Source organism: Hoplias malabaricus, chromosome 13 (assembly GCF_029633855.1).
Source record: "Hoplias malabaricus isolate fHopMal1 chromosome 13, fHopMal1.hap1, whole genome shotgun sequence".
Taxonomy (NCBI): domain Eukaryota; kingdom Metazoa; phylum Chordata; class Actinopteri; order Characiformes; family Erythrinidae; genus Hoplias; species Hoplias malabaricus.
In genome coordinates, this window is record NC_089812.1 from 7,831,955 (window position 1) to 7,901,258 (window position 69,304).

The window sequence follows — 69,304 nt, forward strand, 5'->3', positions numbered from 1 at the left end:
AATGTTTGCAATCCATTCCGGTGCTTTCCCAGAAGCCTGTCTGATCCAGCTCATCCAATAGTCACTGAATGTGAATCCAGAGCCAGTACAGGTCAGTGTGTGAGACCCTCCAGGACTTATGACCACTGGCTCAGATTCGGTCAGTGTCTGACCACTCACACCTGCAGGAATAAGACGTATTAATAATTCACAGATCAGAAAATCAAGAATCATGTTCAATCTGTGTTCATTCTCCTCACCTATGAAACATGCAGAGATGAGAATAATGCCTTTGAGGACGCTCATGATTTCATACAAACTGATGACCACAGGATTAGATCACCACTTCCCTCTGACCCTGGGGTGCAGTGGATGTATTTGTATTCAAGAACACTTTCAATAAGCCCCTCCTTCACAGGCAAAAATATGTAAAATAATTGTTTTGTGGATTTTCTGAAAATTTGCACCAAGGGGGAGCAGAGTTTTCACAGCACTGTATTTATCACTGCTAGCTTCCTTTACAAATTTAATACATCACACCTGCAATTTACATCACATTATACATCATACCTGAGCTCTGAAATTATGTTTTACAGTTCTGACAGACATATTGGACATTGGGCATGGTCTTGTGGGAGCAGATATAATCTCATAATGATAACATCAGGAGATGGACGAGGCCTCCAGCAAAGGCTGTATTGGAAAATATCTGTCAGAAATTGATCATTTTGATAATTCATTGTGAGTAATCATTATTTACTGCATGTTCAAATACATATTAAAATGATATAATGAGTGGTGTAAGCTACAGAACTGACCACTTCTCTGGGCGTCTGAAATGTACTTGTGTAGTGGAACATCAATTAGGGTCTGATTAACCAACCTTTCAGAGTGTTTCTGTAAATGATGGACATCAGTGGCTCTCTGGGTAAAATTAAACATGCATCAAATTGTTACCAGTTTGAAGTTTAAAAGCCTGTGTGAATGTATGACTTAGAGGTGTATTAGTGACCATTAGTGACTTCCAGTCCATTGCACTTCATCATGGTGTGGAGTGTAGGTGAGTAGTTATTGTACAGCACTGTGGCCTTTGTGTATCAGTGTGACTGTCGTGTGCAGTAATACACAGCAGAGAAACTGAACACAACATGTTTGCGCTATGTTTAGAGGATGGACACTGCTGCAGAGAGACACACTGCTCTTATGAGGAGAGTCAGGGGTGATTTGCATATCGCTGTGAGACGACAACCTCCTCTCTCCAAAATGGCTACTTTTCAGGAGAAAAACATGAACAACTTTCAATGTGAGTCAACGGAGAAATGTGTCATTCCAAGCACTTTTAGAACAAACCTATTGACCTGGTCACTGTGACACTCACATAACGTCAAGGGAAGCTGGTGTTTACAAATTACATCATACAATTATTAACAGCAGTAATGGAGATAGAAGGTTTTGCTCAGACAGTGGTGATGTGAAGTTAAACGGCTGAAAGACTAGAACTAAAGCTGGTTTTAATGAGTGATGTTCCAGATGTTCTGGGTGGATTTGACAAAGCTAAAACTAACCCTATATCAGACGGGTATTTTCAGTAACAGTGTGTGCATTTTACACATACACGGCACAAAAAGCTGAAGCTGAGTAATTGGTACATGTTGGTAAATGTTTGTTACACACCGTGGACGTTAGACCACACCACATCTGGACGACTTCCACCATCTCATAATTTGTTTTTGTGGTTTATACTGTTTTTGTGTCTGTATTAAAACAGTTATTCCTCCATACACAAGTCCTCCATCTCCAGAGGTAGAGTTTAAGGACAATCTGAACTGAATGGTTTTCAATGTGAACATTTACAGTAAAGCACAGCTGCCCCCTAGAGGTTGATAGTGAGCTCTTCACTTCTGCCTGAAACTCTGTGTGTTATATCACCAGGGAGAGGTAAAATGGACGATGAGAAATGTTTGTAAACACAAAGCTCTTCCCAGTATCATCAGGTTCAGTGGCTCATAGAAGTGCATGAAAAATGATAAGATTCATTTACACAAACCACACAAACAAATATATAACAAGAATCCAAATTACGCACTGCACCTCTACAGCACTGAGAAAACACCACTACTCACCTGTTACTTACATAATGTCGTGTAAAATGTGCAGTGTTCAACACAGAGAGAGAAAATGGGGCTCATAACAACTGAACACGGTGTCTCACCAAAAACTGTTCCCAACAGATAAACAACACTTAAGGCTTTACACTCTGAGAGAGAGGAGAAAATCCAGCTCCAGTCTCACTTCAGATCTGAGAAAAAGTTCAGAAATGCTGAAGCAACGTCTAAGACTCTTTAATAGACTCTGTTGTAGATTGTTCTGCTGTAACTGATGAAGTGTATGTATTTTAAAATGAACAATATATCAGCAATATACAGTTAGTTTTAGTTAAACATTGAAATGACAGTGTTATTAATTAGAGACACAGAAAAAAATGGAACTGCATCTCCTTCATCCTCCACACTGCAGGGGTTCTTGTACAGCGCTGTAAGCTCTTGTGTCAGTGTGGTTCTCGAGCACAGTAATACACCGCCGTGTCAGTGTCCTTCACACTTGTCATCTCCAGATACAGCTGGTCTTTACTGTTGTCTCTGGAGATGATGAATCTTCCTTGGACAGATTGAGAGTAATACTTCTCTGCACTGTCATATTTAATACTTGCCACCCATTCCAAGCCTTTTCCAGGAGCCTGTCTAATCCAGCCCATCCAGTAGCCATCAAAGTCTAGTCCAGATGCTGTACAGGTCAGTTTATGAGACCCTCCAGGAGAAATGACCGCTGCTTCAGACTGGATCAGCGTTTGACCCCAACACTCTAAAAGAAACAACACATCAATTAATAAAGCAACAGAACGTCCCTGTGTTTCTCACCGTCCAGTTACTTTACAGAACTAGAACATGTCAGTTGTTGTTTAGACCGCACCAAAACTTCATGACGTGTCGATACAAATGATACACTATGTCCTTGTATTGACTGGTTGTTCTGTCCACCTTAAATGACCTGTTCTTGGAGCTGACAATAACATCCAGTAGAGAAGCAGCAGGAACTTACTTGTAGCGAGGGACAGGCTGTATTGGAAAATATCTGTCAGAAATTGATCATTTTGATAATTCATTGTGAGTAATCATTATTTACTGCATGTTCAAATACATATTAAAATGATATAATGAGTGGTGTAAGCTACAGAACTGACCACTTCTCTGGGCGTCTGAAATGTACTTGTGTAGTGGAACATTAATTAGGGTCTGATTAACCAACCTTTCAGAGTGTTTCTGTAAATGATGGACATCAGTGGCTCTCTGGGTAAAATTAAACATGCATCAAATTGTTACCAGTTTGAAGTTTAAAAGCCTGTGTGAATGTATGACTTAGAGGTGTATTAGTGACCATTAGTGACTTCCAGTCCATTGCACTTCATCATGGTGTGGAGTGTAGGTGAGTAGTTATTGTACAGCACTGTGGTCTTTGTGTATCAGTGTGACTGTCGTGTGCAGTAATACACAGCAGAGAAACTGAACACAACATGTTTGTGCTATGTTTAGAGGATGGACACTGCTGCAGAGAAACACACTGCTCTTATGAGGAGAGTCAGGGGTGATTTGCATATCGCTGCTGTGAGACGACAACCTCCTCTCTCCAAAATGGCTACTTTTCAGGAGAAAAAAACATGAACAAGTTTCAATGTGAGTCAATGGAGAAATGTGTCATTCCAAGCACTTTTAGAACAAACCGCAGAAAGCTCCAGAAGATCTTCACGTCCATTCTCCAGGTCACTGAGTGGTGTTGATCCAGCATAAAGACTGAGTGGAAACTGGGAATAAAAAGTCTGTAAAGGACTCTGACTTTGCATAGGTCTCTCCCTCTCAACTCTCCCTCCAAATAGCTCCGCCAACTTCTCCACATCCTCTACCACTGCTCTGACACCATTCTTTAAAGGAGCAGCCATTTCCTCCAGTGATTCTCCTTCACCGTTCGACACAGGCATTAAGTTAACACTCAGTGGCCTGAATATATCAGACTCTGCACTACACTTAATATAAACATGCCCACCCACATGAGAGGGACCCACTCCATGGAGTAGAAACTGGTTCATTCATTTCTTGGACATCAGCAGCTACTTTGTTTAATTTAGACATGTGTCCATTTCCTTTTCTCAGAGATTCCTGGTAGCTCCACATCCTTTCAGACCCCTAGTGTTTAACTGTCTTCTCACAGCTGACGTTTGAACAGACACAGCTGTGGATTTGTTTGAAATTGAAGTGAGAGTGAAGTTTGATTTTCTCCTCTCTCTCAGACAGAAGCTTTAAGTAAGTGTTTTTTTTTTCCTGTTTTAGAATTAGTTTCTACTCCTCTGTGAAGGCTTTACACTTGGTGTTGAAACATGCACGGAATCAGTAGAAATCTGTTTGTGTAACAATCCAACCCTCACCCACCACTGCATTAACATTAATACACTGTCAGTTATTATTTATTGCTGTGTGTTCAAATGGAAGTTAAAACTATACTATGCACCGTGGAAGCCATACGTCACAGAGATGTCTACTCTGGGCTGGAGCTTATTTAAAATGTCCTTATTTAACACTGTTCTTATGAGGAGAGTCAGGGATGATTTGCATATCGCTGCTGTGAGACAACCTCTCTCCTGCAAAAGATTCCTCACGTGTTCAGGGTTCTATATGGAACCATAATCATTATTAAAGAACCCTTGAAGAACCATCATTTTTAAGTGTGTAGCACCTAGATCCTGGAGAAACAATGTTTCATTATGTACCATACGCTGTCTACACTGTATTTGGCTGAAATAACAAAATCCACTAGATTTGACTAGACAATACTTCAGGGAATGTAAGGGTCAGCTTGTGGCACCGGCTGCCAGCAGGGGGCGAAGGAAGGCAGGCACCACTACTCTGGGAGACTCAATGTCCCAGAATACCAAGGGGTAATTAGTGCCAACCAAATGTACCTGCTGGTCCTTGCTTTTAAGGCTGTGGCAAACAGTTCACCTCTGTCATAACTTTGTTGACGTTTGACTGGTATGGTTTAACCCCCTGAGGCTGCAGAAAAGAAAGGGAAAATGGGTTTAGTTCAACTCAAAAAGAAGGAGGAAAAGAATGCAAGAAGAGTTAGCACAATTAAGAGGGAGGGAATAATAATAAATAAATGCTGATAAATAAATACTGTGATAAATGCTGTGATAAATGCTGTGGTGTGTGATGGGAGTTGTCTGTATTCCAGTCCATAAAGACACTCATAGGTCACTGCTGTGTTCAGCATCAGCAGAAATGTGAAGAACATGGTGCTGTGTTGAAGACATTGTCTCAGTCTCCAGTGCAGTGGACAGGAGAAGCTGCATAGGTGTATACTAAAATCTTGGAATTCCAATGAAGTGTATAAAATCAGAAATGCTGACATTGTGTAATGTCACTGTACTTTAACTGGTTGTGGAATAAAATACTCAGATTCCTACTGAGTAAAGTTGATGTTGGAGTGTGAACTCACACCCACTGTGGGTTTCCTGTGTATGAACAAGAACGGGAACCGCTTCAGTTTGTTCAGAGTTTGGTTTTTGTTCAGCTGCTCCATCATCTCCATCACTGTGGTCTCGAGCGCAGTAATAAACAGCAGTGTCCTCCACCCTCAGACTCTTGGCCTGTAAGAACTGTGTACTCGTGGAAACGTCTTCAGTCATTACAAAGTGGCCCTTCATGGAGGCTGCATATGTTGCAGCATTGGTACCAGTGTTCATCCATCCCATCCATTCCAGAGCTTTCCCTGGTCTCTGCCTTATCCAGTGAATGTTGTAGCTCGTCATGCTATAACCATTTATTTTAGGGAAGATCTTCACACTCTCCCAAGGTTTCTTCACCTCAGCAGAAGACTGGTTGAGAAGGATCTCAGCACTTACAACATCTGAGGAAAATCAAGCAAGAAACAGTTAAGAACAATCCAGAAGATTTTGAACCATACTCTGAGTCAATCGTACCTTGTGTTAGCATCAGTACAACAACACAGCACTGAGCAAAGCTTAGACCCATAAAGATCATCTTTAATGGCTGAAAATGGACAGATCCACTTCTGAGGAATGAAGTGATATCAGCATTAACCAATAGCCAACTGTTTTTATCTGCAGCCCAGAATACAGATGTGGATTTACATAAACACACATCTGTCCAATAGAATATGTTGCGTTGTCCTGCAGTAAGTGAAAAAACATTGCCTCCTAGTGTTAAGGCTTGATATTTACATCTCTGTGTTTTACAGCTGCAGTGCAGATTCACTGGGGTCCAGTCTCAGTGGAATACACCAGCTGTTCTACAGTAGTGAGCCAGGGCTGGAATAGTGGAGTGTTTCCTGATGTTTATATCACTGCATTAAATGAGCACCATATTGTAAAAATGAATCACATCACACAGGATCATATTTATTTTGGGAAGTACTATATATATATATATATATACAAGTTAATCCTGTTTCAGAATCAGGTAAATCATCAACCTCAGACTTGACTTTAAACTGGACTGTTGCTATTTGACATATGGGCTGTCAATTAAAGGTTGATTATTAATATGGAATATGTTGGAAGAAATAATACTCTTTTCCCAAAATTAAAGAAAATGGAAAGTGTAACTGTCATTTTAATAACTGTCTTCTATATGTTATTAAAGAATGTTATTAGGAACAAGATTTTAATTACTCTTTATATTCCCCCTAATGAAACGATTGGACTGAAAGTAATCTCAGCACATTTTCAGAATTCTCCAAAAGAAAATATTGTAAAGATCCAGCAATCAGAAATATGCTCTGGTGGTTTGTGTTTGTGTGTGTGTGTGTGTGTGTGTTTGTGTGTGTGGAGTCTGGGCAGAGCAGTGTATTCGGTGAACTGGATGTTAGTCTTTGGGGATATGGTCAGTCGTATCCCTTTGTGAAGTTGGCTGTAGAAGTCTATCAGGTCGTCTCTCTTTAATGTTGGTAGAACTGTGTCCTGAATCTTATAAAATGATCAACACTACAGTCTCAGTCTTCTTTTTTTTTTTTTAGCAGCACTTTGCCCACAACCCATGTTCTTTAACGTCTGGGTGAAATGAAAAAAGTACAAAACAGTGAGGAACCTGATTCTAGAGACTTCACTGTGGTTTTTTGTAAGCTGGGTGTGTTAGTTTGTGTCACTGTGAGCCTCTCTCTCTCTGGCGCAGTAATACACAGCCCTGTCCCCAGTGTCCAGACTCTGTCCATGTAATGTTACTGTGTTTGTCCAAGTGGCTCTAGAGATCATTGTAAATTAGGGTCCAAACGCTGCTGATATATCCAATCCACTCCAGAGCTTTTCCTGAAGGCTGTCGGCTCCAACCTGCATTCTTACTAGTAACTGAATACGATACCTTGCAGTCAATGGTCAGAGCCTGGTCTGGACGGACCACCACAGAAGCAGGCTGGGTCAGTTCTACACAGTGGACACCTGTGGATCAGAAATACACAGAGATACAAAGTGATTAGATTCATCATCTTTGGCATGAACATAATCTCAATAGTGTTGAGTGTTGTTTACCGTGGATCTGACAGAAAGCATCTGCCAGCAGGAGCAGTAGAGATGTAGAGAACATGGTTGGTGTTGAAGTGTGGGTTGAAGCTTGAGCTGTGGGATCTTCTCTGTTCTCCACACTTTAATAGAGAGAGTCTGATCTCCTAAATACACATATTTCCTGTGGGAGGAAGCTGGTATTTGTTAATATAATGACCCATGAGAGGCTAAGCTAATTAATGTGTACACTAGGGGGCAGTAGCTTAACACAGAACATGTTAGACCACCCACGGCTTGTTTTCAACAGATGTAAGAAGCAACACTTTCCGGAAAAAATAAACCTACATATGTGCATACATTTTACTTCCTGTAACAGACTGTAGAATGTACCCAAACATTTGTAGATACCTCATGTATAATCAGTGAATTCAGCTCTGATGGTAAGGTGCAGCCGTTACAGACACAGACACAAGCTTGGATTCTCTACATGATGTCATTTTACTCTCAGTTCCCTGCAGCTGGTACCTCACACTTGTTGTTAGTGAAAGTTTGAACCAAACAGTTCTCTATCACAAATCAATCTTTCCTCACTCTGTCTTAATACCTGGGAACTCAGCCACATCCTGTCTCTTTCTTTTTTGAAAGTGTGGTGCCACCTACTGGTACATTAAAGAAAAACAAGGGACCACTGACACTTACACATTGATTAATTCCTATGTAAATATTAGAGATAAATTTTCCAACTCAAATGAGACCTGAAAACATAAATATTGCTGTCATTAATAATTAATGATATTAATGAAGCTTGGAGGAAAGTTCCGGCTTTAATAAAAACTCTATCTGGACTAAGACAGATGTTCCTAAGTTATTGTACAGTGCTCTCACTCAGCTGTACCACTGTGTCTCTTCTGGCACAGTAATAAACAGCCGTGTCCCCAGTCTCCAAGCTGCTGATGTCTAAGAAAAGCACGTTGCTGCTGGTGTCTCTGGATATTGTGAAGCGATTCTTAAAGGAAGAGCCAGAGTCTATAGATCCACCACCCCAGATGATCCCAATCCACTCCATGGCTTTTCCTGGAGGTTGTCTGATCCAAGCTGTGCCATAATCAGTGAGGGCATAGCCAGAGATTTGACAGGAAATCTTCACTGATTGTCCAGGAGACTTCACCTGATCAGGAGACGAGCTCAGACTGATGCCATGGACGTCTGAGAAGAGGAAACACATCATTAAACATTTTAGATTTACTGCAATTAGCTTCAAACTGACACCTACAGCATATAAACAATGAGCAGAGTCCACTTACATGGTACAGAGACCAACAGGAACAGCAGAGTCCAGCTCATCTTTGCTCTGTGTCTGGGTGCTTGTGTCCAGATGTTTTATACACACTGTGGATATAGTTGGCTTGCAGTGGTGTTGGACTGGAAATTTGCATAATTGCATATGATTAAGGAGGAACTTTTAAAAGTGATTCAACAACATCAACTGGTGGCACTTCAAGTTCAGCCAACACTAATGATTTGTTGTCATTAAATATGTGCAAAAGATAAACCAGGGTCTCACTGCTCACTGATCAATAGTTAATAGACTGATGTATCTGTGTGTGTGTCATTCAGCTCCAGACTGGGCCATGGTTAGTGAAGGAATAGTCAGAACCCCCATAAGACATGGAGGATAAATTTATACTTTATTTCCCAGGTTCATTTTCCCTCCTGATAAAATGATGAGACCAAAACTGACATTTTCAGAATTCTCAGATTCCATCTGCGCACTCCTACGATTTCCTTCCACAAGGAGTCTTCAGCTAAATTGTTATTTGTACAAAAATTTTAGAAAAAAAAAACAACAACAGAAATATATATAATCTGGGGTTGATATCGTGTGTGTGTGTGTGTGTGTGTGTGTGTGTGTGTGTGTGCACAGAGTAGTGTATTTGGTAACAACAGCTTCAGAAACAGTGCCCACGAACTGTGTGTTTGTTTCCTGCTATTTCTGACCATGTCTGCTGTGTTCTTCACTTGCAGGGTTTGTGTACAGCTGTCTGTATGAGTTCCACCACTGTGCGTCTCTAGCGCAGTAATACACTGCAGTGTCTTCAGCCTTCAGTTGAGTCATGTGCAGGTAGAAATTAGAGCTGTCCTTGGATGCAGTAAACTTGCCCTGAACTGACTGGGCTGAGCCTTTGTCTGAGTTAGTATAATAGTGCATGATCCAATCCAGTCCATTCCAGGAGCCTGTCGGATCCAGTGCATCCTGTAGTCACCCACACTGAACCCACTGCAGGCACAGGTCAGTTTGTGGGATCCACCTGGAGCCACTGTTACTGACTGTTCAGACTGTGTGAGGACGACCTGAGAGTGGACACCTAAACAGAGGCACAGAGGAGCAGCAGATTACATTTTTATTTCATTGTTCAAATGCATTCATATGGATCTTCACAGAGAGAGAAACATCTGACTCACGTCCTGCAGCGAGCAGCAGCAGAAAGTAGGTGATGATCATTATGTTGATGGACACAGAGCTGGTCAAAGTCAGCAGAAACCTGGAGATCTGCTCAGTTTACTCTGTTTATGCAGAAGAGATGTGACAACATTTGCATGACGAGTCAGTGTTATGAAAAACAGCTGCAGTTGCATTAAGAGAACTTTGGACTTTTATCAGTGAAGGGCGCCCCCTACTGGAAATTTAATTTCAACATTCTCAGATCTTTATGAGATATTACAGGCCTCTGCTGTGACTGAGGGACAAGCTCAGTAGGATGTGAATGGAATATATTCTCAGAATTTGTAATACTAAATCACTGACTACAATTGTAGGTGTTTGTAACTCAGTCAGTAAATGCATGAAAATAAATATTCAACAGTGCATTAAGACACTGAAATAAAATGAAATAAATAGAATAAAAGAAGCTGGAGTCAAAGCATTGCACATACAGTGAATACTTTTGTTGTGTATTTCTTCTGGGGTGGTGTGGTGTGGATGATGAAGAAGATGCTCTGCCAGACACCGTCTAGAGGTGTAAATAAGTTTTTATTTCACAAAGGGACAGCATCTTACCAGCCATAGGGGCTAGGAGAGAATCAGGTCAATTTCATTGGTCTCTCCCCTTCAGCTCTTTTCTGTTTCCTTTATATATGGTTATTTTTCCCTTCCAAATACGGTGAAACATATGTCGTTTGTTTACATTTTCTCATGCTTTGGGTCTGAGAGAGAACGAGAGAGGGGCTTCCTGTGAGTCCTTTACCTTTGGACAGTATGGCGTTTAAGACATTCATAAACACTCTCATAAACACATCATATGTGACACACAGTTAGTGACATATGCATATATGGACAATAAAATATACTTTAAAAAAAATAAATTAAAAATATAAATTAATAAATAAATACAACAACAGCAATAGAACTGAGATATAATTACATTTCCTAATCAACGGTCCTGAACACCCCAGTCATGAGAGGTACTACCTACACTTACATTTACAGCATTGGCAAATACTCCTACCCAGAGTGACCTCCTGTTACCATCATATTACAGGAATCAGTGACTGTAGGGTTAGGAATCTTGTCCAAGGACTTCAGTTGGTGTAGTGCTGTATGGTTGTCTGGGTCAGATATGGAACCCCAGTCTGCCACCTAATGAGCACAATTGGCTTTTGTTTCTGAGAGTGTTCTGCTTTATATTATTTACAAAACAAAACATACTAAGGTTTCTGGACCTTCAACAGTGTTATTGGTTATGAGTTATTCACATTTACTAATTAATCAATGAATAAAATTATGAACAAATAATATGAAGCAATGTATGAACTGTCTAGACACTCTGCTGTGGGTTTTTGTACACCGTGTTCATTAGTGTGTGTGTCAGTGTGACTCCCTCGCGCAGTAATACACAGCTGTGTCCCCAGTGTCCAGACTCTGTCCTCGTAATGTTATTGTGTTTGTCCCAGTGTCTCTTGAGATAGTGAACTTGTTTTTTAGTTTATCACTGTAATATATGCTCCCACTGCTGCTGATGCCTCCAATCCACTCCAGAGTTTTTCCTGAAGGCTGTCGGATCCAACCTGTCCAAGAGCTAGTGACTGCATATGAGACCTTGCAGTCGATGGTCAGAGCCTGGTCTGGACGGACCACCACAGAAGCAGGCTGGGTCAGTTCATAACAGTGGACACCTGTAGATTAGAAATACACAGAAATACAAAGTGATTAGATTCATCAACTTGGACATGAACATAATCTCAATAGTGTTGAGTGTTGTTTACTGAGGAACTGACAGGAAGCAGCTGCCAGCAGGAGCAGTAAAGATGTAGAGAACATGGTTGGTGTTGAAATGTGGGTTGAAGCTGGAGCTGTGGGATCTTCTCTGTTCTCCACACTTTAATAGAGAGAGTCTGATCTCTTAAATACACAGCGGTCCAGTGGGAGGAAGCTATTTGTTTATCTAGTGACTCATGGGAGTGTTCCAGTGGTGTATATTGTGTGAGTGAAATACGATCGCCCCCTAGTGTTTAACAGCAGGAACATAGTGGGAACAACGGCAGCTTTAGAAAAAAAACGCCCACGACCTCTGACTGTCCCCTGCTGTTTATTGTAATGTTCTCCAATGATTCTGCATCGTGTTATGAAACAGAACTCATACTGACACCTAGTGGCCTGGCTGCATGACAGATTCTTTAGTAAGTCTGCTTTAAATTTGACCACCCTCATATACCCTTATATATCCACTCTATGGAGAATAAACGGGTTCATTCAGGGACAACAAAGTAATTTCATTCTTCAACTGATGTGATGCTGGACTTCACAGAGAATGTTATAAAATATAATATTAATAAGAATTTTATGGTGCAATTTGTAGGGTGAAATGACTGATTACACCTTTAACATCAATGTTGTCTCTAAAGTTAGACCTTTATTTCAGGTAGAAATTCAAGTTGTCACTGAATGCAATAATGGATGTGGTGATGACAGACTCTATGATGGCAGTGTAGAACTGCATCATCAGCTTCTGGGGCAGGTTGAACTTCCTTAGCTATCAGTACATGCTCTGCTAGTATCATCTGCAAACTTCAGGATTTTGACTGAGAGGTCCATGTAGGTGCAGTAATTGGTGTACAGTGAGAAGAGATAGATGTGTAAAGCACAGAAAAACGCAGCAAAACTCCTGTGACCTTCCAACCCTCAGACACAACTGCATTAATATTTCAGAATATGTTCAAGAGTATTTTAATTTCTGCATGATCAAATGCAAGTCAAAACTATATTGTGCACGGCTCAAGGTCATCTGAAGTGGACTTGTGTAATGAAACATTTATTAATAACTGATACAGCAACCTTTAATTCTGTTTTTAGAAGTAATGGACACCAGTGGTTCTCTGGGTAAAATAACAAAATAACCATCCAAATTGTTACCACCATAAATTTCACAAGCCAGGGTGTGTGTGTGTGTGGTGTAAACATGTATTAATGTCCACAGGTCACTTCCAGTCCATTGTTCACACTTCATCATGTCGTGGAGTGTAGGTGAGTAGTTATTGTACAGCACTGTGGTCTTTCTGTATCAGTGTGTGTATTGAGTGCAGTAATACACAGCTGTGTCTCCAGGCTCCAGATTCTTTCCTTGGAGAGATACTGTGTTGCTGGACATGTCTCGAGAGACGGTGAACTTGTTTTTCAGTGAATCCTTAGCAGCTATGCTCCCATCATAATTAATGTGGTTGATCCATTCTAAAGCTTTTCCTGCAGGTTGTCGGATCCAATCTGTTCCATGATGACCTGTGGAAGGAGCAGAAGATGAAAGATCTGAGTACGTTTGAAGCAGTGAATTAGACGAAGTGAAGTGAGGCTTGAGCTGAAAGACTCACACGAGGCAGCGGTCAGCAGCAGCAGAGAAACTGAACACAACTTGTTTGTGCTCTGTTTAGAGAATGGACGCTGCTGCAGAGAGACACACTGCTCTTATGGGGAGAGTCAGGGGTGATGTGCATATCGCTGCTGTGAGACGACAACCTCCTCTCTCCAAAATGGCTACTTTTCAGGAGAAAAACATGAACAGCTTTTAATGTGAGTCAATGGAGAAATGTGTAATTTCAAGCACTTTTAGAACAGACCTATTGACCTGGTCGCTGTGACACTCACATAATGTCAAGGGAAGCTCAAGTTTTGCTCAGACAGTGGTGATATTAAGTTAAAAGGCTGAATGGCTAGATGTAAGGTGTTGTTAATGAGGGGTGTTCTAGATAACAGAACACATTTGTAATGATTTTACAGAAAAACCGTAAAGTTCTAGACTTGACTAGACAATACTTCTGGGAATGTAAGGGTCAGCTTGTGCCTCCGGCTGCCAGCAGGGGGTGACGGAAGGGAGGCACCGATACTCTGGGAGACTCAATGTTCCAGAATACCAAGGGGTAATAATAATTAGTGCCAACCAGATGTACCTGCTGGTTCCTGCTTTTAAGGCTGTGGCACACAGTACACCTCTGTCATACCTTTGTTGATGTTTGACTGGTGGTTTAATGAGGCTGCAGAAATGAAGGGAAAAAAATGGGTTTAACTCAACTCAAAAATAAGAGGAAAAAAGAATGCAAAGAAGAGTTAGCACAAACAAGAGGGAGCCGCTCTGATCTGAGAGATGAAGCAAATATAAGAAGAAATCCTGAATTCTCTTTTGTTCAGTCCCCATTCTCTGGAGAGGTTCTTCTGTTTTTTTAATTTTAGTTTTTTCACTTTGATTAATATAATCCAAATTTTTTACCAGTTATTACTCAGATGTGTGTAAATCCAGAGCCTGTCTCTGTGCTGTAGGGACAGTGTGATGGGGTCATGCACAAAAGTCACCACTCGCCAAATGCTCACTGCCCTTACACTTATTACATTTCTTTATACACACTGAACTGCGCAGGTGTGCCTTAGGCTGGCCACAATAAATAATTGCATAGATGCTGAATTTTTTTGTATTAAATACTAAAAATTGACATTGTTTTAGTAAACTCTACTGTAGCCTGCTCTGCTCTGACGATACACTTTAAAAATTAACTGTTTTTTACAGTTCATTTTGATTCGGTAAAGCACTTTAAACTGCCTTTTGTGTATGAAATGTCTCCAATAAATAAACTTGTATTGCCTAGAGACACATAAATGTAAGGAACTACATCTCCTTCATCCTGGACATTTCACACCTGCAGCAAAAGAAAGACAAAGGTTAATAGCCTTGTTCATCCCCAGCGTCAACAAACTGCTCAGTTCCAGCTGGACACAGTGATAAATGCTGTGGTGTATGATGGGAGTTTTCTTTATTCCAGTCCATAAAGACACTCACAGGTCACTGCTGTGGTCAGAATCAGCAGAAATGTGAAGAACATGGTGCTGTGTTGAAGACGCTGTCTCAGTCTTCAGTACAGTGGACAGGAGAAGCTGGTTTTCATACAGAAAGTACGGTAAGGTCACTTTGCATAAAGGACAGAAAGACCGTGTAAGAATGACCTCATCAGTGTTGAGTTTCAGCTCTAAACCACAGTCACATGGAGTTAGTGAGGTCAGGACTGCCGTACTTGGCTGCCCTCTAGTGGTCAGGATGGACATCCAGAGGAGTCACAAATACAGCACGTCCACGCCATATCAGTGTTGAGCTCGTCCAACAATTATTTGCACAACAAGGGCATCAAAAATTACTTTCCTGCAGTGAGAGCTTCTGTTTCTCTGGGAAGGCACTCTGTGTTGGAACATTGCTGAGATGGAATGTGTGGATATTGTTTTTCAGGTGATGTTGGAGATAATGTTGCCAGATGTTGGACCGGCTTTGATCTCAGAATCAGAAAATCTGAGTGAAATAAAAACATTCAGAAAAGACTCAGTTCTTTATTGATGAGGATGTGTCATTTTATCATCAGCAAATGATCCTACAGTTCAGGGACAGTCTTCATTTAAAGCTGTTGTCAGGTTTTAAACTCTGCAGTGCATATCATCACAAGATTCAAGGAACATGGGGGAAGTCTTTTTGTGTAAAATACAGATGAATTCCAGAATGTTCTCTAGAATACTTTAATTTCTGTACATTCAAACGCAAGTTAAGATTATACTGTGACAGTGGGAGTCTCACAGCACAGAATTCTCCACTTCACTGGGATCAAGGTCTTATGAAGTGAACTTGAAGTGGAGTGTGGTGGAACATGTATTGGCTTCTGATTCATCAAACGTTATGTGTGTGTGTGTGTGTGTGTGTCTGTGTGTGTGGTGTAATGTATTAGAGTCAACTTCTGTGAAGGCATGTTCACACTTCATCATGGTGTGGAGTGTAAGTGAGTAGTTATTGTACAGCACTGTGGCCTTTGTGTATCAGTGTGTGTATCGTGTGCAGTAATACACAGCTGTGTCTCCAGGCTCCAGATTCTTTCCTTGGAGAGTTACTGTGTTGCTGGACGTGTCTCGAGAGACAGAGAACTTGTTTTTCAGTGAATCTTGAGCATATATGCTTCCAGTAAAATAAATGATGTTGATGCATTCTAAAGCTTTTCCTGCAGGATGTCGGATCCAAGCTGTTCCAAAATGACTGCTGTGGTCAGTGATAGAAGCTCCAGTAATTTTACAGTTGATGGTCAGAGTCTCTGCTGGTCTGATGACCACTGAGTCCGGCTGGATCATCTCAGTAGCACAGAACACACCTGTGGAAAGAGCAGAAGAAGAAAGATCTGAGTACGTTTGAAGCAGTGAATCAGACGAAGTGAAGTGGGGCTTGAGCTGAAAGACTCACGCGAGGCAGCGGTCAGCAGCAGCAGAGAAACTGAACACAACATGTTTGTGCTGTGTTTAGAGGATGGACACTGCTGCAGAGAGACACACTGCTCTTATGAGGAGAGTCAGGGGTGATTTGCATATCGCTGCTGTGAGATGACAACCTCCTCTCTCCAAAATGGCTACTTTTCAGGAGAAAAACATGATCAACTTTCAGTGTGAGTCAATGGAGTAATGTGTCATTCCAAGTAGTGATGTGTCAGTCGCGAAGGAACCGGTTCAAAGAGCCGGCTCTTGTAAGTGAACGATGAGAGCCGGTTCCCGTCTAAGACCGAGCCATTTTTTCTAAGGCTTGTCATTCAACCAATCAGAGAACAACAAGCAAAGCTGAGACACTTAATTTTCCCGAATGCCAATCTGCCTTCCAAAAAATAGTTGAAGAAAATGTTAAATCAATTAAATGTTTGTTGACAGTTGTTTTAATCACTACCGTTGAATGCTGCTGTTTTGCACTTTGCAGAGTATTTGTTTATTTTATTACTCAGAAATGGATGATTATTTAATTTAATAAGCTATTTTGTAATACTTACCTTTTGGGTTCCATTGGCTATATTTCAGAGTTTACAGAGTGATTTTTATTAAGGTGTTTAAATAAAAATCCAGTTATTTTTACAGTTGAATGTGTAAGTGCAATCAGTGAGTTATTACAAGACAGCCATAAAAACAATTGGCCATTGCAACACTATTCATCATTTTTAATATTGAACAATAATATTTTGTCCATATATATGTCAGGATCGTGGGGCGGATTGACGGAGCGGACACACACGCTAAACCACAGAAACTTTATTTTACAGAAATAACAAAGCAAAGAGACTTTTAACAAAAAGACAGGAAATGGGGATCCAAGCAGGCTGAACGGGAAACGGGGAGCTAAACAGGGCAAACGGGACAGACAGACTAAAGAACTAAACGACAGAGGAAATACAATGACAACGTGGAAACCAATAACGGAGAAACTTTACAGAGACAGACTAGAGAACACGACAGACTTGACATGGTACAAAGAACGAATGACCAACAAACGAGGAGGCGGAACAAAGGCGGGACTAGAACATAAACAAACATAGCCATGTGCTAAAAGAGCACGTGGCCGGGGGAAAACAGACTTGACGAGACGAGGGCGTGACAATATTCATGTAAAATGTATGTAATATTTTTCTGTACCAGTGGAAATAAGTGGTAAAACAAAGAGCAATTTAAGAGCCAAAATTCCTATCACTACTTCCAAGCACTTTTAGAACAAACCTATTGACCTGGTCACTGTGACACTCACATAATGTCAAGGGAAGCTCAAGTTTTGCTCAGACAGTGGTGATATTAAGTTAAAAGGCTGAATGGCTAGATGTAAGGTGTTGTTAATGAGGGGTGTTCTAGATAACAGAACACATTTGTAATGATTTTACAGAAAAACTGTAAAGTTCTAGACTTGACTAGATCTGACTAGACAATACTTCTGGGAATGTAAGGGTCAGCTTGTGCCACTGGCTGCCAGCAGTGGGTGACGCAAGGGAGGCACCGATACTCTGGGAGACTCAATGTCCCAGAATACCAAGGGGTAATTAGTGACAACCAGATGTACCTGCTGGTCCCTGCTTTTAAGGCTGTGGCAAACAGTACACCTCTGTCATACCTTTGTTGATGTTTGACTGGTGGTTTAATGAGACTGCAGAAATGAAGGGGAAAAATGGGTTTAGCACAACTCAAAAAGAAGAGGAAAAAAGAATGCAAAGAAGAGTTAGCACAAACAAGAGGGAGCCGCTCTGATCTGAGAGATGAAGCAAATATAAGAATAATTCCTGAATTCTCTTTTGTTCAGTCCCCATTCTCTGGAGAGGTTCTTCTGTTTTTTTAATGTTAGTTTTTTCACTTTGATTCATATAATCCACCTTATTTTTTCTTCAAAACTTTTACCAGTTATTACTCAGATGTGTTTAAATCCAGAGCCTGTCTCTGTGCTGTAGGGACAGTGTGATGGGGTCCTGCACAAAAGTCACCACTCGCCAAACGCTCACTGCCCTTACACTTATTACATTTCTTTATATACACTGAACTGCACAGGTGTGCCTTAGGCTGGCCACAATAAATGATCACATGGGTACTGAATTTTTTTTGTATTAAATATTAAAAATTGACATTGTGTTAGTAAACTCTACTGTAGCCTGCTCTGCTCTGATGATACACTTTAAAAATTAACATTGAAATAAATAGAAATTGTTTTTTACAGTTCATTTTGATTCGGTAAACCATTTTAAACTGACTCCTATAAATTAACTTGCATTGCCTAGAGACACAGAAATGTAAGGAACTACATCTCCTTCATCCTCCACACTGCAGGGGTTCTTGTACAGCGCTGTAAGCTCTTGTGTCAGTGTGGGTCTCGAGCACAGTAATACACCGCCGTGTCAGTGTCCTTCACACTCGTCATCTCCAAATATAGCTGGTCTTTACTGTTGTCTCTGGAGATGGTGAATCTTCCTTGGACAGATTGAGAGTAGTACTTGCTACTGCTGTCACCCGCAATAGCTGCAACCAATTCTAAGCCTTTTCCAGGAGCCTGTCTAATCCAGCCCATCCAGTAGCCATCAAAGTCTAGTCCAGATGCTGTACAGGTCAGTTTATGAGACCCTCCAGGAGAAATGGCCGCAGCTTCAGACTGGATCAGCGTTTGACCCCAACACTCTAAAAGAAACAACACATCAATTAATAAAGCAGCAGAACGTCCCTGTGTTTCTCACCGTCCAGTTACTTTACAGAACTAGAACATGTCAGTTGTTGTTTAGACCGCACCAAAACTTCATGACATGTCGATACAAATGATACACAATGTCCTTGTATTGACTTTTTGTCCTGCCCACCTTAAATGACAATGTTCTTGGAGCTGACAACAATAACATCCAGTAGAGAAGCAGCAGGATCTTACTTGTAGCGAGGGACATGAACAGAAAGCTCCAGAAGGTCTTCACGTCCATTCTCCAGGTCACTGAGTGGTGTTGATCCAGCATAAAGACTGAGTGGAGTCTGGGAATAAAAAGCCTGTAAAGGACTCTGACTTTGCATAGGTCTCTCACTCTGAAAACCCCCTCCAAATAGCCCCGCCCACTTCTCCACATCCTCTACCACTGCTCTGACACCATTCTTTAAAGGAGCAGACGTTTCCTCCAGTGATTCTCCTTCACCGTACGACACAGACGTTATACTGACACCTAGTGACCTTAATATATCAGACTCTGCACTACACTTAATATAAACATGCCCACCCCCATGTGATGGACCCACTCTATGGAGTATAAATTGGTTCATTCAGTGAATGCACTACAATTCTTGGATTCAGACAATTGATATTTCTGAGAACACCAGCAGGTTCTTTGTTCAATTTGGAAATGATCATCTTGTGTGTCTATTTCCTGTCCTTGGTTAGAGCTTCCTGACAGCTCCACATCCTTTCAGACCCACAGTGTTGACTCTGTCCTCATAGTGAAAGAAAATGTAGACAATTCTGGAGAGCTACTGTTGTCACAGCAGAACAAATTGTGCCTACTGTGTGTTTTTATTCAGAAACTCCTTTAAGGTGGAACAGTATGTTTGAGTAAGTAGCCAACTGTATCTTTGTCATAGTTTTCCACCTTCCAAATGCCTCCAGATGCTGTGTCTTGGCCACAGTGGAGTGGGCAATGGAGGATATAAACTTCTGAGCCTTTTTGGTCAGAGACGCTTAGTTTGTTGTCATTAATGGATTCGGGGCTCCATATAAAAACAAACTATTTTCCAGTGCACAAACAGACCAGAGAGCTAGCAAATTGTGAGGAAGTATCTTCTGAATTTTACAAATAAAGGTGTACTGGATTAAAAGTGTGAACATGGTCTTGAGAGGATTACATACAGTTGTGGATTTGTTTGGATCTGAGGCGAGAGTGGGGCTTGATTTTCTTCTCTCCCTCAAAGACAGAAGCTTTAAATATTTAGTATTGTTTGCAGGTAATTATTTGGGGATGTTAAGACTTCTGTGTAATATTCTGTGAAAATGTTTGGTTTCTGCTCTTTTTCTGTTGAATATGTTGTGCTTTTCTCACCGTTATTGACTGGAAAATACCCAGTAATGTCCACAACATCTGTTTTTGTTCTTGTACAGACTCTCTGATGTTTTGAATGTCTGTGGGTCTAACGCGCACACAGTAATACACAGCTGTGTCCTGAAGCTCCATCCTCTGTCCCTGTAAAGTCACTGTGCTGCTGGATGCATCTTTAGAAATACTGAACCTGCTTTTCAGAGAGTCTTGTGCTCCCACCACCCCAGATGTGGTTAATCCACTCCAGAGGTTTTCCTGCAGGCTGTCGAATCCAACCAGTCGCGTAGTTATCATCAGTAACTGAATATCCAGACACTTTACAGCTGAGGGTCAGAGAGTCTCCTGGCTTTATGACCACTGACCCGGGCTGCCCTAGATCAACATCACATTTCACACCTGCAGCAAAAGAAAGACAAAGGTTAATAGCCTTGTTCATCTCCAGCGTCAACAAACTGCTCAGTGTGATGGGATTTTTCTGTATTCCAGTCCATAAAGACACTCACAGGTCACTGCTGTGGTCAGCATCAGCAGGAATGTGAAGAACATGGTGCTGTGTTGAAGACGCTGTCTCAGTCTCCAGTGCAGTGGACAGGAGAAGCTGGTTTTCATACAGAAAGGACGGTGAGGTCACTTTGTATAAAGGACAGAAAGACAGTGTAAGAATGACCTCATCACTGTCATTTCCTTTTCCACAATGTCACTCAGTCACATGGAGTTAGTGAGGTCAGAGCTGTCGTACTCAGCTGCCCTCTAGTGGTCAGGATGGACATTCAGAGGAATCACAAATACAGCACGTCCACACAATTTTAAACTTGAGCTTGGCCAACATTTTTTTTTTCCTGATGGGTACAGCATCGATAATGATTTTCATTCATTCATTCATTATCTGTAACTGCTTATCCAGTTTAAGGTCGCGGTGGGTCCAGAGCCTACCTGGAATCATTGGGCGCAAGGCAGGAATACTCCCTGGAAGGGTCGCCAGTCCTTCACAGGGCATCAACAGTGATTGACCTGTAGTAAATCCTTCTGTTCCTGTGGGGAGTCCTTATATTAGATGTTAGAACATGGGTGTGGGGCTCTGATTAAATTTGGACAGAAGCATGAGTGAGTCTGGGTTCTGTTGTTGGATTATTAGCTCTGGATGACCATCACCACTTCATTTTTCCCAGAGGCACTTGACAGAGCTCCATCATGAAAGGAACACAGATCCACTGCTGCATATGTGTATGCTAAAATCTTGGAATTTCAATGAAGTGTATAAAATCACAGAATTATTGTGTAATGTCACTGTACTTTAACTGGTTGTGGATTAAAATACTAAGATTCCTACTGAGTAAAGTTGATGTTGGAGTGTTAACTGACATACACAGGGTTTCCTGTGTATGGACAAGAACAGGAACTGCTTCAGTTTGTTCAGAGTGTGGTTTTGGTTCAGCTGCTCTATCATCTCCATCACTGTGGTCTCGAGCGTAGTAATAAACAGCAGTGTCCTCCACCCTCAGACTCTTGACCTGTAAGAACTGTGTACTCATGGAAACGTCTTCAGTCATTACAAAGTGGTCCTTAATGGAGTCTGCATGTGTTGCAGCATTGGTACCAGTGTTCATCCATCCCATCCATTCCAGAGCTTTCCCTGGTCTCTGCCTTATCCTGTGCATGTCATAGCTGGTCATGGTATAACCACTTATTTTACAGGAGATGTTCACACTCTCCCCAGGTTTTTTCACCTCAGCAGAAGACTGGTCGAGAAGGACCTCAGCACTTACAACATCTGAGGAAAATCAAGCAAGAAACAGTTAAGAACAATCCAGAAGATTTTCAAACGTACCTTGTGTTAGCATCAGTACAACAACAAAGCACTGAGCGAAGCTTAGATCATGTTTAATTGCTGAAAATGGACAGATCCACTTCTGAGGGATGAAGTGATATCAGCATTAACCAATAGCTAACTGTTTTTATCTGCAGCACAGAATACAGATGTGGATTTACATAAACACACAACTGTCCAATATAATCTGTTGCATTGTCCTGCAGTAAGTGAAGGATAATTGCCCCCTAGTGTTAAGGCTTGATATTTACATCTCAGTGTTTTACAGCTGCTGTGCAGATTCACTGGGGTCCAATCTCAATGGAATACACCAGCTGTTCTACAGTAGTGAGCCAAGGTTGGAATAGTGGAGTGTTTCCTGATGTTTACACCACTGCATTAAATGGGCCACACAGTATCTTTGATGAGAAGCACTGAACAGCACCCCCTTGTGGAGCAGTTTCTACACAAGTGAATAGCACTACCTTGTGGAGATTTATTAACCTAGCCTGAATAACGTGAGCACCATGTCTAAAAATGTACAAATTAATCACACAGGATCATATTTTTTTGGGGGAAGTAATTTTCTATATATATATATATATATATATATATATATTACTTTACAAGTTAATCCTGTTTCAGAATCAGGAAAATCATCAACCTGAGACGTGACTTCAAACAGGAATGTTGCTATTTGACATATGGGCTGTCAATAAAGAGTTGATAATTAATATGGAATATGTTGGAAGAAATAATACTCTTTTCCCAAAATTAAAGAAGTCGGCTGACAAAATGGAAAGTGTAACTTTCATTTTAATAAGTGTCCTCTTTATGATATTAAGGAATGTTATCAGTCATATCCCTTTGTGAAGCTGGCTGTAGATGTCTATCAGGTCGTCTCTCTTTAATGTTGGCAGAACTGTGTCCTGAATCTTATAAAATGATCAACACTACAGTCTCAGTCTTCAGGGTCTGTTGTTTTAGCAGCACTTTGCCCATGATCCACGTTCTTTAACGTCTAGGTGAAAGGGAAAAGTACAAAACAGTGAGGTACTTGACTCTACCGACTTGACTGTGGGTTTTTGTAAGCCGGGTGTGTTAGTTTGTGTCATTGTGAGCCTCTCTCTCTGGCACAGTAATACACAGCTGTGTCCCCAGTGTCCAGACTCTGTCCATGTAATGTTACTGTGTTTGTCCAAGTGGCTCTAGAGATAGTGAACTTGTATTTTAGTTTATCATTGTAAATTAGGGTCCCAATGCTGCTGATATATCCGGTCCACTCCAGAGCATTTCCTGAAGGCTGTTGGATCCAACCTGTATTCTCACTAGTAACAGAATACGAGACCTTGCAGTTGATGGTCAGAGCCTGGTATGGACGGACCACCACAGAAGCAGACTGGGTCAGTTTATCTAGTTACCTGTGAGAGGACTCCATTAAATTAGTTTAGATTCAACTTTATTGTCATTGTGCAGAGTACAAGTACAGGACCAATGAAATGTAGTTAGCATCTAACCAGAAGTGCAATATATAACATTATTTACATAATTTACATAAAGTGCAGTTGTTATTATTTACATAAAGATGTGATGTGGAAGTTGTAACCATATATACATATTGAAATATAAAACATGGAAATGAAGTAACATTGTGTAGATTATGCATTATGTACTGAAGGATGAATGAAATACAACTTTACAGAAGGTGCAGTGAAATGATTGTGCAATGCTTATTTAAAGTGTCTGAATAGTGTTCATCATCACCATGGTGTATATTGTGTGAGTGAAGGAAGATCGCCTCTAGTGTTCAATAAAAGGTGGTGTTTACTGTAATGTTCTCCAATGATCCTGCATCGTGTTATGAAACAGAACGCATACTGACACCTAGTGGCCTGGATGCATGATAGATTCTGTAGTAATTCTGCTTTCAATTTGACCACCCTCATATACCCTTATATATCCACTCTATGGAGAATAAACTGGTTCATTCAGGGACAACAAAGTAATTTCATTCTTCATCTGATGTGATGCTGGACTTAGAGAATTATAAAATATAATATTCATAAGAATTTTATGGTGAACTTTGTAGGATAAAATGACTGATTACACCTTTAACATCAATGTTGTCTCTAAAGTTTTACTCTGACTCTTATTTCTGACCACATCTGCTTTGTTCTTCACTTGCAGGGTTTGTGTACAGCTGTCTGTATGAGTTCCACCACTGTGAGCCTCTAGCGCAGTAATACACTGCAGTGTCTTCAGCCTTCAGTTGAGTCATGTGCAGGTAGAAATTGGAGCTGTCCTTGGACGCAGTAAACCTGCCCTGAACTGACTGGGCTGAGCTTTTATCAGAATCAGTGTAATAGTAAATGATCCACTCCAGTCCTTTCCCAGGAGCCTGACGTACCCAAAACATACTGTAGTCACTCACACTGAACCCACTGCAGGCACAGGTCAGTTTGTGGGATCCACCTGGAGACAGTGTTACTGACTGTTCAGACTGTGTGAGGACGACCTGAGAGTGGACACCTAAACAGAGTCACAGAGGAGCAGCAGATTACATTTTTATTTCATTGTTCAAATGCATTCATATGGATCTTCACAGAGAGAGAAACATCTGACTCACGTCCTGCAGCGAGCAGCAGCAGAAAATAGGTGATGATCATTATGTTGATGGACACAGAGCTGGTCAAAGTCAGCAGAAACCTGGGGATCTGCTCAGTTTACTCTGTTTATGCAGAAGAGATGTGACAACATTTGCATGACAAGTCAGTTGTATGAAAAACAGCTGCAGTTGCATTGAGAGAACTTTGGACTTTTATCAGTGAAGGGCGCCCCCTACTGGAAATTTCATTTCAACATTCTCAGAGCTTTGTGAGATATTACAGGCCCCTGCTGTGACTGAGGGAGAAGCTCAGTAGGATGTGAATGGAGTATATTCTCAGCATTTGTAATACTAAATCACTGTCTACAATTGTAGGTGTCTGTAACTCAGTACATGCATGAAAATAAATAGTCAACAGTGCATTAGGACACAATGAAATAAATAGAATAAAAGGAGCTGGAGTCAAAGCATTGCACATACAGTGAATACTTCTGTTGTGTATTTCTTCTGGGGTGTTGTGGCATGGATGATGAAAAATATTATCTGCCAAACACCGTCTAGAGGTTAAAATAATTTTTTATTTCACAAAGGGACAGCATCTTACCAGCCATAGGGGCTAGGAGAATATCAGGTCAATTTCATTCGTCTCTCCCCTTCAGCTCTTTTCTGTTTCCTTTATATATGGTTATTTTTCCCTTCCAAATATGGTGAAACATATGATGTTTGTTTACATTTTCTCATGCTTTGGGTCTGAGAGAGAACGAGAGAGGGGCTTCCTGTGAGTCCTTTAACCTTTGGACAGTATAGAGTTTAAGACAATCATAAACACTCTCATAAACACTTCATACGTGACACACAGTTAGTAACATATGCATATATGGACAATAAAATATACTTTTAAAAAAATAAAGTAAAAATATAAATAAATAAATAAATACAACAGCAATGGAACTAAGATGTAATTACATTTCCTAATCAACGGTCCTGAACACCCCAGTCTCGAGAGATACTACCTATACTTAAATTTACAGCACTTGGCAACACTTCCCAGAGTGACCTCCTGTTACCATCATATTACAGGAATTAGTGAATGTAGGGTTAGGAATCTTGTCCAAGGACTTCAGTTGGTGTAGTGCTGTATGGTTGTCTATGTTGGATATGGAACCCCAGTCTGCCACCTAATGAGCACAATTGGCTTTTGTTTCTGAGAGTGTTCTGCTATATATTATTTACAAAACAAAACTTACTAAGGTTTCTGGACCTTTAACAGTGTTATTGGTTATGAGTTATTCACATTTACTAATTAATGAATGAATAAAATTATGAACAAATAATATGAAGCAATGTATGAACTGTCTAGGCACTCTGCAGTGGGTTTTTGTACACCGTGTTCATTAGTGTGTGTCAGTGTGACTCCCTCGCGCAGTAATACACATCTGTGTCCCCAGTGTCCAGACTCTGTCCTCGTAATGTTATTGCGTTTGTACCAGTGTCTCTAGAGATAGTGAACTTGTTTTTTAGTTTATCACTGTAATATATGCTCCCACTGCTGCTGATGCCTCCAATCCACTCCAGAGTTTTTCCTGAAGGCTGTCGGATCCAACCTGTCCAAGAGCTAGTAACTGCATATGAGACCTTGCAGTCGATGGTCAGAGCCTGGTCTGGACGGACCACCACAGAAGCAGGCTGGGTCAGTTCTACACAGTGGACACCTGTAGATTAGAAATACACAGAAATACAAAGTGATTAGATTCATCATCTTGGACATGAAAATAATCTCAATAGTGTTGAGTGTTGTTTACTGAGGAACTGACAGGAAGCAGCTGCCAGCAGGAGCAGTAGAGATGTAGAGAACATGGTTGGTGTTGAAATGTGGGTTGAAGCTGGAGCTGTGGGCTCTTCTATGTTCTCCACGCTTTAATAGAGAGAGTCTGATCTCCTAAATACACAGAGGTCCAGTGGGAGGAAGCTGGTATTTGTTTATCTAGTGACCCGTGAGAGGACTCCAGTGGTGTATATTGTGTGAGTGAAGGAAGATCGCCCCCTCGTGTTTAACACCAGGTAGTGTTTACTGTAATGTTCTCCAATGATTCTGCATCATGTTATGAAACAGAACTCATACTGACACCTAGTGGCCTGGATGCATGATATATTTTGTAGTAAGTCTGCTTTCAATTTGACTACCCTTATATACCCTTATATATCCACTCTATGGAGAATAAACTGGTTCATTCAGGGACAACAAAGTCATTTCATTCTTCAACTGATGTGATACTGGACTTTAAAGAGAATTTTATAAAATATAATATTAAGAATATAAAGAATTTTATGGTGCACTTTGTAGGATGAAATGGCTGAGTGCACCTTTAACATCAATGTTGTCTCTAAAGTTAGACTCTTATTTCAGGTAGAAATTCAAGTTGTCACTGAATGCAATAATGGATGTGGTGATGACAGACTCTATGATGGCAGTGTAGAACTGCATCATCAGCTTCTGGGGCAGGTTGAACTTCCTTAGCTATCAGTACATGCTCTGCTAGTATCATCTGCAAACTTCAGGATTTTGACTGAGAGGTCCATGTAGGTTCAGTAATTGGTGTACAGTGAGAAGAGATAGATGTGTAAAGCACAGAAAAACACAACAAAACTCCTGTGACCTTCCAACCCTCAGACACAACTGCATTAAAATTTCAGAATATTTTCAAGAGTATTTTAATTTCTGCATGATCAAATGCAAGTCAAAACTATATTGTGCACGGTGGGGCTCAAGGTCATCTGAAGTGGACTTGTGTAATGAAACATTTATTAATAACTGATACAGCAACCTTTAATTCTGTTTTTAGAAGTAATGGACACCAGTGGTTCTCTGGGTAAAATAACAAAATAACCATCCAAATTGTTACCACCATAAATTTCACAAGCCAGGGTGTGTGTGTGTGTGGTGTAAACATGTATTAATGTCCACAGGTCACTTCCAGTCCATTGTTCACACTTCATCATGTCGTGGAGTGTAGGTGAGTAGTTATTGTACAGCACTGTGGTCTTTCTGTATCAGTGTGTGTATCGAGTGCAGTAATACACAGCTGTGTCTCCAGGCTCCAGATTCTTTCCTTGGAGAGATACTGTGTTGCTGGACATGTCTCGAGAGACGGTGAACTTGTTTTTCAGTGAATCCTTAGCAGCTATGCCTCCAGCATAATTAATGTGGTTGAGCCATTCTAAAGCTTTTCCTGCAGGTTGTCGGATCCTATCTGTTCCATGATGACCTGTGGAAGGAGCAGAAGATGAAAGATCTGAGTACGTTTGAAGCAGTGAATTAGACGAAGTGAAGTGAGGCTTGAGCTGAAAGACTCACACGAGGCAGCGGTCAGCAGCAGCAGAGAAACTGAACACAACTTGTTTGTGCTCTGTTTAGAGAATGGACGCTGCTGCAGAGAGACACACTGCTCTTATGGGGAGAGTCAGGGGTGATGTGCATATCGCTGCTGTGAGACGACAACCTCCTCTCTCCAAAATGGCTACTTTTCAGGAGAAAAACATGAACAGCTTTTAATGTGAGTCAATGGAGAAATGTGTAATTTCAAGCACTTTTAGAACAGACCTATTGACCTGGTCGCTGTGACACTCACATAATGTCAAGGGAAGCTCAAGTTTTGCTCAGACAGTGGTGATATTAAGTTAAAAGGCTGAATGGCTAGATGTAAGGTGTTGTTAATGAGGGGTGTTCTAGATAACAGAACACATTTGTAATGATTTTACAGAAAAAACGTAAAGTTCTAGACTTGACTAGACAATACTTCTGGGAATGTAAGGGTCAGCTTGTGCCTCCGGCTGCCAGCAGTGGGTGACGGAAGGGAGGCACCGATACTCTGGGAGACTCAATGTTCCAGAATACCAAGGGGTAATATTAATTAGTGCCAACCAGATGTACCTGCTGGTTCCTGCTTTTAAGGCTATGGCAAACAGTACACCTCTGTCATTCCTTTGTTGATGTTTGACTGGTGGTTTAATGAGGCTGCAGAAAAGAAGGGGAAAAAATGGGTTTAGCTCAACTCAAAAATAAGAGGAAAAAAGAATGCAAAGAAGAGTTAGCACAAACAAGAGGGAGCCGCTCTGATCTGAGAGATGAAGCAAATATAAGAAGGAATCCTGAATTCTCTTTTGTTCAGTCCCCATTCTCTGGAGAGGTTCTTCTGTTTTTTTAATGTTAGTTTTTTCACTTTGATTAATATAATCCAAAATTTTTACCAGTTATTACTCAGATGTGTGTAAATCCAGAGCCTGTCTCTGTGCTGTAGGGACAGTGTGATGGGGTCATGCACAAAAGTCACCACTCGCCAAACGCTCACTGCCCTTACACTTATAACATTTCTTTATACACACTGAACTGCGCAGGTGTGCCTTAGGCTGGCCACAATAAATAATTGCATAGATGCTGAATTTTTTTGTATTAAATACTAAAAATTGACATTGTTTTAGTAAACTCTACTGTAGCCTGCTCTGCTCTGACGATACACTTTAAAAATTAACTGTTTTTTACAGTTCATTTTGATTCGGTAAAGCACTTTAAACTGCCTTTTGTGTATGAAATGTCTCCAATAAATAAACTTGTATTGCCTAGAGACACATAAATGTAAGGAACTACATCTCCTTCATCCTGGACATTTCACACCTGCAGCAAAAGAAAGACAAAGGTTAATAGCCTTGTTCATCCCCAGCGTCAACAAACTGCTCAGTTCCAGCTGGACACAGTGATAAATGCTGTGGTGTGTGATGGGAGTTTTCTTTATTCCAGTCCATAAAGACACTCACAGGTCACTGCTGTGGTCAGCATCAGCAGAAATGTGAAGATCATGGTGCTGTGTTGAAAACGCTGTCTCAGTCTCCAGTGCAGTGGACAGGAGAAGCTGGTTTTCATACAGAAAGTACGGTGAGGTCACTTTGCATAAAGGACAGAAAGACCGTGTAAGAATGACCTCATCAGTGTTGAGTTTCAGCTCTAAACCACAGTCACATGGAGTTAGTGAGGTCAGGACTGCCGTACTTGGCTGCCCTCTAGTGGTCAGGATGGACATCCAGAGGAGTCACAAATACAGCACGTCCACGCCATATCAGAGTTGAGCTCGTCCAACAATTATTTGCACAACAAGGGCATCAAAAATTACTTTCCTGCAGTGAGAGCTTCTGTTTCTCTGGGAAGGCACTCTGTGTTGGAACATTGCTGAGATGGAATGTGTGGATATTGTTTTTCAGGTGATGTTGGAGATAATGTTGCCAGATGTTGGACCGGCTTTGATCTCAGAATCAGAAAATCTGAGTGAAATAAAAACATTCAGAAAAGACTCAGTTCTTTATTGATGAGGATGTGTCACTTTATCATCAGCAAATGATCCTACAGTTCAGGGACAGTCTTCATTTAAAGCTGTTGTCAGGTTTTAAACTCTGGGGTGCATATCATCACAAGATTCAAGGAACATGGGGGAAGTCTTTTTGTGTAAAATACAGATGAATTCCAGAATGTTCTCTAGAATACTTTAATTTCTGTACATTCAAACGCAAGTTAAGATTATACTGTGACAGTGGGAGTCTCACAGCACAGAATTCTCCACTTCACTGGGATCAAGGTCTTATGAAGTGAACTTGAAGTGGAGTGTGGTGGAACATGTATTGGCTTCTGATTCATCAAACGTTATGTGTGTGTGTGTGTGTGTGTGTGTGTGTGTCTGTGTGTGTAGTGTAATGTAATGTATTAGAGTCCACTTCTGTGAAGGCATGTTCACACTTCATCATGGTGTGGAGTGTAAGTGAGTAGTTATTGTACAGCACTGTGGCCTTTGTGTATCAGTGTGTGTATCGTGTGCAGTAATACACAGCTGTGTCTCCAGGCTCCAGATTCTTTCCTTGGAGAGTTACTGTGTTGCTGGACGTGTCTCGAGAGACGGAGAACTTGTTTTTCAGTGAATCTTGAGCATATATGCTTCCAGTAAAATAAATGATGTTGATGCATTCTAAAGCTTTTCCTGCAGGATGTCGGATCCAAGCTGTTCCAAAATGACTGCTGTGGTCAGTGATAGAAGCTCCAGTAATTTTACAGTTGATGGTCAGAGTCTCTGCTGGTCTGATGACCACTGAGTCCGGCTGGATCATCTCAGTAGCACAGAACACACCTGTGGAAAGAGCAGAAGAAGAAAGATCTGAGTACGTTTGAAGCAGTGAATCAGACGAAGTGAAGTGGGGCTTGAGCTGAAAGACTCACGCGAGGCAGCGGTCAGCAGCAGCAGAGAAACTGAACACAACATGTTTGTGCTGTGTTTAGAGGATGGACACTGCTGCAGAGAGACACACTGCTCTTATGAGGAGAGTCAGGGGTGATTTGCATATCGCTGCTGTGAGATGACAACCTCCTCTCTCCAAAATGGCTACTTTTCAGGAGAAAAACATGATCAACTTTCAGTGTGAGTCAATGGAGTAATGTGTCATTCCAAGTAGTGATGTGTCGGTCGCGAAGGAACCGGTTCAAAGAGCCGGCTGTTGTAAGTGAACGATGAGAGCCGGTTCCCGTCTAAGACCGAGCCATTTTTTCTAAGGCTTGTCATTCAACCAATCAGAGAACAACAAGCAAAGCTGAGACACTTGATTTTCCCGAATGCCAATCTGCCTTCCAAAAAATAGTTGAAGAAAATGTTAAATCAATTAAATGTTTGTTGACAGTTGTTTTAATCACTACCGTTGAATGCTGCTGTTTTGCACTTTGCAGAGTATTTGTTTATTTTATTACTCAGAAATGGATGATTATTTAATTTAATAAGCTATTTTGTAATACTTACCTTTTGGGTTCCATTGGCTATATTTCAGAGTTTACAGAGTGATTTTTATTAAGGTGTTTAAATAAAAATCCAGTTATTTTTACAATTGAATGTGTAAGTGCAATCAGTGAGTTATTACAAGACAGCAATAAAAACAATTGGCCATTGCAACACTATTCATCATTTTTAATATTGAACAATAATATTTTGTCCATATATTTGTCAGGATCGCGGGGCGGATTGACGGAGCGGACACACACGCTAAACCACAGAAACTTTATTTTACAGAAATAACAAAACAAAGAGACTTTTAACAAAAAGACAGGAAATGGGGATCCAAGCAGGCTGAACGGGAAACGGGGAGCTAAACAGGGCAAACGGGACAGACAGACTAAAGAACTAAACGACAGAGGAAATACAATGACAACGTGGAAACCAATAACGGAGAAACTTTACAGAGACAGACTAGAGAACACGACAGACTTGACATGGTACAAAGAACGAATGACCAACAAACGAGGAGGCGGAACAAAGGCGGGACTAGAACATAAACAAACATAGCCATGTGCTAAAAGAGCACGTGGCCGGGGGAAAACAGACTTGACGAGACGAGGGCGTGACAATATTCATGTAAAATGTATGTAATATTTTTCTGTACCAGTGGAAATAAGTGGTAAAACAAAGAGCAATTTAAGAGCCAAAAGAGCCAAAATTCCTATCACTACTTCCAAGCACTTTTAGAACAAACCTATTGACCTGGTCACTGTGACACTCACATAATTTCAAGGGAAGCTCAAGTTTTGCTCAGACAGTGGTGATATTAAGTTAAAAGGCTGAATGGCTAGATGTAAGGTGTTGTTAATGAGGGGTGTTCTAGATAACAGAACACATTTGTAATGATTTTACAGAAAAACTGTAAAGTTCTAGACTTGACTAGATCTGACTAGACAATACTTCTGGGAATGTAAGGGTCAGCTTGTGCCACTGGCTGCCAGCAGTGGGTGACGCAAGGGAGGCACCGATACTCTGGGAGACTCAATGTCCCAGAATACCAAGGGGTAATTAGTGACAACCAGATGTACCTGCTGGTCCCTGCTTTTAAGGCTGTGGCAAACAGTACACCTCTGTCATACCTTTGTTGATGTTTGACTGGTGGTTTAATGAGACTGCAGAAATGAAGGGGAAAAATGGGTTTAGCACAACTCAAAAAGAAGAGGAAAAAAGAATGCAAAGAAGAGTTAGCACAAACAAGAGGGAGCCGCTCTGATCTGAGAGATGAAGCAAATATAAGAATAATTCCTGAATTCTCTTTTGTTCAGTCCCCATTCTCTGGAGAGGTTCTTCTGTTTTTTTAATGTTAGTTTTTTCACTTTGATTCATATAATCCACCTTATTTTTTCTTCAAAATTTTTACCAGTTATTACTCAGATGTGTTTAAATCCAGAGCCTGTCTCTGTGCTGTAGGGACAGTGTGATGGGGTCCTGCACAAAAGTCACCACTCGCCAAACGCTCACTGCCCTTACACTTATTACATTTCTTTATATACACTGAACTGCACAGGTGTGCCTTAGGCTGGCCACAATAAATGATCACATGGGTACTGAATTTTTTTTGTATTAAATATTAAAAATTGACATTGTGTTAGTAAACTCTACTGTAGCCTGCTCTGCTCTGATGATACACTTTAAAAATTAACATTGAAATAAATAGAAATTGTTTTTTACAGTTCATTTTGATTCGGTAAACCATTTTAAACTGACTCCTATAAATTAACTTGCATTGCCTAGAGACACAGAAATGTAAGGAACTACATCTCCTTCATCCTCCACACTGCAGGGGTTCTTGTACAGCGCTGTAAGCTCTTGTGTCAGTGTGGGTCTCGAGCACAGTAATACACCGCCGTGTCAGTGTCCTTCACACTCGTCATCTCCAAATATAGCTGGTCTTTACTGTTGTCTCTGGAGATGGTGAATCTTCCTTGGACAGATTGAGAGTAGTACTTGCTACTGCTGTCACCCGCAATAGCTGCAACCCATTCTAAGCCTTTTCCAGGAGCCTGTCTAATCCAGTGCATCCAGTAGCCATCAAAGTCTAGTCCAGATGCTGTACAGGTCAGTTTATGAGACCCTCCAGGAGAAATGACCGCTGCTTCAGACTGGATCAGCGTTTGACCCCAACACTCTAAAAGAAACAACACATCAATTAATAAAGCAACAGAACGTCCCTGTGTTTCTCACCGTCCAGTTACTTTACAGAACTAGAACCTGTCAGTTGTTGTTTAGACCGCACCAAAACTTCATGACATGTCGATACAAATGATACACAATGTCCTAGTATTGACTTTTTGTCCTGTCCACCTTAAATGACAATGTTCTTGGAGCTGACAACAATAACATCCAGTAGAGAAGCAGCAGGATCTTACTTGTAGCGAGGGACATGAACAGAAAGCTCCAGAAGGTCTTCACATCCATTCTCCAGGTCACTGAGTGGTGTTGATCCAGCATAAAGACTGAGTGGAGTCTGGGAATAAAAAGCCTGTAAAGGACTCTGACTTTGCATAGGTCTCTCACTCTGAAAACCCCCTCCAAACAGCCCCGCCCACTTCTCCACATCCTCTACCACTGCTCTGACACCATTCTTTAAAGGAGCAGACGTTTCCTCCAGTGATTCTCCTTCACCGTACGACACAGACGTTATACTGACACCTAGTGACCTGAATATATCAGACTCTGCACTACACTTAATATAAACATGCCCACCCCCATGTGATGGACCCACTCTATGGAGTATAAATTGGTTCATTCAGTGAATGCACTACAATTCTTGGATTCAGACAACTGATATTTCTGAGAACACCAGCAGGTTCTTTGTTCAATTTGGAAATGATCATCTTGTGTGTCTATTTCCTGTCCTTGGTTAGAGCTTCCTGACAGCTCCACATCCTTTCAGACCCACAGTGTTGACTCTGTCCTCATAGTGAAAGAAAATGTAGACAATTCTGGAGAGCTACTGTTGTCACAGCAGAACAAATTGTGCCTACTGTGTGTTTTTATTCAGAAACTCCTTTAAGGTGGAACAGTATGTTTGAGTAAGTAGCCAACTGTATCTTTGTCATAGTTTGCCACCTTCCAAATGCCTCCAGATGCTGTGTCTTGGCCACAGTGGAGTGGGCAATGGAGGATATAAACTTCTGAGCCTTTTTGGTCAGAGACACTTAGTTTGTTGACATTAATGGATTCGGGGCTCCATATAAAAACTAACTATTTTCCAGTGCACAAACAGACCAGAGAGCTAGCAAATGGTGAGGAAGTATCTTCTGAATTTTACAAATAAAGGTGTACTGGATTAAAAGTGTGAACATGGTCTTGAGAGGATTACATACAGTTGTGGATTTGTTTGGATCTGAGGCGAGAGTGGGGCTTGATTTTCTTCTCTTCCTCAAAGACAGAAGCTTTAAATATTCAGTATTGTTCGCAGGTAATTATTTGGGGATGTTAAGACTTCTGTGTAATATTCTGTGAAAATGTTTGGTTTCTGCTCTTTTTCTGTTGAATATCTTGTGCTTTTCTCACCGTTATTGACTGGAAAATACCCAGTAATGTCCACAACATCTGTTTTTGTTCTTGTACAGACTCTCTGATGTTATGAATGTTTGTGGGTCTAACGCGCACACAGTAATACACAGCTGTGTCCTGAAGCTCCATCCTCTGTCCCTGTAAAGTCACTGTGCTGCTGGATGCATCTTTAGAAATACTGAACCTGCTTTTCAGAGAGTCTTGTGCTCCCACCACCCCAGATGTGGTTAATCCACTCCAGAGGTTTTCCTGCAGGCTGTCGAATCCAACCAGTCGCGTAGTTATCATCGGTAACTGAATATCCAGACACTTTACAGCTGAGGGTTCTCCTGGTTTTATGACCACTGACCCGGGCTGCCCTAGATCAACATCACATTTCACACCTGCAGCAAAAGAAAGACAAAGGTTAATAGCCTTGTTCATCTCCAGCGTCAACAAACTGCTCAGTTCCAGCTGGACACAGTGATAAATGCTGTGGTGTGTGATGGGATTTTTCTGTATTCCAGTCCATAAAGACACTCACAGGTCATTGCTGTGGTCAGCATCAGCAGAAATGTGAAGAACATGGTGCTGTGTTGAAGACGCTGTCTCAGTCTTCAGTGCAGTGGACAGGAGAAGCTGGTTTTCATACAGAAAGGACGGTGAGGTCACTTTGTATAAAGGACAGAAAGAGAGTGTAAGAATGACCTCATCATTGTCATTTCCATTTCCACAATGTCACTCAGTCACATGGAGTTAGTGAGGTCAGAGCTGTCGTACTCAGCTGCCCTCTAGTGGTCAGGATGGACATTCAGAGGAATCACAAATACAGCACGTCCACACAATTTTAAACTTGAGCTTGGCCAACATTTTTTTTTCCTGATGGGTACAGCATCGATAATGATTTTCATTCATTCATTCATTATCTGTAACTGCTTATCCAGTTTAAGGTCGCGGTGGGTCCAGAGCCTACCTGGAATCATTGGGCGCAAGGCAGGAATACTCCCTGGAAGGGTCGCCAGTCCTTCACAGGGCATCAACAGTGACTGACCTGTAGTAAACGCTTCTGTTCCTGTGGGGAGTCCTTATATTAGATGTTAGAACATGGGTGTGGGGCTCTGATTAAATTTGGACAGAAGCATGAGTGAGTCTGGGTTCTGTTGTTGGATTATTAGCTCTGGATGACCATCACCACTTCATTTTTCCCAGAGGCACTTGACAGAGCTCCATCATGAAAGGAACACAGATCCACTGCTGCATATGTGTATGCTAAAATCTTGGAATTTCAATGAAGTGTATAAAATCACAGAATTATTGTGTAATGTCACTGTACTTTAACTGGTTGTGGAATAAAATTCTAAGATTCCTACTGAGTAAAGTTGATGTTGGAGTGTTAACTGACATACACAGGGTTTCCTGTGTATGGACAAGAACAGGAACTGCTTCAGTTTGTTCAGAGTGTGGTTTTGGTTCAGCTGCTCCATCATCTCCATCACTGTGGTCTCGAGCGCAGTAATAAACAGCACTGTCCTCCACCCTCAGACTCTTGACCTGTAAGAACTGTGTACTCATGGAAACGTCTTCAGTCATTACAAAGTGGTCCTTAATGGAGTCTGCATGTGTTGCAGCATTGGTACCAGTGTTCATCCATCCCATCCATTCCAGAGCTTTCCCTGGTCTCTGCCTTATCCTGTGCATGTCATAGCTGGTCATGCTATAACCACTTATTTTACAGGAGATGTTCACACTCTCCCCAGGTTTTTTCACCTCAGCAGAAGACTGGTCGAGAAGGATCTCAGCACTTACAACATCTGAGGAAAATCAAGCAAGAAACAGTTAAGAACAATCCAGAAGATTTTCAAACGTACCTTGTGTTAGCATCAGTACAACAACAAAGCACTGAGCGAAGCTTAGACCCATGAAGATCATGTTTAATTGCTGAAAATGGACAGATCCACTTCTGAGGGATGAAGTGATATCAGCATTAACCAATAGCTAACTGTTTTTATCTCCAGCACAGAATACAGATGTGGATTTACATAAACACACAACTGTCCAATAGAATCTGTTGCATAGTCCTGCAGTAAGTGAAGGATAATTGCCCCCTAGTGTTAAGGCTTGATATTCACATCTCAGTGTTTTACAGCTGCTGTGCAGATTCACTGGGGTCCAGTCTCAGTGGAATACACCAGCTGTTCTACAGTAGTCAGCCAGGTTTGGAATACTGGAGTGTTTCCTTATGTTTATACCACTGCATTAAATGGGCCACACACTATCTTTGATGAGAAGCACTGAACAGCACCCCCTTGTGGAGCAGTTTCTACACAAGTGAATAGCACTACCTTGTGGAGATGTATTAACCTAGCCTGAATAACGTGAGCGCCATGTCTAAAAATGTACAAATGAATCACACAGGATCATATTTTTTGGGGGGGAAATAATTTTCTATATATATTTTACTTTACAAGTTAATCCTGTTTCAGAATCAGGAAAATCATCAACCTGAGATGTGACTTCAAACTGGACTGTTGCTATTTGACATATGGGCTGTCAATAAAGAGTTGATAATTAATATGGAATATGTTGGAAGAAATAATACTCTTTTCCCAAAATTAAAGAAGTCAGCTGACAAAATGGAAAGTGTAACTTTCATTTTAATAAGTGTCCTCTTTATGATATTAAGGAATGTTATCAGTCGTATCCTTTTATGAAGCTGGCTGTAGATGTCTATCAGGTCGTCTCTCTTTAATGTTGGCAGAACTGTGTCCTGAATCTTATAAAATGATCAACACTACAGTCTCAGTCTTCAGGGTCTGTTGTTTTAGCAGCACTTTGCCCATGATCCACGTTCTTTAACATCTCGGTGAAATGGAAAAGTACAAAACAGTGAGGAACCTGACTCTAGAGACTTGACTGTGGGTTTTTGTAAGCCGGGTGTGTTAATTTGTGTCACTGTGAGCCTCTCTCTCTGACACAGTAATATACAACTGTGTCCCCAGTGTCCAGACTCTGTCCATGTAATGTTACTGTGTTTGTTCAAGTGGCTCTAGAGATAGTGAACTTGTATTTTAGTTTATCATTGTAAATTAGGGTCCCAACGCTGCTGATATATCCGGTTCACTCCAGAGCATTTCCTGAAGGCTGTTGGATCCAACCTGTATTCTCACTAGTAACAGAATACGAGACCTTGCAGTTGATGGTCAGAGCCTGGTATGGACTGACCACCACAGAAGTAGACTGGGTCAGTTTATCTAGTTACCTGTGAGAGGACTCCATTAAATTAGATTAGATTCAACTTTATTGTCATTGTGCAGAGTACAAGTACAGGACCAATGAAATGTAGTTAGCATCTAACCAGAAGTGCAATATATTACATTATTTACATAATTTACATAAAGTGCAGTTGTTATTATTTACATAAAGTGCAGTTGTGATATAACATTGTGATTATGGAAGTTGTAACCATATATACATATTGAAATATAAAACATGGAAATGAATTAACATTGTGTAGATTATGCATTATGTACTGAAGGATGAATGAAATACAACTTTACAGAAGGTGCAGTGAAATGATTGTGCAATGCTTATTTAAAGTGTCTGAATAGTGTTCATCATCACCATGGTGTATATTGTGTGAGTGAAGGAAGATCGCCTCTAGTGTTCAATAAAAGGTGGTGTTTACTGTAATGTTCTCCAATGATCCTGCATCGTGTTATGAAACAGAACGCATACTGACACCTAGTGGCCTGGATGCATGATATATTTTGTAGTAAGTCTGCTTTCAATTTGACTACCCTTATATACCCTTATATATCCACTCTATGGAGAATAAACTGGTTCATTCAGGGACAACAAAGTCATTTCATTCTTCAACTGATGTGATACTGGACTTTAAAGAGAATTTTATAAAATGTATTATTAAGAATATAAAGAATTTTATGGTGCACTTTGTAGGATGAAATGGCTGAGTGCACCTTTAACATCAATGTTGTCTCTAAAGTTAGACTCTTATTTCAGGTAGAAATTCAAGTTGTCACTGAATGCAATAATGGATGTGGTGATGACAGACTCTATGATGGCTGTGTAGAACTGCATCATCAGCTTCTGGGGCAGGTTGAACTTCCTTAGCTATCAGTACATGCTCTGCTAGTATCATCTGCAAACTTCAGGATTTTGACTGAGAGGTCCATGTAGGTTCAGTAATTGGTGTACAGTGAGAAGAGATAGATGTGTAAAGCAAAGAAAAACACAACAAAACTGTGACCTTCCAACCCTCAGACACAACTGCATTAAAATTTCAGAATATTTTCAAGAGTATTTTAATTTCTGCATGATCAAATGCAAGTCAAAACTATATTGTGCACGGCTCAAGGTCATCTGAAGAGGACTTGTGTAATGAAACATTTATTAATAACTGATACAGCAACCTTTAATTCTGTTTTTAGAAGTAATGGACACCAGTGGTTCTCTGGGTAAAATAACAAAATAACCATCCAAATTGTTACCACCATAAATTTCACAAGCCAGGGTGTGTGTGTGTGTGGTGTAAACATGTATTAATGTCCACAGGTCACTTCCAGTCCATTGTTCACACTTCATCATGGTGTGGAGTGTAGGTGAGTAGTTATTGTACAGCACTGTGGTCTTTCTGTATCAGTGTGTGTATCGAGTGCAGTAATACACAGCTGTGTCTCCAGGCTCCAGATTCTTTCCTTGGAGAGATACTGTGTTGCTGGACATGTCTCGAGAGACGGAGAACTTGTTTTTCAGTGAATCCTTAGCAGCTATGCCTCCAGCATAATTAATGTGGTTGATCCATTCTAAAGCTTTTCCTGCAGGTTGTCGGATCCAATCTGTTCCGTGATGACCTGTGGAAGGAGCAGAAGATGAAAGATCTGAGTACGTTTGAAGCAGTGAATTAGACGAAGTGAAGTGAGGCTTGAGCTGAAAGACTCACACGAGGCAGCGGTCAGCAGCAGCAGAGAAACTGAACACAACATGTTTCTGCTGTGTTTAGAGGATGGACGCTGCTGCAGAGAGACACGCTGCTCTTATGGGGAGAGTAAGGGGTGATGTGCATATCGCTGCTGTGAGACAATAACCTCCTCTCTCCATAATGGCTACTTTTCATGAGAAAAAACATGAACAGCCTTTAATGTGAGTCATAGGAGAAATGTGTCATTCCAAGCACTTTTAGAACAAACCTATTGACCTGGTCACTGTGACACTCACATAATTTCAAGGGAAGCTCAAGTTTTGCTCAGACAGTGGTGATATTAAGTTAAAAGGCTGAAAGGCTAGATGTAAGATGTTGTTAATGAGGGGTGTTCTAGATAACAGAACACATTTGTAATGATTTTACAGAAAAACTGTAAAGTTCTAGACTTGACTAGATCTGACTAGACAATACTTCTGGGAATGTAAGGGTCAGCTTGTGCCTCCGGCTGCCAGCAGGGGGTGACGGAAGGGAGGCACCGATACTCTGGGAGACTCAATGTCCCAGAATACCAAGGGGTAATTATTGCCAACCAGATGTACCTGCTGGTCCCTGATTTTAAGGCTGTGGCAAACAGTACACCTCTGTCATTCCTTGGTTGACGTTTGACTGGTGGTTTAATGAGACTGCAGAAATGAAGGGAAAAATGAGTTTAGCTCAACTCAAAAATAAGAGGAAAAAAGAATGCAAAGAAGAGTTCGCACAAACAAGAGGGAGCCGCTCTGATCTGAGAGATGAAGCAAATATAAGAATAATTCCTTAATTCTCTTTTGTTCAGTCCCCATTCTCTGGAGAGGTTCTTCTGTTTTTTTAATGTTAGTTTTTTCACTTTGATTCATATAATCCACCTTTTTTTTTCTTCAAAATTTTTACCAGTTATTACTCAGATGTGTGTAAATCCAGAGCCTGTCTCTGTGCTGTAGGGACAGTGTGATGGGGTCATGCACAAAAGTGACCACTCGCCAAACGCTCACTGCCCTTACACTTATTATATTTCTTTATATACACTGAACTGCACAGGTGTGCCTTAGGCTGGGCACAATAAATGATCACATGGGTACTGAATTTTTTTTTTGTATTAAATATTAAAAATTGACATTGTGTTAGTAAACTCTACTGTAGCCTGCTCTGCTCTGATGATACACTTTAAAAATTGACATTAAAATAAATATAAATAGTTTTTTTTAAATGCTTCCTATAAATAAACTTGCAGTGCCTAGAGACACAGAAATGTAAGGAACTATGTCTCCTTCATCCTCCACACTGCAAGGGTTCTTGTACAGCGCTGTAAGCTCTTGTGTCAGTGTGGGTCTCGAGCACAGTAATACACCGCCGTGTCAGTGTCCTTCACACTCATAATCTCCATATATAGCTGGTTTTTACTGTTGTCTCTGGAGATGGTGAATCGTCCTTGGACAGATTGAGAGTAGTACTTGCTACTGCTGTCACTGTTAATAGCTGCAACCCATTCTAAGCCTTTTCCAGGAGCCTGTCTAATCCAGTGCATCCTGTAGCCATCAAAGTCCAGTTCAGATGCTGTACAGGTCAGTTTATGAGACCCTCCAGGAGAAATGACCACTGCTTCAGACTGGATCAGCGTTTGACCCCAACACTCTAAAAGAAACAACACATCAATTAATAAAGCAACAGAACGTCCCTGTGTTTCTCACCCTCCAGTTACTTTACAGAACTAGAACATGTCAGTTGTTGTTTAGACCGCATCAAAATTTAATGACGTGTCAATACAAATGATACACAATGTCCTTGTATTGACTTTTTGTCCTGTCCACCTTAAATGACCTGTTCTTGGAGCTGACAACAATAACATCCAGTAGAGAAGCAGCAGGATCTTACTTGTAGTGAGGGACATGAACAGAAAGCTCCAGAAGATCTTCACGTCCATTCTCCAGGTCACTGAGTGGTGTTGATCCAGCATAAAGACTGAGTGGAGACTGGGAATAAAAAGCCTGTAAAGGACTCTGACTTTTGCATAGGTCTCTCACTCTGAACTTTCCCTCCAAATAGCCCCGCCCACTTCTCCACATCCTCAACCACTGCTCTGACACCATTCTTTAAAGGAGCAGCCATTTCCTCCAGTGATTCTCCTTCACCGTATGACACAGACGTTATACTGACACCTAGTGACCTGAATATATCAGACTCTGCACTACACTTAATATAAACATGCCCACCCCCGTGTGCGGGACCCACACTATGGAGTATAAACTGGTTCATTCAGTGAATGCAGTACAATTTTTGGATTCAGACAATTGATGTTTTTGAGAACACCAGCAGGTTCTTTTTTGTTTTGGACATGATCATCTTGTGTGTCTATTTCCTGTCCTCAGTTAGAGCTTCCTGACAGCTCCACATCCTTTCAGAGCCACAGTGTTGACTCTGTCCTCAGAGTGAGAGAAAATGTAGACAATTCTGGAGAGCTACTCTTGTCACAGCAGAACAAAATTTGCCTACTGTGTGTTTTTATTCAGAAACATCTTTAAGGTCGAACAGTATGTTTGAGTAAGTAGCCAACTGTAGTTTTGTCATATTTTACCACCTTCCAAATGCCTCCAGATGCTGTGTCTTGGCCACAGTGGAGTGGGCAATATAAATTAAAACTTCTGAGCCTTTTTGGACAGAGACACTTAGTTTGTTGCCATTAATGGATTCGGAGCTCCGTATAAAAACAAACTATTTTCCAGCGCACAAACAGACCAGAGAGCTAGCAAATGGTGAGGAAGTAGCTTCTGAATTTTACAAAAAAAACATGTGTATTGGATTAAAAGTGTGAACATTGTCTTGAGAGGATTACACACAGTTGTGGATTTGTTTGGATCTGAGGCGAGAGTGGGGCTTGATTTTCTTCTCTCCCTCAAAGACAGAAGCTTTAAATATTCAGTATTGTTTGCACGTAATTATTTGGGGATGTTCAGACTTCTGTGTAATCCATCTATCCATCCATTATCCACCGCTTATCCAGATCCGGGTCGCGGGGGAAGCAGTCGGCGCAAAGAAACCCAGACCTCCCTCTCCCCTTCCACCGCCTGCAGCTCCTCCTGGGGTATACCGAGGCGTTCTCAGGCCAGTCGAGACATGCAGTCTCTCCAGCGTGTTCTTGGTCTGCCCCGGGGCCTCCTCCCTGTTGGACATGCTTGGAACAACTGCAACAAGACCACATCATTCGCAAAAACCAGACATGGAATCCTGAGACCACCAAACCGGACACCCTCCGCCACTTGGTTACGCCAAGAAATTCTGTCCATAAAAATTATGAACAGAAGCGGTGACAACGGGCAGCCCTGACGGAGTCCAACTCCGACTAGAAACCAGTCGGTCTTACTGCCAGCCATACGAACCAGACTCCTGCTCTGTTTATACAGGGACAGGATGGCTCGTAGCAAAGAGCCCAGTACCCCATACTCCCTGAGCACCCCCCACAGAATACCCCGAGGGACATGGTTGAAGACTGGTTGAGCAAAATCCCATGCACCCTCCAGGATCCTAGCGAGGGTAAAGAGCTGGTCCTGTGTTCCACAACCGGGGCGGAATCCGCATTGTTCCTCCTGGATCCGAGGTTCAACTATCAGTCGGACTCTCTTCTCCAGTACCCCCGCATAAACCTTACCGGTCTATGGAGGCTGAGAGTGGACCCATGCCCAAGCCCGGCTGGACCCCATGGGTGACAAGGGGCGATGAAAGGGAGGCACCGCTACTCTGGGAGACTCAATGTCCCAGAATACCAAGGGGTAATTAGTGCCAACCAGATGTACCTGATGGTCCCTGCTGCATATCCTGTGCATGTTATAGCTGGTCATGGTATAACCATGTATTTTACAGGAGATCTTCACACTCTCCCCAGGTTTCTTCACCTCAGCAGAAGACTAGTCGAGAAGGACCTCAGCACTTACAACATCTGAGGAAAATCAAGCAAGAAACAGTTAAGAACAATCCAGACAATTTTGAACCATATTCTGAGTAAAACTCACCTTGTGTTATCATCAGTACAACAACACAGCACTGAGCAAAGCTTAGACCCACGAAGATCATCTTTAATGGCTGAAAATGGACAGATTCACTTCTGAGGGATGAAGTGATGTCAGCATTAACCCAGAGCCAACTGTTTTTATCTGCAGCACAGAATAGAGATGTGGATTTACATAAACACACATCTGTCCAATAGAATCTGTTGCATTGTCCTGCAGTAAGTGAAGGATAATTACCCCCCTAGTGTTAAGGCTTGATATTCACATCTCAGTGTTTTACAGCTGCTGTGCAGATTCACTGGGGTCCAGTCTCAGTGGAATACACCAGCTGTTCTACAGTAGTCAGCCAGGTTTGGAATACTGGAGTGTTTCCTTATGTTTATACCACTGCATTAAATGGGCCACACAGTATCTTTGATGAGAAGCACTGAACAGCACCCCCTTGTGGAGCAGTTTCTACACAAGTGAATAGCACCACCTTGTGGAGATTTATTAACCTAGCCTGAATAACGTGAGCACTATGTCTAAAAATGTACAAATGAATCACACAGGATCATATTTTCTGGGGGGAAGAAATTTCCTATATATATATATTACTTTACAAGTTAATCCTGTTTCAGAATCAGGAAAATCATCAACCTGAGACGTGACTTCAAACTGGAAGTTTGCTATTTGACATATGGGCTGTCAATAAAGAGTTGATAATTAATATGGAATATGTTGGAAGAAATAATACTCTTTTCCCAAAATTAAAGAAGTCGGCTGACAAAATGGAAAGTGTAACTTTCATTTTAATAAGTGTCCTCTTTATGATATTAAGGAATGTTATCAGTTGTATCCCTTAGTGAAGCTGGCTGTAGATGTCTATCAGGTCGTCTCTCTTTGATGTTGGCAGAACTGTGTCCTGAATCTTATAAAATGATCAACACTACAGTCTCAGTCTTCAGGGTCTGTTGTTTTAGCAGCACTTTTCCCATGATCAATGTTCTTTAACGTCTGGCTGAAATGGAAAAGTACGAAACAGTGAGGAACCTGACTCTAGAGACTTGACTGTGGGTTTTTGTAAGCTGGGTGTGTTAGTTTGTGTCATTGTGAGCCTCTCTCTCTGGCGCAGTAATACACAACGGTGTCCCCAGTGTCCAGACTCTGTCCATGTAATGTTACTGTGTTTGTCCAAGTGGCTCTAGAGACGGTGAACTTGTTTTTTTAGTTTATCATTGTAAATTAGTGTCCCAACGCTGCTGATATATCCGATCCACTCCAGAGCATTTCCTGAAGGCTGTTGGATCCAACCTGTATTCTCACTAGTAACAGAATACGAGACCTTGCAGTTGATGGTCAGAGCCTGGTATGGACTGACCACCACAGAACTAGACTGGGTCAGTTTATCTAGTTACCTGTAAGAGGACTCCATTAAATTAGATTAGATTCAACTTTATTGTCATTGTGCAGAGTACAAGTACAGGGCCAATGAAATGTAGTTAGCATCTAACCAGAAGTGCAATATATTACATTATTTACATCATTTACATAAAGTGCAGTTGTGATTATGTACATAAAGTGCAGTTGTGATATACCATTGTGATGTGGAAGTTGTAACCATATATACATATTGAAATATAAAACATGGAAATGAAGTAACATTGTGTAGATGATGCATTATGTACTGAAGGATGAATGAAATACAACTTTACAGAAGGTGCAGTGAAATGATTGTGCCATGCTTATTTAAAGTGTCTGAATAGTGTTCATCATCACCATGGTGTATATTGTGTGAGTGAAGGAAGATTGCCTCTAGTGTTCAATAACAGGTCGTGTTTACTGTAATGTTCTCCAATGATCCTGCATCATGTTATGAAACAGAACGCATACTGACACCTAGTGGCCTGGATGCATGATAGATTCTGTAGTAATTCTGCTTTCAATTTGACCACCCTCATATACCCTTATATATCCACTCTATGGAGAATAAACTGGTTAATTCAGAGACAACAAAGTAATTTCATTCTTCATCTGATGTGATGCTAGACTTCATAGAGAATTATAAAATATAAAATTCATAAGAATTTTATGGTGCACTTTGTAGGATAAAATGATTGTCTCGAAAATTTTACTCAGACTCTTATTTCTGACCATGTCTGCTGTGTTCTTCACTTGCAGGGTTTGTGTACAGCTGTCTGTATGAGTTCCACCACTGTGCTTCTCTAGCGCAGTAATACACTGCAGTGTCTTCAGCCTTCAGTTGAGTCATGTGCAGGTAGAAATTGGAGCTGTCCTTGGACGCAGTAAACCTGCCCTGAACTGACTGGGCTGAGCTTTTATAAGAGTCAGAATAATAGTGCATGATCCATTCCATACCTTTCCCAGGAGCCTGATGGATCCAGTCCATCCTGTAGCTTCCCAAATTGAACCCACTGCATGCACAGGTCAGTGTGTGGGATCCACCTGGAGACACTGTTACTGACTGTTCAGACTGTGTGAGAACAACCTGAGGGTGGACACCTAAACAGAGGCACAGAGGAGCAGCAGATTACATTTTTATTTCATTGTTCAAATGCATTCATATGGATCTTCACAGAGAGAGAAACATCTGACTCACGTCCTGCAGCGAGCAGCAGCAGAAAGTAGGTGATGATCATTATGTTGATGGACACAGAGCTGGTCAAAGTCAGCAGAAACCTGGAGATCTGCTCAGTTTACTCTGTTTATGCAGAAGAGATGTGACAACATTTGCATGACGAGGCAGTGTTATGAAAAACAGCTGCAGTTGCATTAAGAGAAAATTGGACTTTTTAGTGAATGGCGCCCCCTACTGGAAATTTTATTTCAACATTCTCAAATCTTTACGAAATATTAAAGGCCCCTGCTGTGACTGAGGGAAAATCTCAGTAGGATGTGAATGGAATAAATTCTCAGCATTTGTAATACTATATCACTGACTACAATTGTAGGTGTCTGTAACTCAGTCCGTAAATGCATGAAAATAAATATTCAACAGTGCATTAGGACACAATGAAATAAATAGAATAAAAGAAGATGGACTCAAAGCATTGCACATACATTCATTCATTATCTGTAACCGCTTATCCAATTCAGGTTTGCGGTGGGTCCAGAGCCTACCTGGAATCATTGGGCGCAAGGCGGGGAATACACCCTGGAGGGGGCGCCAGTCCTTCACAGGGCAACGCAGACACACACACACACACACACACACGTTCACTCACACCTACGGACACTTTGGAGTCAACAATCCACCTACAAACGTGTGTTCTTGGACTGTGGGAGGAAACCGGAGCACCCGGAGGAAACCCACGCGGACACGGGGAGAACACACCAACGCCTCACAGACAGTCACCCGGAGCAGGAATCGAACCCACAACCTCCAGGTTCCTGGAGCTGTGTGACTGCGACACTACCTGCTGCGCCACCGTGCCGCCCATTGCACATACAGTGAATACTTTTGTTGTGTATTTCTTCTGGGGTGGTGTGGTGTGGATGATGAAGAATATTCTCTGCCAAACACCGTCTAGAGGTTAAAATAAATTTTTATTTCACAAAGGGACAGCATCTTACCAGCCATAGGGGCTGGGAGAATATCAGGTCAATTCCATTCGTCTCTCCCCTTCAGCTCTTTTCTGTTTCCTTTATTTATGGTTATTTTTCCCTTCCAAATATGGCGAAACATATGGCGTTTGTTTACATGTTCTCATGCTTTGGGTCTGAGAGAGAACGAGAGAGGGGTTTCCTGTCCTTTACCTTTGGACAGTATGGTGTTTAAGACATTCATAAACACTTCATATGTGACACACAGTTAGTAACATATGCATATATGGACAATAAAATATACTTTAAAAAAATAAATTAAAAATATAAATAAATAAATAAATACAACAACAGCAATAGAACTGAGATATAATTACATTTCCTAATCAACGCTCCTGAACACCCCAGTCATGAGAGATACTACCTACACTTACATTTACAGCATTGGCAAATACTCCTACCCAGAGTGACCTCCTGTTACCATCATATTACAGGAATTAGTGAATGTAAGGTTAGGAATCTTGTCCAAGGACTTCAGTTGGTGTAGTGCTGTATGGTTGTCTGTGTTGGATATGGAACCCCAGTCTGCAACCTAATGAGCGCAATTGGCATTTGTTTATGAGAGTGTTCTGCTATATATTATTTACAAAACAAAACATACTAAGATTTCTGGACCTTCAACAGTGTTATTGGTTATGAGTTATTCACATTTAATAATTAATGAATGAATAAAATGATGAACAAACAATATGAAGCAATGTATGAACTGTCTAGACACTCTGCTGTGGGATTTTGTACACCATGTACATTAATGTGTGTCACTGTGACTCCCTCGCGCAGTAATTCACATCTGTGTCCCCAGTGTCCAGACTCTGTCCTCGTAATGTTATTGTGTTTGTCCCAGTGTCTCTAGAGATAGTGAAATTGTTTTTTAGTTTATCACTGTATTATATGCTCCCACCACTGCTGATGCCTCCAATCCACTCCAGAGTTTTTTCTGAAGGCTGTCGGCTCCAACCTGTCCAAGAGCTAGTAACTGAATACAAGACCTTGCAGTCGATGGTCAGAGCCTGGTCTGGACGGACCACAACAGAAGCAGGCTGGGTCAGTTCATAACAGTGGACACCTGTAGATTAGAAATACACAGAAATACAAAGTGATTAGATTCATCATCTTGGACATGAACATAATCTCAATAGTGTTGAGTGTTGTTTACTGAGGAACTGACAGGAAGCAGCTGCCAGCAGGAGCAGTAGAGATGTAGAGAACATGGTTGGTGTTGAAGTGTGGGTTGAAGCTGGAGCTGTGGGCTCTTAAATGTTCTCCACACTTTAATAGAGAGAGTCTGATCTCCTAAATACACAGAGGTCCAGTGGGAGGAAGCTGGTATTTGTTTATCTAGTGACCCGTGAGAGGACTCCAGTGGTGTATATTGTGTGAGTGAAGGAAGATCGCCCCCTCGTGTTTAACACCAGGTAGTGTTTACTGTAATGTTCTCCAATGATTCTGCATCATGTTATGAAACAGAACTCATACTGACACCTAGTGGCCTGGATGCATGATAGATTCTGTAGTAAGTCTGCTTTCATTTTGACTACCCTCATATACCCTTATATATCCACTCTATGGAGAATAAACTGGTTCATTCAGGGACAACAAAGTAATTTCATTCTTCATCTGATGTGATGCTGGACTTTAAAGAGAATGTTATAAAATATAATATTAATAAGAATTTTATGGTGCATTTGTAGGGTGAAATGACTGATTACACCTTTAACATCAATGTTGTCTCTAAAGTTAGACTCTTATTTCAGGTAGAAATTCAAGTTGTCACTGAATGCAATAATTGATGTGGTGATGACAGACTCTATGATGGCTGTGTAGAACTGCATCATCAGCTTCTGGAGCAGGTTGAACTTCCTTAGCTATCAGTACATGCTCTGCTAGTATCATCTGCAAACTTCAGGATTTTGACTGAGAGGTCCATGTAGGTTCAGTAATTGGTGTACAGTGAGAAGAGATAGATGTGTAAAGCACAGAAAAACACAACAAAACTCCTGTGACCTTCCAACCCTCAGACACAACTGCATTAAAATTTCAGAATATTTTCAAGTGTATTTTAATTTCTGCATGATCAAATGCAAGTCAAAACTATATTGTGCACGGTGGGGCTCAAGGTCATCTGAAGTGGACTTGTGTAATGAAACATTTATTAATAACTGATACAGCAACCTTTAATTCTGTTTTTAGAAGTAATGGACACCAGTGGTTCTCTGAGTAAAATAACAAAATAACCATCCAAATTGTTACAACCATAAATTTCACAAGCCAGGGTGTGTGTGTGTGTGGTGTAAACATGTATTAATGTCCACAGGTCACTTCCAGTCCATTGTTCACACTTCATCATGGTGTGGAGTGTAAGTGAGTAGTTATTGTACAGCACTGTGGCCTTTCTGTATCAGTGTGAGTCTCATGCGCAGTAATACACAGCTGTGTCTCCAGGCTCCAGATTCTTTCCTTGGAGAGTTACTGTGTTGCTGGACGTGTCTCGAGAGATGGAGAACTTGTTTTTCAGTGAACCCTTAGCAGCTATGCCTCCAGAATAATTAATGTGGTTGATCCATTCTAAAGCTTTTCCTGCAGGTTGTCGGATCCAATCTGTTCCGTGATGACCTGTGGAAGGAGCAGAAGAAGAAAGATCTGAGTACGTTTGAAGCAGTGAATTAGACGAAGTGAAGTGAGGCTTGAGCTGAAAGACTCACGTGAGGCAGCGGTCAGCAGCAGCAGAGAAACTGAACACAACATGTTTGTGCTGTGTTTAGAGGAGGGACGCTGCTGCAGAGAGACACACTGCTCTTATGAGGAGAGTTAGGGGTGATTTGCATATCGCTGCTGTGAGACAAGGGGGTGACGGAAGGGAGACACCGATACTCTGGGAGACTCAATGTTCCAGAATACCAAGGGGTAATTATTGCCAACCAGATGTACCTGCTGGTCCCTGCTTTTAAGACTGTGGCAAACAGTACACCTCTGCCATTCCTTGGTTGACGTTTGACTGGTAGTTTAATGAGGCTGCAGAAAAGAAGGGAAAAAAATGGGTTTAACTCAACTCAAAAATAGAGGAAAAAAGAATGCAAAGAAGAGTTAGCACAAACAAGAGGGAGCCGCTCTGATCTGAGAGATGAAGCAAATATAAGAAGACATTCTGAATTATTTTTTGTTCAGTCCCCATTCTCTGAAGAGGTTCTTCTGTTTTTTGAATTTTAGTTTTTTCACTTTGATTCATATAATCCACCCTTTTTTTTCTTCAAAATATTTACCAGTTATTACTCAGATGTGTGTAAATCCAGAGCCTGTCTCTGTGCTGTAGGGACAGTGTGATGGGGTCATGCACAAAAGTCACCACTCGCCAAACGCTCACTTCCCTTACACTTATTATATTTCTTTATATACACTGAACTGTGCAGGTGTGCCTTAGGCTGGCCACAATAAATAATTACATAGGTGCTGAATTTTTTTGTATTAAATACTAAAAATTGACATTGTGTTAGTAAACTCTACTGTAGCCTGCTCTGCTCTGATGATAGACTTTAAAAATTAACTGATTTTTACAGTCCATTTTGATTCGGTAAAGCACTTTAAACTGCCTTTTGTGTATAAAATGTCTCCTATAAATAAACGTGTAGAGACACAGAAATGTAAAGAACTACATTTCCTTCATCCTCCACACTGCAGGGGTTCTTGTACTGCGCTTTAAGCTCTTGTGTCAGTGTGAGTCTCGAGCACAGTAATAAACCGCCGTGTCAGTGTCCTTCACACTCGTCATCTCCAGATACAGCTGGTCTTTACTGTTGTCTCTGGAGATAGTGAATCTTCCTTGGACAGATTGAGAGTAGTACTTGCTACTGCTGTCACCCGCAATAGCTGCAACCCATTCTAAGCCTTTTCCAGGAGCCTGTCTAATCCAGCCCATCCAGTAGCCATCAAAGTCTAGTCCAGATGCTGTACAGGTCAGTTTATGAGACCCTCCAGGAGAAATGACCGCTGCTTCAGACTGGATCAGCGTTTGACCCCAACACTCTAAAAGAAACAACACATCAATTAATAAAGCAACAGAACGTCCCTGTGTTTCTCACCGTCCAGTTACTTTACAGAACTAGAACATGTCAGTTGTTGTTTAGACCGCACCAAAACTTCATGACGTGTTGATACAAATGATACACAATGTCCTTGTATTTACTTTTTGTTCTGTCCAAGTTAAATGACCTGTTCTTGGAGCTGACAACAATAACATCCAGTAGAGAAGCAGCAGGATCTTACTTGTAGCGAGGGACATGAACAGAAAGCTCCAGAAGGTCTTCACGTCCATTCTCCAGGTCACTGAGTGGTGTTGATCCAGCATAAAGACTGAGTGGAAACTGGGAATAAAAAGTCTGTAAAGGACTCTTGACTTTGCATAGGTCTCTCCCTCTCAACTCTCCCTCCAAATAGCCCCGCCCACTTCTCCACATCTTCTACCACTGCTCTGACCCCATTCTTTAAAGGAGCAGCCCTTTCCTCCAGTGATTCTCCTTCACCGTTTGACACAGGCATTAAACTAACACTCAGTGGCCTGAATATATCAGACTCTGCACTACACTTAATATAAACATGCCCACCCACATGAGAGGGACCCACTATATGGAGTATAAACTGGTTCATTCATTTCTTGGACATCAGCAGCTACTTTGTTTAATTTAGACATGTTTTAATTTCCTTTTCTCAGATTTTCCTGGTAGCTCCACATCTTTTCAGACCCCTAGTGTTTAACTGTCTTCTCACGGCTGAAGTTCGAACAGACACAGCTGTGGATTTGTTTGAAACTGAAGTGAGAGTGAAGCTTGATTTTCTCCTCTCTCTCAGACAGAAGCTTTAAGTAAGTGTTTTCCTGTTGTAGAATTAGTTTCTACTCCTCTGTGAAGGCTTTACACTTGGTGTTGAAACATGCAGAGGATCAGTAGAAATCTGTTTGTGTAACAGTCCAACCCTCACCCACCACTGCATTAACATTAATACATTGTCAGTTATTATTTATTGCTGTGTGTTCAAATGGAAGTTAAAACTATACTATGCACCGTGGAAGCCATACATCACAGAGCTGTCCACTCTGGGCTGGAGCTTATTTAAAATGTTCTTATTTAACACTGTTCTTATGAGGAGAGTCAGGGGTGATTTGTATATCGCTGCTGTGAGACAACCTCTCTCCTGCAAAAGATTCTTCATGTGTTCAGGGTTCTATATGGAACCATATTCATTATTAAAGATGAAGAACCATCATTTTTAAGTGTGTAGCACCTAGATCCCGGAGAAACAATGTTTAGTTTCATTATGTACCCTACACTGTATATGGCTGAAATAACAAAATCCACTAGATTTGACTAGACTTGACTAGACAATACTTCAGGGAATGTAAGGGTCAGCTTGTGCCACCGGCTGCCAGTAGGGAGTGAAGGAAGGGAGGCACTGATACTCTGGGAGACTCAATGTCCCAGAATACCAAGGGGTAATTAGTGCCAACCAAATGTACCTGCTGGTCCTTGCTTTTAAGGCTGTGGCAAACAGTACACCTCTGTCATAACTTTGTTGACGTTTGACTGGTATGGTTTAACCCCCTGAGGCTGCAGAAAAGAAGGGGAAAAATGGGTTTAGCTCAACTCAAAAAGAAGGGGAAAAGAATGCAAGAAGAGTTAGCACAATTAAGAGGGAGGGAATAATAATAAATAAATGCTGATAAATAAATACTGTCATAAATGCTGTGATAAATGCTGTGGTGTGTGATGGGAGTTTTCTGTTTTCCAGTCCATAAAGACACTCACAGGTCACTGCTGTGTTCAGCATCAGCAGAAATGTGAAGAACATGGTGCTGTGTTGAAGAAGTGTATAAAATCACATAATTATTGTGTAATGTTACTGTACTTTAACTGGTTGTGGAATAAAATACTCAGATTCCTACTGAGTAAAGTTGATGTTGGAGTGTGAACTCACATCCACTGTGGGTTTCCTGTGTATGAACAAGAACAGGAACCGCTTCAGTTTGTTCAGTGTGTGGTTTTTGTTCAGCTGCTCCATCATCTCCATCACTGTGGTATCGAGCGCAGTAATAAACAGCAGTGTCCTCCACCCTCAGACTCTTGACCTGTAAGTACTGTGTACTCGTGGAAACGTCTTCAGTCATTACAAAGTGGTCCTTCATGGAGTCTGCATATGTTGCAGCATTGTTACCAGTGCTCATCCGTCCCATCCATTCCAAAGCTTTCCCTGGTCTCTGCCTTATCCAGTGAATGTTGTAGCTCGTCATGCTATAACCACTTATTTTACAGGAGATCTTCACACTCTCCCCAGGTTTCTTCACCTCAGCAGAAGACTGGTCGAGAAGGATCTCAGCACTTACAACATCTGAGGAAAATCAAGCAAGAAACAGTTAAGAACAATCCAGAAGGTTTTGAACCATACTCTGAGTCAAACATACCTTGTGTTATCATCAGTACAACAACACAGCACTGAGCAAAGCTTAGACCCATGAAGATCATGTTTAATTGCTGAAAATGGACAGATCAACTTCTGAGGGATGAAGTGATATCAGCATTAACCCATAGCCAACGTTTTTTATCTGCAGCCCAGAATACAGATGTGGATTTACATAAACACACATTTGTCCAATAGAATATTTTGCGTTGTCCTGCGGTAAGTGAAAAATATTGCCTCCTAGGCTTGATATTTACATCTCTGTGTTTTACAGCTGCAGTGCAGATTCACTGGGGTCCAGTCTCAGTGGAATACACAAGCTGTTCTACAGTAGTGAGCCAGGTCTGGAGTAGTGGAGTGTTTCCTGATGTTTATATCACTGCATTAAATGAGCACCATGTCTTAAAATGTAATAATGAATCACACAGGATCATATTTTTTTGGGGAAGTACTTTTCTATATATATTTTACTTTACAAGTTAATCCTGTTTCAGAATCAGGTAAATCACCAATCTGAGACTTGACTTCAAACTGGACTGTTGCTATTTGACATATGGGCTGTCAATAAAGAGTTGATAATTAATATGGAATATGTTGGAAGAAATAATACTCTTTTCCCAAAATTAAAGAAATTGACTGAGAAAATGGGAAGTGTAACTGTCATTTTAATAACTGTCTTCTATATGTTATTAAAGAATGTTATTAGGAACAAGATTGTAATTACTCTTTATATTCCTCCCTAATGAAACGATTGGACTGAAAGTAATCTCAGCACATTTTCAGAATTCTCCAAAAGAAAATATTGTAAAGATCCAGTAATCAGAAATATATGCTCTGGTGGTTTGTGTTTGTGTGTGTGTGTGTGTGTGTGTGTGTGAGTGTGTGTGTGTGTGTGTGTGTGTGTGTGTGTTTGTGTGTGTGTGTGTGTGTGTGTGTGTGGAATCTGGACAGAGCAGTGTATTTGGTGAACTGGATGTTTGTCTTTGAGGATATGGTCAGTCGTATCCCTTTGTGAAGCTGGCTGTAGATGTCTATCAGGTCGTCTCTCTTTAATGTTGGCAGAACTGTGTCCTGAATCTTATAAAATGATCAACACTGCAGTCTTAGTCTTCAGGGTCTGTTGTTTTAGCCGGGCTTTGACCACAACCCACGTTCTTTAACGTCTGGGTGAAATGAAAAAGTACAAAACAGTGAGGACCCTGATTCTAGAGACTTGACTGTGGGTTTTTGTAAGCTGGGTGTGTTAGTTTGTGTCACTGTGAGCCTCTCTCTCTGGCACAGTAATACACAGCTGTGTCCCCAGTGTCCAGACTCTGTCCTTGTAATGTTACTGTTTGTCCAAGTGGCTCTAGAGATAGTGAACTTGTATTTTAGTTTATCATTGTAAATTAGGGTCCCAATATGCTGCTGATATATCCGATCCACTTTCCTGAAGGCTGTGGGATCCCACCTGTATTCTCACTAGTAACTGAATATGAGACCTTGCAGTTGATGGTCAGAGCCTGGTATGGACTGACCACCACAGAAGCAGGCTGGGTCAGTTCTACACAGTGGACACCTGTGGATCAGAAATACACAGATATACAAAGTGATTAGATTCATCATCTTGGGCATGATCATGATCTCAATGGTGTTGAGTGTTGTTTACTAAGGAACTGACAGCAAGCAGTTGCCAGCAGGAGCAGTAGAGATGTAGAGAACATGGTTGGTGTTGAAGTGTGGGTTGAAGCTGGAGCTGTGGGATCTTCTCTGTTCTCCACACTTTAATAGAGAGAGTCTGATCTCCTAAATACACAGAGGTCCAGTGGCAGGAAGCTGGTATTTGTTTATCTAGTGACCCATGAGAGAGTTCCAGTGGTGTATATTGTGTGAGAAAAAGTAAGATCGCCCCCTAGTGTTTAACAGCAGGTACATATTACGAACAACAGCAGCTTCAGAAACAACGCCAACGACCTGTAACTTTTCTCTGCTGTTTACTGTAATGTTCTCCAATGATTCTGTGTTATGAAACAGAGCTCATACTGACACCTAGTGGCCTGGATGAATGATAGACTTTGTAGCAAGTCTGCTTTAAATCTGGACACCACTATATACTGGGGACCAACTCTATGTAGAATAAACTGGTTCATTCAGGGACAGCAAAGTAATTTCATACTTCATCTGATGTGATGCATTTTTAAAATATCTTTCATAACTATTACATGCTACACTTTGTTGGAAAAATTACTGATTGCATCTTTAGTAGAGGCAAGATTGATGTTAACGGTTCATTTAGACTTTTATTTCTGATCATGTCTACTGTGTTCTTCACTTGCAGGGTTTGTGTACAGCTGTCTGTATGAGTTCCACCACTGTGCTTCTCTAGCGCAGTAATACACTGCAGTGTCTTCAGCCTTCAGTTGAGTCATGTGCAGGTATAAATTGGAGCTGTCCTTGGACGCAGTAAACCTGCCCTGAACTGACTGGGCTGAGCTTTTGTTGCTGTCAGAATAATAGTAAATGATCCACTCTAGTCTTTTCCCAGGAGCCTGACGGATCCAGTGCATAAGAATACTATCCAGAGTAATCCCACTGCAGGCACATGTCAGTTTGTGGGATCCACCTAGAGCCACTGTTAGAAACTGAGTTAGTGTACAGTGCTCTCACTCAGCTGTACCACTGTGGCAGTTTTTGCACAGTAATAAACAGCTGTGTCCCCAGTCTCCAAGCTGCTGATGTCTAAGAAAAGCACGTTGCTGCTGGTGTCTCTTGATATTGTAAAGCGATTCTTAAAGGAAGAGCCAGAGTCTATAGATCCACCACCCCAGATGATCCCAATCCACTCCATGGCTTTTCCTGGAGGTTGTCTGATCCAAGCAGTGCTCCAGCTAGTGAGGGCATAGCCAGAGATTTGACAGAAAATCTTCACTGATTGTCCAGGAGACTTCACCTGATCAGGAGACGAGCTCAGACTGATGCCATGGACGCCTGAGAAGAGGAAACACATCATGAAACCTTTAGAATTATTATATTTTCTCATAAAGAGACAGCTACAGCATCAAAACAATGACCAGTGTCCACTTACATGGTACAGAGACCAACAGGAACAGCAGAGTCCAGCTCATCTTTGCTCTGTGTCTGGGTGCTTGTGTCCAGGAGTTTTATACACTTTGTGGAAGTAGCTGGTTCACAGTGGTAATGGACTAGAAATTTACATACTCACATATGATTAAGGAGGGACTTTTAAAAGTGATTCAACAACAGTAGCTGGTAACACTTCAGGTTTAGTCAACAATGTAGATTTGTCAGCACTAAATATGTGATAAAGACATACACTGTCACAAAATCTGTCACTGTGGTGATATCCTCAAAGGTACATTTTCAGTACATTTTAGTTAGGGAACATTATTCTATTATAATTTTAAGTTTTAAATTGTGCTGATGTCATACATCCTGTTTTATCACCATGAAATATAATATTATTTTATTTTACACAACTTTCTAATGAAAGCTTTCAAATATTCACCTCTCTTTCTGGAGAAGAGGATGTAATGTACCTTTAGGGAACACAACTGGACTTTAACACCACTGTTGTACCTTTTTTAAAGGTACATTTACATCTGTTTGTACATTTAGTGACTAATAATATTCCTCTACACTTTTTTCTGAGAGTGTACCAGGGTCTCACTGCTTTTAGTCACTGATCAATAATTAATAGATTGATAGATGTATCTGTCCTTGTGATGTCATTTGGCTCCAGACTGAGCCACGGTCAGTGAAGGAATGGCCAAAACCCTCATAAGACAGAGGATGAATTCATTCTCTAATTCCCACTTTCATTTTCCCTCCTGATGAAATGATGGCACCATAATTAATCTGAGCACATTTCCAGAATTCCCAAATTCCATTTGATTCTGTGTTTTCTTGAGATTTATTTTCCAAAGAATGCTGGAGATCAATTGTTTATTGATTTCTAAGATATTGTAACAATGAAGTAATCAGAATATATATGATCTAGCATTAATATTATGTGTGTGGGTGTGTGTGTGTGGGGGGGGGGGGGGGTGTGGTTTGTGGGTATGGACAGAGCAGTGTATTCGGTGAACTGGATGTTGGTCTTTGGGGATATAGTCAGTCGTATCCCTTTGTGAAGTTGGCTGTAGATGTCTACCAGGTCGTCTCTCTTTAATTTTGGCAGAACTGTGTCCTGAATCTTATAAAATGATCAACACTACAGTCTCAGTCTTCAGAGTCTGTTGTTTTAGCAGCACTTTGACCACGACCCACGCTCTGGGTGAAATGTAAAAGTACAAAACAGTGAGGAACTTGACTCTAGAGACTCTGCTGTGGTTTTTGTAAGACGGGTGCATTAGTTTGTGTCACTGTGTGTATCTGGCGCAGTAATACACAGCTGTGTCCCCAGTGTTCAGACTCTGTCCTTGTAATGTTATTGTGTTTGTCCCAGTGTCTCTAGAGACGGTGAACTTGTTTTTTAGTTTATCGCTGTAAGCTGTGATCCCACCACTGCTGATATATCCAATCCACTCCAGAGCTTTTCCTGAAGGCTGTCGGATCCAACCTGTGTGATAGCTAGTAACTGAATACGAGACCTTGCAGTTGATGGTCAAAGCCTGGTCTGGACGGACCACCACAGAAGCAGGCTGGGTCAGTTCATAACAGTGGGCACCTGTGGATCAGAAATACAAAGTGATTAGATTCATCATCTTGGACACGAACATAATCTCAATTATGTTGAGTGTTTTTTACTGAGGAACTGACAGGAAGCAGCTGCCAGCAGGAGCAGTAGAGATGTAGAGAACATGGTTGGTGTTGAAGTGTGGGCTGGAGCTGGAGCTGTGGGATCTTCTCTGTTCTCCACACTTTAATAGAGAGAGTCTGATCTCCTAAATACAGAAGTTCAGTGGGAGGAAGCTGGTATTTGTTTATCTAGTGATCCATGAGAGGTTTCCAGTGGTGTATATTGTGTGAGTGAAGTAAGATCGCCTCCTAGTGTTTAAGAGCAGGTACAGTGGGTACGGAAAGTATTCAGACCCCTTTAAATTTCACTCTGTTTCATTGCAGCCATTTGCCAAAATCAAAAATTTAATTTTATTTCTCATTAATGTACACTCACCATCCCATCTTGACAGAAAAAAAGTATTTTTACAAATTTATTTAAAAGAAAAAAAAAAAAAAAAAAAAATAATGGAAATTTCACATGATCATAAGTATTCAGACCCTTTGCTCAGTATTGAGTAGAAACACCCTTTTGAGCTAGTACAGCCATGAATCTTCTTGCGAATGATGCAACAAGTTTTTCACACCTGGATTTGGGGATCCTCTGCCATTCTTCCTTGCAGATCCTCTCCAGTTCCGTTAGGTTGGATGATGAACATTGGTGGACAACCATTTTCAGGTCTCCCCAGAGATACTCAATTGGGTTAAGGTCAGGGCTCTGGCTGGGCCAGTCAAGAACAGTCACAGAGTTGTTCCGAAGCCACTCCTTTGTTATTTTAGCTGTGTGCTTAGGGTCATTGTCTTGTTGGAAGGTGAACAGAGACTGAGGTCCAGAGCACTCTGGAAGAGGTTTTAGTCAAGGATATCTTTGTCCTTGGCCGCATTCATCGTTCCTTCAATTGCAACCAGTCGTCCTGTCCCTACAGCTGAAAAACACCCCAATAGCATGATGCTGCCACCACCATGCTTCACTGTTGGGATTGTATTGGGCACGGATGAGTAGTGCCTGGTTGTCTCCACACATACCGCTTATAATTAACACCAAAAAGTTCAATCTTCATCTCATCAGACCAGAGAATCTTATTTCTCATAGCCTGGGAGTCCTTCATGTGTTTTTTGGCTAACTCTATGCGGGCTTTCATATGTCTTGCACTGAGGAGAGGCTCCCATTAGGCCACTCTGCCATAAAGCCTTGACTGATGGAGAGCTGCAGTGATAGTTGACTTTGTGGAACTTTCTCCCATCTCCCTACTGCATCTCTGGAGCTCAGCCACAGTGATCTTTGGGTTCTTCTTTACCTCTCTCACCAAGGCTCTTCTACCACGATTGCTCAGTTTCACTGGATGGCCAGGTCTAGGAAGAGTGCTAGTCGTCCCAAACTTCTTCCATTTAAGGATTATGGAGGCCACTGTACTCTTAGGAACATTGAGTGCTGCAGAAATTCTTTTGTAACCTTGGCCAGATATGTGCTTTGCCACAATTCTGTCTCTGTGCTCCTTGGTCAGTTCCTTCGACCTCATGATTCTCATTTGCTCTGACATGAGCTGTGAGGTCTTATATAGACAGGTGTGTGCCTTTCCTAATCAGGTCTATTCAGTTTAATTAAACACAGCTGGACTCCAATGAAGGAGTAGAACCATCTCAAGGAGAATCAGAAGAAATGGACAGCATGTGGGTTAAATATGAATGTCACAGCAATGGGTCTGAATACTTATGATCATGTGAAATTTCAGTTTTTCTTTTTTAATAAATTTGTAAAAATTTCTACATTTCTGTTTTTTTTTTCTGTCAAGACGGGGTGGTGAGTGTACATTAATGAGAAATAAAATGATTTTTTTTTATTTTAGCAAATGGCTGCAATGAAACAAAGAGTGAGAATTTAAAGGGGTCAGAGTACTTTCCGTACCCACTATATCTGAGGTTTACTACAATCCTCATTCCCAGAAATGTCTCTGCAAAGGCAGCTGAGAAAAGGAACATTGTAAGATGCTGAAAAACATCTTCTCTTTTGAATAATGTAAGGACTATGAGTGAGAACGAATCAGTGAACAATCCGGATGTTTAAAAGTAATGTTCTTAAATGGGTTGAATCCTCAAGTCACCCACTGTGAGGAGAGTGGTGTGTTCTTGAGTGTGGAATAACTCTGTATTGAATGGCCATGTTATCTGTTAAAGGAAAGCAGTGTGCTCTCAGACTGTGACACAGAGCTGTAGAATGATAATAAACACAGCTGGGGAGTTTTTGTTCAGCACAATAAGGACCAGTGCCACTGTGGCTATCGAGCACAGTAATAAACAGCAGTGTCCTCACTCCTCAGACTGTTTAAATGAAGGTAGATTTGACTTTTGCTGTTGTCTCTGGAGATGCTGAATCGTCCTTTCAGTGCTGAGGAAAAGTAAATTTTACTCCTGTCATAAATGTGTGCAATCCATTCCTGTGCTTTCCCAGGATCCTGTCTGACCCAGCTCATCCAATAGTCACTGAATGTAAATCCAGAACCAGTACAGGTCAGTGCGTGAGACCCTCCAGGACTTATGACCACTGGCTCAGATTCCGTCAGTGTCTGACCACTCACACCTGCAGGAATAAGACGTATTAATAATTCACAGATCAGAAAATCCAGAATCATGTTCAATCGGTGCTCATTCTCCTCACCTATGAAACATGCCGAGATGAGAATAATGCCTTTGAGGACGCTCATGATTTCATACAAACTGATGACTACAGGATTAGATCACCACTTCCCTCTGACCCTGGGTGCAGTGGATGTATTTTTATTCAAGAACACCCCTTTCAATAAGCCCCTCCTTCACAGACAAAATATGCAAAAGCTCATACCAAAGAATTGTTTTGTGGATTTTCTGAAAATTTGGACCAGGGGTGAGCAGAGTTTTCACAGCACTGCATTTATCACTGCTAGCTTCCTTTACAAATCTAATACATCACACCTGTAACTTACATCACGTTATACATCATACCTGAGCTCTGAAATGATGCTTTACAGTTCTGACAGACATATTGGACATTGGGCATGGTTTCATGGGACCAGATGTGATCTCATAATGGAAACATCTGTTTGTGAAAAGCTCAGAAAAACATCATTAATTTCCTGTGGCCTTCCATCCATCAGACAACACTGCATTAAAATTCCAGAATGTTCTCAGGAAAACTTCGATAATCTATTGTGAGTAATAACTGTTTATTGCTGCATGTTCAAATATGCGTTAATATGGTACAGTGCATGGTGGAAGCCACAGAACTCTCCACGTCTCTTGGCATCTGAAACGGACTAGTGGTGGAACCTGTACTGGGGTCTGATTAATCAACCTTTCAGAGTGTTTATGGACATACCAGACACCTTTGTGTTCTTAGAATTTGTCGTTCATTGTTGTTTGTTAGAGTGATGTGTTGCTGTGTTTGTGTGTGTCTTTGTTATTAAATGTCCAATTCTGCGTAGGCCTCCATCCCCCATGTGTCCTTCACTCAACCAGCATGATATTACTATTAATATTGAAAGAAGATATTCAAATTTGGGGAAAATATATGCTGCTTAATTAATTATGTCTTCTTCAGATACACATCTCATTATTTTAACAAAACACTACGCCGAGGTCTGCACACTGGATAACTGAAAACGAATCAACAGTTTTTGTACAGCACTACGGCTCCAGATTCTGTCCTTGGAGAGTTACTGTGTTGCTGGACGTGTCTCGAGAGATGGTGAACTTGTTTTTCAGTGAATCTTTAGCAAATATGCCTCCAGCATAATTAATGTGGTTGATCCATTCTAAAGCTTTTCCTGCAGGTTGTCGGATCCAATTTGTCGCATAATGACTGCTGTCAGAGATAGAAGCTCCAGTAATTTTACAGTTGATGGTCAGAGTCTCTGCTGGTCTGATGACCACTGAGTCCGGCTGGATCATCTCAGTAGCACAGAACACACCTGTGGAAAGAGCAGAAGAAGAAAGATCTGAGTACATCTGAAGCAGTGAATCAGAAAAAGTGAAGTGGGGCTTGAGCTGAAAGACTCACGCAAGGCAGCGGTCAGCAGCAGCTGAGAAACTGAACACAACATGTTTGTGCTGTGTTTAGGGGATGGACGCTGCTGCAGAGAGACACACTGCTCTTATGAGGAGAGTCAGGGCTGATTTGCATATCATTGCTGTGAGACAACAACCTCCTCTCTCTAAAACGGCTACTTTTCAGAAGAAAAAACTGAACAACTTTCAATGTGAATCAATGGAGAAATGTGTAATTCCAAGCACTTTTAGAACAAACCTATTGACCTGGTCACTGCGACACTCACATAATGTCAAGGGAAGCTGGTGTTTACAAATTACATCATACAATTAATATCAGCAATAATGGAGATACAAGGTTTTGCTCAGACAGTGGTGATGTGACGTTAAAAGTCTGAAAGACTAGAACTAAAGCTGGTTTTAATGAGTGATGTTCCAGATGTTCTAGGTGGATTTAACAAAGCTAAAACCAACCCTATATCAGACGGGTATTTTCAGTAACAGTGTGTGTATTTCACACTTTCATGGCACAAAAAGCTGAAACTGAGTAATTGGTACATGTTGGTAAATGTGTGTTACACACTGTGGACGTTAGGCCACACCACATCTGGACGACTTCCACCATCCCATAATTTGTTTTTGTGGTTTATACTGTTTTTGTGTCTGTATTAAACAGTTATTCGTCCATAGACAAGTCCTCCATCTCCAGAGGTAGAGTTTAAGGACAATCTGAACTGAATGGTTTTAAATGTGAGCCTTTACAGTAAAGCACAGCTGCCCCCTAGAGGCTGATACTGAGCACTTCACTTCTGCCTGAAACTCTGTGTTTTATTTCACCAGGGAGAGGTAAAATGGAGGGTGTGAAATGTTTGTAAACACAAAGCTCTTCCCAGTATCATCAAGTTCAGTGGCTCATAGAAGTGCATGAAAAATGATAAGATTCATTTACACAAACCACAGAAACAAATATATAACAAGATTCAAAATTACACACTGCACCTCTACAGCACTGAGAAAACACCACCTGTTACTTACTTAATGTCCAGTAAAAAGTGCAGTGTTCAAGACAGAAAGAGAAAATGGGGCTCATAACAACTCAACAAAGTCAGGTGTCTCACCAAACACTGTCCCCAACAGATAAACAACACTTAAGGGTTTACACTCTGAGAGAGAGGAGAAAATCCAGCTCCAGTCTCACTTCAGATCTGAGAAAAAGTTCAGAAATGCTGAAGCACCATCTTAGACTCTTTAGTAGACTCTGTTGTAAATTGTTCTGCTGTAACTGATGAAGTGTATGTATTTTGAAATGAACAATATATCAGCAATATACAGTTAGTTTTAGTTAAACATTGAAATGACAGTGTTATTAATTAGAAACACAGAAGTAGAAGGAACTACATCTCCTTTATCCTCCACACTGCAGGGGTTCTTGTACAGCGCTGTAAGCTCTTGTGTCAGTGTGGGTCTCGAACACAGTAATACACCGCCATGTCAGTGTCCTTCACACTCGTCATCTCCAGATACAGCTGGTCTTTACTGTTGTCTCTGGAGATGGTGAATCTTCCTTGTACAGATTGAGAGGAGCCTTTTCCAGGAGCCTGTCTAATCCAGTGCATCCTGTAGCCATCAAAGTCCAGTCCAGATGCTGTACAGGTCAGTTTATGAGACCCTCCAGAAGAAATGACCACGGCTTCAGACTGGATCAGCGTTTGACACCAACACTCTGAAAGAAACAATACATCAATTAAAAAAGCAACATAATGTCCCTGTGTTTCTCAACATCCAGTTACTTTACAGAACTAGAACATGTCAGTTGTTGTTTAGACCGCACCAAAACTTCATGACGTGTCGATACAAATGATACACAATGTCCTTGTATTGACTGTTTGTCTTGTCCACCTTAAATGACCTGTTCTTGGAGCTGACAACAATAACATCCAGTAGAGAAGCAGCAGGATCTTACTTGTAGTGAGGGACATGAACAGAAAGCTCCAGAAGGTCTTCACGTCCATTCTCCAGGTCACTGAGTGGTGTTGATCCAGCATAAAGACTGAGTGGAGACTGGGAATAAAAAGCCTGTAAAGGACTCTGACTTTGCATAGGTCTCTCACTCTGAAGTCTCCCTCCAAATAGCCCCGCCCACTTCTCTACATCCTCTGCCACTGCTCTGACACCATTCTTTAAAGGAGCAGCCATTTCCTCCAGTGAGTCTCCTTCACCGTATGACACAGACGTTATACTGACACCTAGTGACCTGAATATATCAGACTCTGCACTACACTTAATATAAACATGCCCACCCCCGTGTGCTGGACCCACTCTATGGAGTATAAACTGGTTCATTCAGTGAATGCAGTACAATTATTGGATTCAGACAATTGATGTTTCTGAGAACACCAGCAGGTTCTTTTTTTGTTTTGGAAATGATCATCTTGTGTGTCTATTTCCTGTCCTCAATTAGAGCTTCCTGACAGCTTCACATCCTTTCAGACCCACAGTGTTGACTCTGTCCTCAGAGTGAGAGAAAATGTAGACAATTCTGGAGAGCTACTGTTGTCACAGCAGAAGAAAATTTGCCTACTGTGTGTTTTTATTCAGAAACTTATTAAAGGTCGAACAGTGTGTTTGAGTAAGTAGCCAACTGTAGTTTTGTCATATTTCACCACCTTCCAAATGCCTCCAGATGCTGTGTCTTGGCCACGGCAGAGTGGGCAATGGAGGATATAAACTTCTGAGCCTTTTTGGACAGAGACACTTAGTTTGTTGACTTAGTTTGTTGTCCTGCCTCAGGTCAAAACTAAACATGGAGAGGCAGCATTTAGCTACTATGCCACTTTCAAATGGAACCAGCTGTCGGAGAATATTAGAAGTGCCCCAACGTTAGACACATTTAAATCAAAACACTCCTGTTTGAGCAGGCTTACAGCTCAGTTTAAAATGTTCTGCACTTTTCTGTAACAGCATTTTATTGTCATTTTAAATTGTTTTAATCATTTTAATCATTTTACTCTTTTTATGTAATTGTCTTATTGGAAATTTATGATTTTACTCTGGCTTTTAATTTAATTTCTTTTTCTGTAAAGCACTTTGAATTGCTTCTGTATGAAAGGTGCTCTATAAATAAACTTCCCTTGCCTTGCCTTAATGGATTCGGCACTCCGTATAAAAACAAACTATTTTCCAGTGCACAAACAGACCACAGGGCTAGCAAATGGTGAGGAAGTAGCTTCTGAATTTTACAAAAAAAAAAAAAAATGTGTATAGGATTAAAAGTGTGAACATGTGTGAGAGGATTACACACAGTTGTGGATTTGTTTGGATCTGAGGCGAGAGTGGGGCTTGATTTTCTTCTCTCCCTCAAAGACAGAAGATTTAAATATTCAGTATTGTTTGTACGTAATTATTTGGGGATGTTAAGACTTCTGTGTAATCCATCCATCCATCCATTATCCACCACTTATCCAGATCCGGGTCGCAGGGGAAGCAGTCGGAGCAAAGAAACCCAGACATTCCTTTCCCCAGCCACTGCCTATATACCCTCCAGGATATACCGAGGCGTTCCCAGGCCAGTCGACACATCTCTCCAGCGTGTTCTTGGTCTGCACCGGGGCCTCCTCCGCATTGGACATGCCTGGAACACCTGCAACAAGACCACATCATCCACAAAAAGCAGACATGGAATCCTGAGACCAGCAAACCAGACACCCTCCGCCACTTGGCTACGCCGAGAAATTCTGTCCATAAAAATTATGAACAGAACCGGTGACAACGGGCAGCCCTGATGGAGTCCAACTTCGACTGGAAACCAGTCTGTCTTACTGCCAGCCATACGAACCAGACTCCTGCTCTGTTTTTACAGGGACAAGAAGGCTCATAGCAAAGAGCCCAGTACCCCATACTCCCTGAGCACCCCCCACAGAATACCCCAAGGGACACGTCCGAATGCCTTCTCCAGATCCACAAAACACATGTAGACTGGTTGAACAAACTCCCATGGACCCTCCAGGATTCTAGCGAGGGTAAAGAGCTGATCCTGTGTTCCACGACCGGGGCGGAATCCGCATTGTTCCTCCTGGATCCGAGGTTCAACTATCAGTCGGACTCTCTTCTCCAGTACCCCCGCATAAAGCTTACCGGTCTATGGAGGCTGTGAGTGGACCCATGCCCAAGCCCGGCCGGACCCCATGGGTGACAGGGGGCGATGGAAGGGAGGCACCGCTACTCTGGCTCTACTACTGAGACTCAATGTCCCAGAATACCAAGGGGTAATTAGTGCCAACCAGATGTACCTGATGGTCCCTGCTGCATATCCAGTGCATGTCATAGCTAGTCATGGTATAACCATGTATTTTACAGGAGATCTTCACACTCTCCCCAGGTTTCTTCACCTCAGCAGAAGACTGGTCGAGAAGGATCTCAGCACTTACAACATCTGAGGAAAATCAAGCAAGAAACAGTTAAGAACAATCCAGAAGATTTTCAACCATACTCTGAGTCAAACGTACCTTGTGTTAGCATCAGTACAACAACACAGCACTGAGCAAAGCTTAGACCCATGAAGATCATGTTTAATGGCTGAAAATGGACATATCCACTTCTGAGGGGTGAAGTGATATCAGCATTAACCAATAGCTAACTCTTTTTATCTGCAGCACAGAATACAGATGTGGATTTACATTAACACACATCTGTCCAATAGAATCTGTTGCATTGTCCTGCAGTAAGTGAAGGATAATTACCCCCCTAGTGTTAAGGCTTGATATTCACATCTCAGTGTTTTACAGCTGCTATGCAGATTCACTGGGGTCCAGTCTCAGTGAAATTGTCACGCCCTCGTCTCGTCATGTCTGTTTTCCCCGGTCATGTGCTCTTTTAGCACATGGCTATGTTTTGTTTATGTTCTTCGTATGGTTTGTAATGTTCGCCTTGTTCTTTGTAATGTTCACCTTTGTTTCGTCGTGTTCCGTCATTCTCGTTCGTAGTCTTGTTCTTCCCTTGCTTAGTGATTGCCCTCTAGTTTGTTAATGTTTGTTTTGTTTATTTCCTGTCAAATAAAGTCTGTGTTATTAGCGTTTGCGTCCGCCCTCCGTCAGTCCGCACCCCTCGACCCTAACAGGAATACACCAGCTGTTCTACAGTAGTCAGCCAGGATTGGAATAGTGGAGTGTTTCCTGATGTTTATATCACTGCATTAAATGGGCCACACAGTATCTTTGATGAGAAGCACTGAACAGCACCCCCTTGTGGAGCAGTTTCTACACAAGTGAATAGCACCACCTTGTGGAGATTTATTAACCTAGCCTGAATAGCATGAGTACCATGTCTAAAAATGTACAAATGAATCACACAGGATCATATTTTTTTGGGGGAAGTAATTTTCTATATATATTATACTTTACAAGTTAATCCTGTTTCAGAATCAGGAAAATCATCAACCTGAGACATGACTTCAAGCTGTAATGTTGCTATTTGACATATGGGCTGTCAATAAAGAGTTGATAATTAATATGGAATATGTTGGAAGAAATAATACTCTTTTCCCAAAATTAAAGAAGTCGACTGAGAAAATGGAAAGTGTAACTGTCATTTTAATAAGTGTCCTCTTTATGATATTAAGGAATGTTATCAGTCGTATCCCTTTGTGAAGCTGGCTGTAGATGTCTATCAGGTCGTCTCTCTTTATTGTTTGCAGAACTGTGTCCTGAGAGACTTGACTGTGGGTTTTTGTAAGCTGGGTGTGTTAGTTTGTGTCATTGTGAGCCTCTCTCTCTGGCGCAGTACTACACAACTGTGTCCCCAGTGTCCAGACTCTGTCCATGTAATGTTACAGTGTTTGTCCAAGTGGCTCTAGAGATAGTGAACTTGTATTTTAGTTCATTGTAAATTAGGGTCCCAACGCTGCTGATATATCCAATCCACTCCAGAGCATTTCCTGAAGGCTGTTGGGTCCAACCTGTATTCTCACTAGTAACAGAATACGAGACCTTGCAGTCGATGGTCAGAGCCTGGTATGGACGAACCACCACAGAAGCAGACTGGGTCAGTTTATCTAGTTACCTGTGAGAGGACTCCATTAAATTATATTAGATTCAGCTTTATTGTCATTGTGCAGAGTACAAGTACAGGACCAATGAAATGTAGTTAGCATCTAACCAGAAGTGCAATATATTACATTATTTACATCATTTACATAAAGTGCAGTTGTGATATAACATTGTGATTATGGAAGTTGTAACCATATATACATATTGAAATATAAAACATGGAAATGAAGTAACATTGTGTAGATGATGCATTATGTACTGAAGGATGAATGAAATACAACTTTACAGAAGGTGCAGTGAAATGATTGTGCAATG

At 41.3% G+C, this 69,304-nt stretch overlaps 3 gene segments (V, D, J or C); all 3 read right to left on the reverse strand.

The window, feature by feature from the left end:
- Nucleotides 1–11,411: 11,411 nt before the first annotated feature.
- Nucleotides 11,412–16,339, reverse strand: LOC136665260 (Ig heavy chain V region 914-like). The segment is given in 3 exon segments: nucleotides 11,412–11,719; nucleotides 16,133–16,207; nucleotides 16,297–16,339. Coding segments are annotated over 3 exon segments (426 nt in total).
- Nucleotides 16,340–27,870: 11,531 nt separating this feature from the next.
- LOC136665261 (immunoglobulin heavy variable 2-26-like) lies at nucleotides 27,871–31,118 on the reverse strand. The segment is given in 3 exon segments: nucleotides 27,871–28,085; nucleotides 30,912–30,986; nucleotides 31,076–31,118. Coding segments are annotated over 3 exon segments (333 nt in total).
- Nucleotides 31,119–58,567: 27,449 nt separating this feature from the next.
- Nucleotides 58,568–59,010, reverse strand: LOC136664871 (Ig heavy chain V region XIG14-like). The segment is given in 2 exon segments: nucleotides 58,568–58,875; nucleotides 58,968–59,010. Coding segments are annotated over 2 exon segments (351 nt in total).
- Nucleotides 59,011–69,304: the final 10,294 nt, after the last annotated feature.